Raw genomic sequence first — 72089 nt, 5'->3', positions numbered from 1 at the left:
AATCCAACAAATTTCACATCCACTAAATTCAGTTAGTAATAACTGAAAAATTAGGTATTACCAATTTCTGGCAGGAAATTCAAACAACAGCAACTTCCTGTGCAGGTTCAAGTGTATATAGATAAAACATTTGAGAAATAATTTTGGCAATTCATAACAAAGCTGAGTATGTGTGTGTTCTGTAGGCCAGCAATTCTGCTACTAGACATACACATTAAAGAAAATCTTGCACTGGGCATCATCATGTGACATATCAGAATGTTTGTAAGCAACATTTTTTTTGTTTATTTTTGAGAGAGAGAGACAGAGTGTGAAACAGGAGAGGAGCAGAGAGATAGGGAGACAAAAGCAGAAGCACACTGCACGCACTGAGCTGTCAGCATAGAGTCCGACATGGGGCTCAAACTCACAAACCACGAGATCAGAACCTGAGCCAAAGTCGGACGCTTAACTGACTGAGCCAACCAAGTGCCCCAACAACATCATTCATTTAATAGCAGAACAAACAAAGAAATGGGGGATGACTCAAATATCCATTATGAATATAAGTGATAAGTTATTGTGTATTCTTGCCATGGTATATTAAACAACAGTGAAATTGAATTAACCACAGCTATATGTATTTATATGTGTGGGTCTGAGAAATGTAATACAGAGGAGTGCCATGGGTAGTGACTCAGTTGGTTAAGTGTCCAACTCTTGACTTTGGTTCAGGTCAGGATCTCACAGTTTGTGAGTTCGAGCCCTGCTTGAGGCTCTGAGTTACAGCAGGAAGAAGGATGCTTGGGATTCTCTCTCTCTCCTCTCTCTGTCCCTCCCCTGCTCATGTTCTCTCTTGCTCAAAATAAACAAACAAAACATAATATCTAAAGGAAAAATAAAGCCAGTGAAGAGTATATAGTTGTATGACTACATTTCTATACATTAGCATAGACAAAGTGAGTAATTTCCTCTTTGGGAGATGTAGACAGGTGTTGATTACAACCCAAAGCAAAAGAATGATTTACATATTCAGTAGAATGGTTACCTCTGGGTAAGCTTCTGAATAAGGTTAATATTCTATACCTCTGCATGGGTTATAAATATACAGATGGTCATTTCATTATTATGTTTATATTCCCTGTGTGTTTATCCTTTCTTTGCATGTGTTTTTTCTTTCATTTTTTTTTCTCTGTCTCTCTCTTCTTCTCTCCATTCTCCCTCTGCTCTTTTTTAAAGATAAGTGATGTATCCTGTCCTTCAGGTTTCTGGCTAGAGAGACTTGATGGATGTGAGTCTTCATTTCCTAAAGAGTTAGAGAACACCTGAAAAAGAGCAGATTGGTGGGGAGTATAACTATCTCAGATAAAGCCAAATGAATTTGAGCAGCTTGTGTAACATCTAGGTAGAAATGATATCCAGGAAAGTTGTATGGAATATCTGAAAATAAAGACAAGACTAGGCACTATTAGCAAAATGTGGTATTTAAAATTCAGGCCAGTATTTTTCAGGAAAAGCAGAATAGTCATTATGGAGAATGAAGCTCTGTGGAATACTAACATTTGGAGGGTAGATATAAGAAAAGAAACTGATAAAATAGACTGGGTATATATTTGTCATCAAAGAAATAGTGTCAATAGAAATCAACCAAGGAAATAAGTTTTTAACCATGAAGGGACTATCAAAAATGCCAAGTGATACCAGGACTTGTAAACTAAGAACAGATATAGGATTATGGAGTTGTGTAATCGGCAACTCAAACAAGCTACATTTTCTCAGCTTCGTTTTTCCAGTCTCAGTCCGGAAGATGAGGGTGTGGAGAAGGGAATGGAATATTGTTAGACTCATTCAACAAATATTTATTAAACAGTAATTATTAAAATAGATACTAAGATCCAGGTAATTAAAAACTCTCTTCATCATTTATTTCTTTTCTAATAAAGTGACAAAAATAGGTGAAGGGTAAGAAGGCAGAAAATTATGGAGTAATATTTACCCAGGGTGCTCAGACAAAGCCTCCCAGAGAAGGTGCCATCTACAGAGACCTCAACAACATGAGTCCTAAGAATATCTAGGGAAAGAACATTCCAGGAAATTAAATAGCAAGTTCAAAGTTCCTGGGATGGGAGTTCATTAGATTGGCTTGGCACATTAAAGGTATCAAGAGAAGGTCAGCATTGCTGACCTGCAGTGAGCCTCAGGGAGAGGTAGGAGATCATGTCAGCGAAGAAGCAGAGTGGGAAGCCAGAGAAGGTAGTGTGGCATCTGGATTTGAACCGAGCCAGTTAGGCTCTAAAGAACCCATACTTACGGTCTACTTGGTACTCTCTCTCTGCTTAGAAAAGGGTGTCTACATTCTGCAAAACTGATAGAAATTGGGACCCTCTGTACTCTCAGCAGAGTCTATATTTATAGGTCAAAAGAGCCCCCAGTCTGGCCCTGAAAGATATGTCAGTTCATGACAGAATTTAACTTCTGGGCATAGATTCCTGTAGACCATCAGCCTGGTCTTCCTTAGAAGCCAGTTAAGAATTTCTGACTCTTAAATACAGAGAACAAACTGAGGGTTGGTGGAGGGGTGTTGGATGCAGGGGGGCTAAATGGATGATGGCCATTAAGGAGGGTACTTGTTGGGATGACTACTGGGTATTATATGTAAGTGATGATTCTACTCTTGAAATCATTATTACACTCTATGTTAACTAACTTGGATTTAAATAAAATTTAAAAATTTTTTAAAAAGTATTTTTGAATAAGCAAAACAGCATATTCTTTAGATAAGATTATAGAAATATATAATTTGCTATTTCTACTAATATTGCTGTTACTACTATTACAAATAAGAGAAATAATAACAATCTCATTGGTTTCTTATGAAAGAAACAGCTATTAATTCTCTACAACAAAGGCACATATACCTTCATAAATTTGCCCACGTTATGAGGTAATATGCTAGGAAATATGGACTAATTGGTGTTGCATATTCATTAGGTATAAGAATTCAGCCCCCCAGGGCTAGGCCTCACCAAGACCTGACCCCAATATCCCTTAGGCAAGTTTACAATGTAATATTAATCTAATACTAAGTTCAAAAGACTCTAAGGCTTAAAAAAAAAAAAAAAAAAAAAAAAGACTCTAAGGCTAAGATTAACAAAAGGTTTTATTTCAATTTTGTAAGGTAGACACACACACACAAATTAAATCTTTATTAAAAACAAGCAAAAAACTTGGAAAGGCTCTCAAAAATGTTTTATTATCAACTAAAACCTACTATTTGTGTCCACTATTTTCAGTTGTCAGTCAGTTGTGCTCTTTTCTCCTGATTTCCAGTGGACATCAAATGAAAATGACTAAATCTAGATAACCAAGCCCCATCTGTGAAAATAAAGCCCACCACCAGCTATTCTGGTTTTATTAGCACTTGCATTATCTGCCAAATAAAGAACAAAGGGTTTACTTTCACTCATTATGCATATAGCTACAGGTACTTCCCATATTTCTTTCTTTCCTCTCCTTAAATTTTAATGATTCAAATTTATACCAAACTTCCAGTTTCTCTCTCACTACAATATTTTATCAAAAAGTTAGTGCCAAAGAGGTCAAATGCATTTTCCCCACACACTTTTATCCTTCCTTTAGGATTTCTATGTCATTTTCATTATATATTCATGGCAAACTGAGGCACAGAGATTTAAGCTTTATTTCTCAAGGACAAATCAGAGGTATAATTCTGTCCTTGCAGCTTTTAAAAAGCATGAGAAAAATGCCCCCCATTTCCTCCAAATCAGTTTCTCTTGCCTGCATACACTGTAACGAACGGAAATGAAAAACTCTGATGTTTTCGGTCTCATGTTATTGATAGCACAGAGTCATTGTGTTAACTAGGAAACAAAGGGTCAGCTGGATGTCTGAGACCTACCATAAGGGCTAACAGCTTAGACCATCACACTTTCTTTAAAAGTACCAGATTGGCAATTATTTTGTTCAAGTATTTGCCATATTTTTTTTTATTTTATTTTTAACGTTTATTTTTGAGAGAGAGAGAGAGAGAGAGAGAGCGCGCGCGCGCATGAATGGCGGAGGGGCAGAGAGAGAGGGAGACACAGAATCAGAAGCAGGCTCCAGGCTCCAAGCCATCAGCCCAGAGCCCGACACGGGGCTCGAACTCACAGACCACAACATTGTGACCTGAGTCAAAGTCGGATGCTTAACCAACTGAGCCACCTAGGTGCCCAGTATTTGCCATATTAATGACAGAATTTAAATAAACAGGTAGGCAGACAGGTAGCAGATAATCTACTTCACAACTGTCTTCCAACGAATTTATTACATTAGAGAACTATCTCATAAAAAAGGAGACTTATGGGAGGAGCCAAGATGGTGGAACAGCATGGAAGTTTTTTGTGTGGCTCACGTCCATGAAATACAGCCAGACCACACTAAACCATCCTACACACCTAGAAAACTGATTGGAGGATTCACACAATAATCTGCACAACCTGAACCACAGAATTCAGCAGGTACACGGCACAGAGAGGTGAATATGGGGAGCGAGAAGCCACGAAAGGTAGGGAACCACTTTTGCGGGCAAAAAGAAGACAGAGACTGGGGCTGGGGGGAGAATATGAAAAAAGCACCCTTTCCCAAAAGCAGCTGGAGAGAAAGTGGACAATTGGAAACAGCCACAGGGACTAAACTAAAAAGGGAGAAAGGAGAAAGGAGAGGGTTTAAATTCCATTAAGACTATAAACAAGGGGAGCACAAAGGCTGCAACTCTGTAGCTCGATAGCTGGTGGTACTCTGGTGGGAAAGGTGAATCCCCAGGAACAGAGTGGGGTCTGGGAGGTTCTCGGGCCACATGAGGAAAAGTGGTTCCACTGCTGGAAGGACATTTGGTAGAGACTATTGAAGCCACCTGGTCCCAGCAGACCCCAGAAAACGGCCACATTTGCTGGTGCTGAACAAGGTCGTTAAGGGTGAAGCCTGGTGCCAGATGTGGGTTGTGATTTTCCATAATCCCTGAAATGCTGCTGCTACACTGTCTCGCAAACTTTTTCTGGGGCGGCTGGCACCTGGCTGCAGTCTCAGGGCACTGGCAGCAGCAGGTCCCAGCAAGCGTTCCCGGGTGCAGACGACAATCGGCCATTGCTCATTCAGCCATTGCTCAGTGAGACCCTCCCACAGAGGGGCGGAAGGGGCGGAAGGGGCAGAACGGGTCAAAGCCGTAGTTGTTCAGAAGAAAGGGGCCAGGGAAGGCAGCCGCATCTGAGACAAAACTCAGGAGAGAGGTACTGCATGGGGCCTGGTCACGCAAAGTGAAAAAGCAGGGAATGGATGAGAGTTGAAGACAGAGGACAGGTGCACAATTGCTGATCCGGGAGAACAGACTGGGTAGCTGGGTGGTGCAGTTTTCATTACTCCCTCACATGCACATAGGCACCTACGAGCCCCCCAACAATCCACCCCAGTAGGCTAGCAGCACCATCTAGTGGAGAGTGGAGCTGTTACACTGAGCCCCGCCCAACTGGGCCAAGTTGGCTCTTCAAGAACATAAGTCTCACCGCTGGCGTAGTTTATGGACTATAAAGAGCTACAAAGACAGACTTCTAGGGGAAAATGAAGCAATTTCAGTCCTACTTCAATCTGTTAGCAGGTTCATCTATTCAATTTTCTTGTTTTCTTTTTCTCTTTTACAATTCTTTTTCTTGACTACAGAAAGAGAAAAAATTCATTTTTATTTTCAATTTTTATTAAAAATATTAATTTTTATTACTATAATTTTGCTTTTATGTAAATTTTTTCAATTTCTATTTTACTTCCATCATTTTATTTTAGTCTATTACAGTGTATTCACTTTTTCAAATTTTCAAACAATTTTTTCATCTTTATTTTTCGTTTCTTTTCTCTTAGAGAAAAAATTCATATTTATTTTTAATTTTTATTAAAATATTTTTAATTTTTTTCTACTATATTCTTTACTTTTCTGTATAATTTTTCAAATTCTATTTTACCCCATCTCATTTTAGTCTACTTCAGTGTATTCATTTTTCAAATTCTCAAAAGATTTCTTTTTTCTTCTTTTTTTCTTTTTCTCCCCCCCCCCTTTTTTCCTCTGTCAAACCATTTTCAACACCCAGACAAAAACACACCTAGGATCTAGCATCATCTATTCAATTTTTGTGTATGTGTTTTTAATTTTTATTTTTTGAATTCAGTTTTTGTTAATTTCAATTTTTCTACCTCATTAATTCCTTTTCTCCCTTCAAAATGACAAAATGAAGGAATTCACCCCAAAAGAAAGAGCATGAAGAAACAACAGCCAGGCATTTAACCAACACAGATACAAGCAAGAAGTCTGAAACATAATGTAGAATCACAATAATAAGAATACTAGCTGGAGTTGAACACAGATTAGAATGCCTTTCTGCAGAGATAAAAGAAGTAAAAAATAGCCAGAATGAAATTAAAAATGCTATAATTGAGCTGCAATCACGGATGGATGCAGCAGTGGCAAGGATAGATGAGGCAGAACAGAGAATCAGTGATATAGAGGACAAATTTATAGAGAATAATGAAGCAGAAAAAAAAGAGGGAGATTAAGGCAAAAGAGCATGATTTAAGAATTAGAGAAATCAGTGACTCATTAAAAAGGAACAACATCAGAATCATAGGGGTCCCAGAAGAGGAACAGAGAGAAATAGGGGTAGAAGGGTTATGTGAGCAAATCATAGCAGAAAACTTTCCTAACCTGGGGAAAGACACAGACATCAAAATCCAGGAAGCAAAAAGGACCCCCATTAGATTAAAAAAAACTTACCATCAACAAGGCATATCATAGTCAAATTCACAAAATACTCAGGCAAGGAGAGAATCATGAAAGCAGCAAGGGGAAAAAAAGTCCCTAACCTACAAGGGAAAACAGATCAGGTTTGCATCAGACCTATCCACAGAAACTTGGCAGGCCAGAAAGGAGTGGCAGGCTATATTCAGTGTGCTTAATCAGAAAAATATGCAGCCAAGAATTCTTTATCCAGCAAGACTGTCATTCAAAATAGAAGAAGAGATCAAAAGTTTCCCAGAAAAAAATTAAAGGAGTTTTTGACCACTAAACCAGCCCTGCAAGAAATTTTAAGGGGGACTTTCTGAGGGGAGAAAAGATGAAAAAAAAAATATATATATACATATATGTGTGTGTGTGTGTGTACATGTGTATATATATGTGTATATATATGTGTATATACACATATATATACACATATATATATATATATAAATACCAAAATAAACAAAGATTAGAAAGGACCAGAGAACACCACCAGAAACTCCAACTCTACAAGCATCATAATGGCAATAAATTCATATCTTTCAGTACATACTCTAAACATCAATGGACTCCATGCTCCGATCAAAAGACATAGGGTAACAGAAAGGATAAGAAAACAAGATCCATCTATATGCTGTCTACAAGAGACCCACTTTAGACCTAAAGACACCTTCAGATTAAAAATAAGGGGATGGAGGGCGCCTGGGTGGCGCAGTCGGTTAAGCGTCCGACTTCAGCCAGGTCACGATCTCGCGGTCCGTGAGTTCAAGCCCCGCGTCGGGCTCTGGGCTGATGGCTCAGAACCTGGAGCCTGTTTCCGATTCTGTGTCTCCCTCTCTCTCTCTGCCCCTCCCCCGTTCATGCTCTGTCTCTCTCTGTCCCAAAAATAAATAAAAAACGTTGGAAAAAAAAAATTTAAAAATAAGGGGATGGAGAACCATCTATCATGCTAATGGTCAACAAAAGAAAGCCAGAGTAGCCATACTTGTATCAGACAATCTAGACTTTAAAATAAAGACTGTATCAAGAGATGCAGAAGGGCATTATATCATAATCAAGGAGTCTATCCACCAAGAAGACCTAACAATTGTAAACATTTATGCGCCAAATGTGGAAACACCCAAATATATAAATCAATTAATCACAAACATAAACTAACTCATCAATAGTAATACCATAATGGTAGGAGACTTCAACACTTCCACTCATAGTAATGGACAGATCATCTAATCAAAAAATCAACAAGGAAACAATGGCTTTGAATGACACACTGGACCAAATGAACTTAACAGATATATTCAGAACATTTCATCCTAAAGCAGAATATACATTCTTCTCCAGTGCACATGGAACATTCTTCAGAATAGACCATATACTGGGACACAAATCAGCCCTAAGTAAGTACAAAAAGATCGAGATCATACCGTGCATATTTTCAGACCACAACTCTATGAAACTCGAAATCAACCACAAGAAAAAATTCGAAAAGGTAACAAATACTTGGAAACTGAAGAACATCCTACTAAAGAATGAATGGGCTAACCAAGCAAAGAGGAAATTAAAAAGTATATGGAAGTCAATGAAAATGATAACACCACAACCCAAAACCTCTGGGATGCAGCAAAGGCAGTCATAAGAGGAAAGTATACAGCAATCCAGGCCTTCCTAAAGAATGAAGAAAGATCTCAGATACACAACCTAACCTTACGCCTTGAGTTGGAAAAAGAATGGCAAATAAAACCCAAAACCACCAGAAGACAGGAAATAATAAAGATCAGAGCAGAAATAAATGCTATCAAAACCAAAAAAACAGTAGAACAATGAAACCAGAAGCTGGTTCTGTGAAAGAATTAACAAAATTGGTAAACCCCTACGCAGTTTGATCAAAAAGAAAAAGGAAAGGACCCAAATAAATAAAATCAAGAATGAAAGAAGAGAGATCACAACCAACACAGCAAAAATAAACACTATACACTATAATAAGAGAATATTATGAGCAATTATATGCCAATAAAATGGGTAATCTGGAAGAAAGGGACAAATTCCTAGAAACATATACACTACCAAAACTGAAACAGGAAGAAATAGAAAATTTGAACTATAACCAGTAAGGAAACAGAATTAGTCATCAAAAATATGCCAAAAAACAAGAGTCCAGGGCCAGATGGCTTTCCAGGTGAATTCTACCAAACATTTAAGAAGAGTTAACACCTATTCTCTTGAAGCTGTTCCAAAAAATAGAAATGGAAGGAAAACTTCCAAACTCTTTCTATGAACCCAGCATTACCTTGATTCCAAAACCAGAGACACCACTAAAAAGGAGAAATATAGACTAATTTCCCTGATGAACACAGATGCAAAAATCCTCAACAAGATATTAGCCAACCGGATCCAACAATACATTAAAAAAATTATTCACCACGACCAAGTGGGATTTATACCTGGGATGCAGGGCTGGTTCAATATATGCAAAACAATTAATGTGATTCATCACATCAATAAAAGAAAGGACAAGAACCATATGATCCTCTCAATAGATGCAGAGACAGCATTTGACAAAATACAGCATCCTTTCTTGATAAAAACCCTCAAGAAAGTAGGGATAGAAGGAGCATACCTCAAGATCATAAAATCCATATATGAAGGACCCAATGCTAACATCATCCTCAATGGGAAAAATTGAGAGTTTTCCCCTAAGGTCAGGAACAAGACAGGGATGTCCAATCTCGCCACTGTTATTCAACATAGTATTACAAGTCCTAGCCTCTGCAATCAGACAACAGAAAGAAATAAAAGGCATCCAAATCGGCCAGGAGGAGGTCAAACTTTCACTCTTCGCAGATGACATGATACTCTATGTGGAAAACTCAAAAGATTCCACCAAAAAATGGCTAGAATTGATTCATGAATTCAGCAAAGTTGCAGGACATAAAATCAACACACAGAAATCGGTTGCATTCCTATACACCAACAATGAAGCGGCAGTAAGAGAAATCAAGGAATCGATCCCATTTACCATTGCACAAAAAAACATAAAATACCTAGGAATAAATCTAACCAAAGAGGTGAAAAATCTATACACTGGAAATTATAGAAAGCTTATGAAAGAAATTGAAGAAGATACAAAGAAATGGAAAAAGATTCTATGCTCCTGGATAGGAAGAACAAATATTGTTAAAATGTCGATACTACCCAAAGCAATCTACATATTCAATTCAATCCCTATCAAAGGGGATCAAACAGCAGCATTCTTCACAGAGCTAGAACAAATAACCCTAAAATTTTCATGGAACCAGAAAAGGCCCTGAATAGCCAAAGCAATCTTGAAAAAGAAAACCAAAGCAGGAGGCATCACAATTCCAGACTTCAAGCTACTATACTACAAAGCTGTAATCATGAAGACAGTATGGTAGTGGCACAAGAACAGACACTCAGATCAGTGGAACAGAATAGAGAACCCAGAAATGGACCCACAAACATATGCCCAACTCATCTTTCACAAAGCAGGGAAGAATATCCATTGAATAAAGACAGTCTCTTCAGCAAGTGGTGCTGGGAAAACTGGACAGTGACATGCAGAAGAATGAACCTGGACCACTTTCTTACACCATGCACAAAAATAAACTCAAAATGGATGAAAGACCTAAGTGTAAAATGGGAAGCCATCAAAATCCTCGAGGAGAAAGCAAGCAAAAATCTCTTTGATCTTGGCCGCAGCAACTTCTTACTCAACACATCTCCAGAAGCAAGGGAAACAAAAGCAAAAATGAACTACTGGGACCTCATCAAAATAAAAAGCTTCTGCGCAGCCAAGGAAACAATCAGCAAAACTGCCTTTTAAGGCAACGAACAGAATGGGAGAAGATATTTGCAAACGACATATCAGATAAAGGGTTAGTATCCAAAATCTACAAAGAACTTATCAAACTCAACACCCAAAACACAAATAATCCAGTGAAGAAATGGGCAAAAGCCATGAATAGACACTTCTCCAAGGAAGACATTGAGATGGCCAACCAACACATGAAAAAATGCTCAACATCACTCATCATCAGGGAAATACAAATCAAAACCACAATGAGATACCACCTCACACCTGTCAGAATGAGTAACATTAAGTCAGGCAACAAGAGATGTTGGTAAGGATGCAGACAAAGAGGATCTCTTTTGCATTGTTGGTGGCAATGCAAGCTGGTGCAGCCACTCTGGAAAGCAGTATGGAGGTTCCTCAAAAAACTAAAAATAGAACTACCTTACGACCCAGCTGTTGTACTACTAGGCATTTATCTACAGGATACAGATGTGCTGTTTCAAAGGGACACATGCACCCCCATGTTTACAGCAGCACTAACAACAATAACCAAAGTATCGAAAGAGCCCAAATGTCCACTGATGGATGAATGGACAAAGAAGATGTGGTATACATATACAATGGAGTATTACTCAGCAATCAAAAAGAATGAAATCTTGCCATGTGCAACAACGTGGATGGAACTGGAGGGTATTATGCTAAGTGAAATTAGTTAGAGAAAGACAAAAATCATATGACTTCACTCACATGAGGACTTTAAGAGACAAAACAGATGAACATAAGGGAAGGGAAACAAAAATAATATAAAAACAGGGAGTGGGACAAAACAGAGACTCATAAATATGGAGAACAAACTGAGGGTTGCTGGAGGTGTTGTGGGAGGGGGGATGGACTAAATGGGTAAAGGGCATTAAGGAATCTACTCCTGGAATCATTATTGCACTATATGCTAACTAATTTGGATGTAAATTAAAAAAAAATAAAATTTAAAAAAAGGGAGACTTATTTCCTCAAGGCTTTCACCCATTTTGCGCTTTCAAAATAGGAATGGACTCTTTTCTGTTTCACAATTTAAAGCATTTAACAAAATAGACCTATTACAGTGAGCCTAAAGATATAAAAAATGTTTCTTTAAAATGCCAATACCCTAAATAAAGAGAAAAAAAAATCTGAGCAAAAGAATTTAATAAAATGAAAAGATCTATTATTACCAAATGAATATATTGATTTAACACACTTTTGATCACAATAATAATTTTCTTCTTTTGGACAATTTGAGAGTGACAACATGTCAAAATTATTTTCAAATACATTGTAAATATTTGAGAAAAATGACAGCAGATATTTACAAAAGAAGAAAAGAATCTTATCATACCAGATTCTGAGAAAATGTACTGTAAATAAAAAGTATATTATTTGTATATCATTATGCAAACTGAATAAATGAATCAAAGTATTGAGTCTGAATGAATGAATGAAAATATTGAGATGGGTCAAAGGATATCAGTGAAAAGAATACAAGAATACTCCTATCATGGTCAATTTTAAGGTACCAATGTCATGATAATCAACATGTAAAACCTCTGAAAATTAAATAACTGGTGTCTGCAGCACACCACTGACAAGGTGTTATTTTAAGTCAGAAAATGATAATTTGCTTAATAAATGGAGATAGAATAATTAGCTATGCAATTTAAAGAAAATACAGTTAAATACTTAACACATTTTACATAAAAATAAAATCTCTATTGTTTAAGGATCCACATGAAAAATATCCCTATTTTACTGCATGAAAAATGTTGGCAGATAAAAATGAAAATATACACTGAGAAAAGCTAAAAGACAATAGGCTAGGAAATAATTGCAAGCATTTACTGCAAACAAAAGTTAATATTCCTCAGACATACATACTTATAAAAAGCTCTATAAATTAAAAACCAGGATAAAACTTCACAAGAGAACTGAAATTTATTAAAAAAAAAAAAAAAAAGGTAGCAGGTGCTTGGGTGGTTCCACTGGGTAAACATCCGACTCTTGGTTTCAGCTCAAGTCATGATCTCATGGTTTCTGAGTTCCAGCCCCACATCACGCTCTGCACTGACAGTGTGGAACCTGCTTGGGATTCTCTCTCTCTCAAAATAAATAAACTTAAAAAAAAAAAAAAAGTTAGTGGGGCATCTGTGTGCTCAGTAGGTTGCACATCTGACTTCAGCTCAGGTCATGACCTCACAGTTTGTGAGTTCAAGCTCCACATTGGGCTTGCTGCTGTCAGCACAGAGCCTGCTTCAGATTGCCTCCCTCTCTCTCTGACTCTCTCTCTCTCCTTCACTCACATTCACTCTCTCTTAAAACAAATAAATAAAACTTTTTAAAGTAGTATTCTCAATCTCATGGTAGATAAATCACAGCAAAATGCCATTTTTAACATACCAGATTAGCAAAATGTTAAGAGATTAATGAAATCCAGTATTAAATGGGGAAATGTGTATACTGGAACATTTTGTGGGGAAATGTGATCTCACATATTCTATCACAACTGTTGAGTTAAAAAATATACACAACCTAACTTAATAATCCTATTTTGGTAGCTGTATATGGTGTGGGGGTGGTTTCTATAGTAGAGAAAAAAACAACCAAACACAAGTAGAAAAGTGTATGTCTACTGGAACTTAAAAAACAAACAAACAAAAACACATTGGTTTAAAAAAAAAAAAAAAAACATAGCCTAGGTGTCTCATTTGGTTAAGCATCTGACTTCAGCTCAGGTCATGAGCTCATCTTTTTTGAGTATGAGTCCCTCATTGGGTGAGCAAGAGCCCCACTTTGTGTTAGTTCTACTTCTCTCTCTCCCGCTCTCTCTCTCTCTCTCTCTGCCCCTTGCTCTGTGCCCTCTCTCAAAAAAAAAAAAAAAAAAAAATTGTAGTAAAAGATTTTGAAACAAGATGCATGTATGGCAACAGGGTAATGTTTGAATTAACTATAAAATATTAACATAGTGAAATATTGCCCAGCTATTAAAAATGAGTTATATAGGTTACTATTGACATGAAAGGATATAAATGATACACGACACAAAAAAAATTACACTGTGCATTTGTAAAACCTATTTTTTCTAAGAGAGTAGTAATGAAAGTCTCTACATATACATACCTTTATGCTGGCACCCTTGTGTTTAAACATGGAGAAAATTATGGAATACTTAAACTAATAATGATAAATGCAAGCAAGCTATATTTGGAGAGGGGTGGTGACATTATCACCATTTTATTTCTATATCTCAGTAGTATTTGATTTGTTAGAAAGTGCACATATGATTTTTATAATTTAAAACAGACTGAAAATTTTGAAATTATTGGCTAGATCAATTATATTAAATTGGAAGACTGTTAAGACGTATTATATGAATAAAACAAAATGAACAGTATTATGAATAGGGAGTATTAAAAAAAACAAACCTAAATAAGTATGTGTGTAGGTGTGTTTAAGGTGTATGTTTATTGGAATTATATTATTATTATTATTATTATTATTATATCTCTGTTTTTTGAGTGGTACAAAAAGCATGATAGATTGAATAAAACATTCCACTCTTCTATGGTATTTGTGAGAATATAATTGGTACAAGCATTCTGGGGATAATTAGGCAAAAAGGATATGAAAATCTTAAAAATATTTGTTTATTTCCCCAAAATTTAACTTATCCTTTTTCCTGAGGAAACAATTCAAACATTTATTTGTCAAATAAATTTAGCAAAGATTTAGGCAGGTCACAACTTAAATATTTACTAAGAGGTTAACTGATTATATGCACTGTTGATGCCTTTGAGACTGATAGGCAGCTGGTACTCCAACCGCCCCAGTTGTTAACGTTGGCATCTATTTCTGTTACTTGCTTTATGGCCATTTGATGGTTGATGGTTGGTGGTTGGTATCCACAACATACCAGGAGTTAAATGCTCTAAATATTACCCCTGAATATAACAATTTAGAGTATGATACACAACCATTAAAAGTGATATAGTAGAACATAGTGTTCCAATTTTAATCATGTGCTAGTCCACATTTAAGATTTTTGCCATATGTATATGCCACCTGAATTAATAATTTTCTTAATATATTTCCCTAAGTCCACTAAATATCTTATGAAAAGTAGAAACCAATATTGCTTAATATAATTAAGAGTGATGTTAAAAAATAAATATATTGAAAATAGTATTAGTTTTGAGCTGGATAAACCTGTTAATGCATTTTATAAAAAAGGTAATTTGTAAAATTAGTTAAATTTAAGTCATATTATGACCCTCTTTTTATATTGTAAGAATGATCAGAGTGATCAAAATAAAACAGAAAGTAGGATAAAGTTTTCCCTATAAGATTTAATATTTAATGCCTTGTTCCAAACAACATAAACTGTATTTTATAATCATAGCATCAGCAGTATATACCCTATGTTTAATGAAATCTTTGACGCATATTAGAAAGAGATATTTAGCATACAGAAAACTCAATCACGGCAGCTTTAATAATTTATGTTTATCTTTCTATTAATAAATAAAATACAGGAATTTAGAGGAATTCTAAATTCCTCTAGCAGTGTTCGTCTAGATTCAGGGATACTATCACCATGATCCTCTTTGCCTTTCTCTCACGCTTCCAAGGAAGCCACTACAGTATCAGCCCTCATGTCTAGGGGCAAGTCAAAAGATAGGGGAAGAGGAAGAGAAAGAACCAAGATAATCGCATCTATCTTATTTAATCAGAAAATCCAAAGTTTCCTGGAATCCCCCCAACTCTCTTCTCTTAAACCTTATTGGTCTGAACTGACCATGGGTTCAACCTACATGTTAAAGAAGCAGAAAGTTAGGGAATAGGATCATTGTAAACAGCTTGAACCAATTGCCATCCAGCCTCTTAAATTTTGCAAATACATTGCTGCTTCAAACTAAATCCTGTTTAGCAAAAAATAAGGAGTGAATGTTAGGTAACTAGACTGTAGGTAACTAACAATTTCTACCATAATCTGAAATGTATTCATGACATATTTTCAAGTTTAAGCAGTTTACAAACAGTATGTACGGTCTGATTTTGGTTTTCCAAAGGATTTAATGTATACATATATGTATGTGTATATACCCAAGTATTTATAAGTGAAAATGTATTTCTTTGTGTTGAAATGATGGGTGATAATTTCTTTTTAAGCTTAACTTTATTTTAAATGCCGGATTTATACTATTTTTTAAAAAGAGATCAAAATATTTTGTTGCATCAGATTTTGTTAAATTTTAGAAAATAATCCTGGTCTTTGAAAGGCTTTGGTCAGCTCACCTAATATCTTAGTGTCCCAACTACCAAAATCTCTGTCTCTGCCCATAGTCCTGAGAGTTTCTTAACAGGGTTAAGAGGAGTTACATGTTTCTTGCTCAGCAAACACATCATTTCATTTTAGAAAGTTTAAACTGTAGATAGAGATCTGACTTTCACCATCTATTTATCCCTTCATAGTAGCATAAAGGGCTGTGAAGCCAGTGTAGGGTTTACAGTTTTGACACAAGAGCTTTCTCTCTTATCTAATTCTTACAGAATCCAGATTTGGTGGCCTTTAGACACAATGTAAGCTACATCTGTTTGATTTAACAATTGTATAAATTTTATTGCTGTTGAGACAGAAAGCATCCCACAAGAAAAATAATGGGTTTCCAGCATCACATCTGTGTGTATTTATATGAATTGCATAGCTCCGTCGTTTTGTTCAGCTGAGTGGCTGTCTGGCTGATGGTGCCCTGGGATTTTAGAGCTTTTTAAACATTCTGGCACAAAGCAAGCCTTTTCCTTAGCTATTAGGGTTTTTAAATAAACACACACAAACATACACACACACACACACACACAAACATACACACACACACACACATATTTTAATAATGATTAAATATAATGATGATTCATCTTAAAATCAATTATGCATTGAATAAAAATTTCTGGAAACCAAAGAGATAACCTTCATGCAAACATGATATTAAAACAAGGTCATAGGCCCCTGTCAGTAGTTACAGCTCACTCCAGAGTTTGCAAGCATAAAAAATCTACTCGATCCGGCACAGGATCACTACTTTTTATTTAATGCCAGTTGGTTTTCTTACTAACTAATAGAGGCGGGGACTTCTCAATCTTTTTTGAAATTTTACACAGTGTAAGGCCAACCAACTTCAAGATAATGGCTGTCTTGGCAGCTCTGCTGACCAGAACTTATTACCTATATAATGCAGTGATATAAATGCATCTCTCTATCTATCTATCTATGCACATATTCATGCAGGTGGAGAGAAAAGGGGTTGTCTGTGCTACTGCATTAAAGGCTTTAGCACAGTATGACTATAAGCCATAACCACAATTATTTGAAATTAAAAAATCAAAACAAACTTTGTCTTTTCACATACCTGTATTCCTCTGCCTTGCTTATCCCAAGGGAACATCTGGACTCAGTATTTAGGAAATCATTATATTAGCAAATTGAGAGCCAAGGCAGCCAGCATGAGGGAGATAAGATCCAATGAATCATTCATATCCGGGAGTTGAGCTGATTCATTTTGGAGCCACTGAAGTGGACACACGGCCTTTCATAGAAGACCAGCATAAAATACCTTCCAGTTGTCAAGCCAGATTGAGCAAAGGAGCAAATTATCTAAGCATCATTTCAGAAAGTGTCAAAAGAAATGCCAACCGAGTGCAAGCAGAGATTTTTGAGTTTCTAACCTGCGTGATTTGTCATGACAGAATTTTAACCATTTTTTTTTTTTGAGGTATTCCAAGGATGAAACCATTGTATTTCTCCCTTATGCTGACATTTGAAGGATATTTATGTGTAAATACGTGCTTCTTCTTTATATAAAATAACTCCATAGAATTTAGATGTGAATATGATCACTGAGGTATAAAGTTTTAATGAGAGGAAACTGAAGTGACAAGCAAGAATCTGCAAAGATGACCCCAGATAGCTTTGTCAGATTGCCTAGAAGGATGCAGCTACAGGTGACTCCTACTTCCTATAAGCATGCCCTTGTGCAGTCTCCTTCCTCTAAGTGTGGGCTACACACAGGGACTTGCTTCTAACCAAGAGAGTGACAGAACTAATGAAATATCACTTCCATGATTAGGTTACAAAAGACTGTGACTCCACCCTTTCTAGTGTGCTCTCTCTCCCTTGCTCAAAGTCTCTCTTATTCTCCCTTGCCTTCTGTTTTGTTTTGTTTTCTTTTCCACTTTGCTGAAGCAAGCTGCCATGATGAAGAGGCTCTTGTGGCAAGGAGCTGAGGGCTCAAGAACAGCTAGCAAGAAAATAAATCCATCAACCCGCAATGGACTAAATCCTGTCAACAACCACAGAGTGAACTTGGAAGTGGATCCACCCTAGTTAAATCCTGAGATAATTACAACCCGGCAAATACCTTAATTACAGATGAGAGATACTGAAGAAGCCCCAGCTTAGTTGTGTCAGAATTCCTGGCACAAAGAAACTGTGAGATCATAAATGTGTATTATGTAAACTATCAAACTTTGGAGTAATTTGTTCCAGTAACATAATTAATGCATCTACCTAACCTCTCATGCATTCCCCAAGTCTCCAACAGCTCCTATCTCACAACTGAAAATGACTAACACCAAATCCAGATAGACTACTGATCAAACAAATGTGTTAAGTGTAATAAGGCAGCTTTCATATGTGACCCAGATTTTTGGTCAAGTTGTCTAGAATCAGATCCTGACGTGCATTAAGGATTTACTAAAGAAGTCCTCCTGGAGAAGCACATAAAGGAGGGAAACTAGGTGTGGAAGATGAAGATGAGCCAGGATGTGATTCCAGACAAAGACTGGAGAATAGTAGGTTCATCGGGGTCCCACAAGGGAACAGGGAGTCTACGAGACTCCTCACATGTGCCCTGCACAAAGACAAAAGACGTGGGTGTGAACACTTTCATAGTTGTTCATTAGCTAAGGGTGGCCTGGTTGAGCAGTGGGAAATTACAACCTGACAGTTGTGCTTTGTTTGCTCCTTGTGCTTCTGGCAAAACCACTCTGGTAGCCAGAGGGCTGTGATAAAAACAGGCCTCAGGTTTGGGCCATCAGAAGCAAAAGCACTTTGAAGCTGGAGATGGGGAGCACTAACTTGGAAGGCATGTATGAGGAGACCTGGACAGAGTAACAGGTGGATTCACTACCACATCCTGTGAAAACTATACTGAAGCACAGTATGTCCAGCTAGCTCTTCTGCAGGGCAAGCATGCTTTCCTGCAGGACACTGAGAGACAGAGGACCCTGTGCTCCTGCTGTGCTTCTCCTTGCAACTTCCAGCCCGTGTAGGTGAGGCTGTGTTCTCTTCAGATCTCAAAACACGACAGAAATTTACACAATGCCTGAATTTATAATGAAGTTCTTTCTGGGAAGCGACTGGTGAGCAGAGGGGACAGGCACAGATGTGGGAGCAGAGCCTATCTGCATTGTGCCTAACTCCAAACATCCAGATTCCTTTACCCAGCATGAGAACCAACAGATTACATCTAGTCCTTTCTTAAAATTATTTTATTTATGATAATCTTAAAAATAAATGTTATACTTATTACAAGCATGGTATGTTTGGTTAGCAGTCAGTGGCTGTTTTAAGTTTCATAAGGTAATTTAAGTAAGTAAAAAACTCTCTGATGGACCCAAACACTGTGTAAACTGATTTACACATATCTCCTGAATGCCTATGTGGCTGGCTTCCCACCGTCCCACAGAGTTCAGTTCCTTTAAGATTTTAGGACCCCAAAGACAGAGCTCCTCTCTGCACTCCAGTCACAGAAGGTCAAAATTAGAAACAACCAAAGCCAGCGAAATGAAACAACAAATGAACCAAAGCAGAGTGATATCAGGACACTCTAGCGGTTGAGTTGTTGCCCACATTTGCCTTCACCTGGTGCCAATCTGCAGGCTGATTCTGACACACAATAGAATCACAGGTGCTGTCAGGCTACCTTCAGCCTCTGCCTGTCCATCTGTCAAAAAAAGTCACTTCTGAGTGCATAGAATGGCTGCACAATCTTAGGCAGACAACTGACGGGAGGACAATCAAAATGTTTAATAGATCAAAACTGGCAATCATCCACCACTCACTTGCTGGCTATGAAGGAAGAACATTCAGTACAACTCTGGCCAATTAAAGGGGGTTGGCTGTGTTCTCTGACAGAGGATTAACCCCAGGGAACAAAATTTTCCAGCACTTTGCCAGAAAAAAAATAATGAAGTAAAACTTTAGAATTGCTAACCTCTCAATTTGACCTTTGAAGTCTAAAGAATGGTCTGACAGATCATTTTAGCCCATAACCTTTCAATACATTGGCAAAATTTGAGTAATTTTATTTTCTCTTTTTTCTATATATCATACTCAGAGGAGAAAAACTGGGAGCATCCCCAGAAGCCCCATGTACTAGGTGTAAGTTCAGGACTATTGAGGGTGAGCAAAGGAAAAAATAAAGAAGAGTATATCAGCACTTCTGAGGGTAAAGTTTATATTCTGAAATGCAAACATTTCTGGGATGGCCCAAAGCAGTCCTAAATTTTCACATAAAGGCACCTATGAGAACTTTCTTTAACTCAAAAAAAAAAAAAAATTCCTTTCTTTTCCTTTTCTTTTTATAATGTCAAGTTGAAAAGCCTTCAGATGTTTTTCAGGAGGAAGATTTTTGAGTAAAAGGCCAATATGCATTGATTTTTTAATGGTACTTTTCATAGTGATTTTCGAACCTGGATAATGAGTCAGGTGAAGATTACCTTACTGCCATCACCAGCATTTCACTTCCTCATTGTCAGCCTCTTGGGCAGGCCTATTTTCTCTGGGAAAGCGCTGTTTTCTCTAGGCTTTCTGGAAAAGGCTTGGCTCATTATTTTGAAGCACATGGTCAATTGTTAGCTTACTGCAATCATGTGCCTGCCATCAGATTGTCATAAATCTTTAGAACATGCAACTAGTATTGTGAATGTTAATATTCAGTAAATGTATTCCTTATTATTTATGGCCATGTATGAAATTTTCACTCTTTAATGGGCATTATAGATTATATGGTTTCTCACTGAAGATTATTATTTTTGGATTATCTGGTCCTTGAACTAATGCACCAAATTGGAAGAGTAGTTTAGTAAATATATAATGAAAAGGATTACTTCATTATCACTGCAATGGTATACTCTGTATTAGGGAAACAACTATTGATTCTACCTACAGCTAATTACCTGAGAGACCAAGAGGGAAAATATGTTAAAGCAGTTCTGGTTTGTTTGCGGAATTAGTGTGCATCATCTATGGGAGACTCTGTGGGCTCCAGGATTGGACTGTTTTTTAAAGAAAACAGCCATCGATGAGATCAACTATATAGTTTTCCAAGGAAAACTGTACTCCGTAATTACTCTTCCTAATTTCCTGCTTAGGAAGGGTCCCAAAATGTTATCTCAAAAACAAATTCCATCAGTATTATATAATTGAAAAACTTTCACACAAAAAAAAACCCATAAATTTAGCATTTGTTTTGAAATTGTACCCTATACACTACAAGATACCTGTATTAATATCTTATCTTCAGATTATTTTTCAACAATTATCCTTATTTTATTTGAAAACTAAAATTCTATATGAAATGCCAAAGGGAAAAATTAAACATATCTTTATATTCTTATTTTCTACCTATTAAAAGAACTTATCACTGCAAAAGAATTCTGAAAAAAATACATTTTTTCTTACATAGACTTTTGTTATATCATCTTTTCTGTATCACTACAGATTTTTCTGTTTTATTCACAAAATTCAAGTTCTAGTATTTTTCAACCTGAGAAGATTTACGTAATTTTTAATCTTTAACCCTTTGGGTGGACAAAATTATCACGCCTGCTTGGTTAACTTACTGTTTTAAGATTTCTTAAAATTCCACTTCAAATGAATTTTAAAGAACCTATTTTTATATATTAGGTATAAGGCACTGTCTTAGGCAAAAATTTAAAGCTAATTAGAACAGTTTTTATCCTCAAGGAGTTGAGGGCAGCCTTGGCAACAAAATTTGCAATATAGGTATGTACAAGGGCAAAGCTTTGTCCGGTGATGATACAACAGGAGGAAACATCAGCTCTGCCTTGCTAAAGTCATCCATGGATGGCTTCACAGAGGAGGCACTTGGACTGGATATAAATCATGGGCAAATATATGCAGAGAGTGAGGGCTAAAATATATTCCAAAGAGAGGAACCATCCAGTAGGTTCAAAGACATGGCACAGGCTAGGTGACTTAGTAGCATATTGCATGAAAAATCTGAAGATTAAATGGGGGCTGACTACTTTCATCTATAAAGTACCCACCAATCCCAGAATCTGTGGCTCACTAATCTCTAAGAAAACCATGCTGTTTGGGGTATGCAATACACCAGTGAAATCTAAATATATGTTCTCATTAACACAATTTAGACATGATGATAATAAACAATGTGATTATAAAGATGACAGTAATCTTGATGAAAGAGAAAATAATTTTCACTAGATTCTGTGGCAAAATTTATTGTGCTAAAAAATCACCTGAAGAGTTTAAAAGTGTACAATTTTCATATAATACCATAACTTGAATAAAAGTTTGGAAGCATAAGAAATTACATTGTTAACAAACATTCTGGTTAATTTTGGTCATTTAAACCTTGGAACACACTCTGAGAAACACTGGTGTAAGGAAAATTAACCAAAAAATCAAATTTAAACACAAATCGGGGTGCCTGAATGGCTCAGTTGGTTAGGTGTCCTACTCTTGATTTTGGCTCAGGTCATGATCTCACAGTCATGAGATCAAGCCCAAGTCAGGCTCTACAGTGATCGCAGAGCCTACTTGGGATTCTCTCTCCCTCTCTCACTGCCCACTGCCCCACTCACTCTCTTGCACTCTCTCTCAGAATAAATAAACATTAAAAAAAAACACACACAAATTAAAACTACAATGAGATATTGCCTCATACCCATTAGGATGGGTAGTATTAAAAACCCCAGAAAATTACAAGTGTTGGCAAGGATATGGAGATATTGGAACGCTTTTGCATTGTTGGTGGATGGTACAGATGCTGTGGAATACATCATGGTGTTCCTCAAAAAATTAAACAGAATTACCATATGATCCAGCAATTCCACTTTTGGATATATATCCAAAAGATTTGAAAACAAGGTCTCAAAAAGAGATATTTGTATACTCATGTTCATAGCAGCATTATTCACAATAGCTAAAATGTGGCAGCAATACAATTGTGCATGGACAGATAAACGGATAAGCAAAATGTGATATGTATACACACACACATACATACACACACAATGGAATATTTTTCAGCCCTAAAAAGGAAGAAAATTCTGACATATGCTATAACAGGGATGAATTCTGAGCACATTATGCTAAGTGAAATACGCCAGTCACAAAAAGTAAATATATGATTCCACTTATGTGAGGTACTTAGGGTAGTCAGGTAGTCAAAAATCAGAGACAGACAGCAGAATGGTGGTTACCAAGATATGGTAGGTGGCGAAGCAGAATGACAGGTTATTGTTTAATGGGAATAGAGTTTGCAAAGAATTATGAAGACAGATGATGGTGATGGTTGCACAATGTTAGGATGTATTTAATACCATTTCAGAGTATACTTAAAAATGGTTAAAATTTTTGTTACAATGGTAAAGTTTTGTTATGTTCATTTTACCACAATGAAAAACCTAAAGAAAAAATGAATAAAAAGCAAGAACAACAATAAGTTGTTTATATGCAAAAAACTAATTCAACATCATCTTTTCCACACTGAAACAACTCGAGCCAGAGTAATTACTCAATCCCTCTTTTGTCTCCCATATCATTCCACTCATACTGTAATTATTGCTTTTATCACACTGTATTATAATTACCTTTTACTGGCATATGTGCCAACTATGTAATTCCTTAAATCCAGGCATATCATTGTAAATCCAGTCCCCAGATTAATGCATAATGCATAGCTGGAACACAAAAAACATCTATTAAATTGATGACTGATAACTATAAATTACAACATAAAGAGTGACAAGAAAGAAAAAAAAGTAGCTGAATGAAGAGAATGGTACCATAAATGAGCCTCAGAGAGATACAAATTACTTTCTTCTCATTGTTTCAACTGCAAAAAATGCCAAAAGTAATTTTTAAGACACCATTGATGTGCTCTTTTATGATACAACACTCAATTTTAGTGTGGTCAAAAAGAGTTAAGAATCAAATTTTAGCGGTCTGTGGCAAATTAAATGTAATTACCAGGGCACCCATCAAGTTTGCAAAATTATACCCTTGGAGTTTAATCAATACACTTATGTGTGAATGAATGAATGAAAATCTACTTTTAGATAAACCACTTGTTGGATTTATAGTGGATAATTTCCTGAGAAAGTATGAAAAAAACTGGTTTGCAATAGAATAATACCTTAAATGCAATAGTGTGGCAGGATACACAAAGAAATTGTACAAATTAATTTCCAAAGTGCAAATAATTCTGCAAAAAGAATAAATAACCTTTTGATTACATGAAAATTTTCATGTATTGATTTTGCTTACTGGTAGATACAACTCTCTAAAAAGGTGTGGACTGGGTCACCTATGTGGCTCAGTCAGTTACGCATCTTCAGGTCATGATCTCCCTGTTCATGGGTCTGAACCCGTATCAGGCTCTGTGCTGACAGCTCAGAGCCTGTAGCAAGTTTTGGATTCTGTCTCCCTCTCTCTCTCTCTCTGCCCCTCCCTGCTCTCTCTTGCGTGCATGCTCTCTTTCAAAATTAAATAAATATTAAAAAAATAAATAAAAAGGTGTGGACTGATCCCAGCACTAAATTGACAAAACTGCCTTCATGTGGTTTCTTTCATCTGAGATCAGGGATAGTTCAGAGCTAAAGATGGTTCAGAGGCTAAAATATAAAACAAAACCAAAGATAATCTCTTAATATGAAGCAGTAAACTCTTTTCTAAATGTTGGCAATAAATAAACAATAATGGGAAACTCAAAAAAATCAATTTTAATGTATAATACTGCTAAAATGATCTGAACTTTTCCTTGAATATAAACAATCATTTCAACAAACTACATTAACACATAACTTGAAATCTTCTAAAATCAACTTCCTTAAGAATTAGGGATGACCCTTTTTTTCCTAGATACCTTTATTATCTCTATGCAGCTGTGGAGTCAATTATTTTGCCATGTAGAAAAAAGAAATGCATGTCTAGAACAGACTGAACATATAAGGAAAGAGGATATAAATGTGATTATCCTCTCTATCAGTGGAGAGATAATAGTATTGAAAAATTATCATTGTAGTTGTTTCAGCCCCAAGCATATAAAAATTCAGTGTCCCCACAATGTAGTACTAATATGGTGTATAAGGCAAGACACCGAGGATTAGGAACCTGCTAAGGACGTCTATCAGCAGTACATAAAGACAATGTACAATGAAATAAAGAAACAAAGGTTTGAACTTGAGACATGAAGCACTTTTCTCCCTTTCTTTTTGCTATGGTGAAATGTGGGAAGTTTAAGAATTTCATCTTAATAGGAAAGATTAAAAAACTGAATTTAAACAAATTCCACAATAAGTTTTATCACCTTCCAGATTCTTACTGTCTTTCAACTGTATTAATGTGCTTATCTATGTTTTCTTTAATTATAATAATTAATTTGGATATTAAATCAACTTCAAGGGATCTTTGTTCAGATTCATCAAATGAGAATTATTTAGTTGAATTATTAACATAAATGCTTGTGTGGGGAATTCTTATAAGCCACCAATAAACAACGATATATATGTGTGCACGTACACAGGAGCCTATACAAAAATCTTGAAAGCATAAGTAAAAGGAGGCACAGTTATTCATATCATAAAATGTTTTCTACTGACAGCCTTAAAAAGCCTAGATTTTTTTATACATTTCAAATATACTATTAGCATAAACTGTAATCGTCATTGGGTCATTATGCATCTCTTTGTAAACTGGTGTCAAGGAGATTCAGACCTCTGACTACCTTATCTTGGACCATCTGGATGCTGGTGGATTTAAATGCCACTTGTACTTATCCAGAACCTGCCTGCTGGTTCAGAACAGCTCATGGAGCCACACAGAAGTACCTTGCACTCTGCTGCTGTCATGTTGGGGGAAGGAAGAACCCTGAAGAAGTTTATATGTTTTTTTTTCATCTTTTGTTTTTGGTTTTTTTTATTAAACACTATATCATGGTTTTAGGAAATGTGGACAGCTAATTTTGCTCAATTTTTCATTTTGAACTAGAACTTGCAGTTGCAGTTGTTTTCAAAAGACTGTAGGTGTGCTGAATAAAGTATGTCCTGTAATCTAATACATTTCATGAATCTCCCTCTTTCCATTCTTATTTTGTATATACTCTTCCTTTTTCACTTTAAATTCTTTTATAAACATGTTCCACATTTCAAAAGAAACTAGTTTTCATAAAAACCTATGGTTCCAAACACAAAAAAGAGTAAATAAGGTATCTGTATCAGGTATTCTACAACCAAGTATTTGTGAAGTCTTCATGAAAAGGAAAAAAAAAAATACACACACACACACACACACACACACACACACACACTACTATATGACTTTAAAAGATGTACTAATCCAATGCAACCAAACTGGTAGTATACTTTGGGTGTAATTTTGATAAGTATGAAAGAATTAAGAAAAGACAAGCTAGAATAACTATATTCATTGCTAAGGAGTTTGGACTTGGTTCTGAGATGATGAGTGACATGATGGTATTTGGTGTTTGGACAGGTAATTTGTAGTTAGTGTGATTAATGATGGCTGGTGGTCTGAGTGTCTACAAGCAGGAAGTCAACAGGGAGAACAAAGGTGAAAGATGATAAAAGACAAGGACAGAGAAGAGAGGTGAAAATGGAATAGAAGAGGGAATGGTTAGGAAGGGCGGGAATCTATTTGGATATATTAATTTGGAGATTCTATAGCCATAAGAGTATGCAGCCCAAGAGAAGATGAGATACTGATATGAAGATCATCACATCATCCTACAGATTCTAGAGTTGTGGCATTTAGAGTGAGAAATAAGGAAAACGATCTTTAAGAGATATAGAAAGTGAGAACAGGTAACAGAAATATACATAATCCTTAATTCAGTAATTTTTCCCTTTCATCTTGCATATGCATATCTATTTCACTTTTACAAATAACTTAATGAGTAGCATAAACTGATGTTTCAAATCTGAGTATTTTTATTTGTTATTAAATATCTGAAGTAAGAAACATTCTTTTCTGTTAATATATTGGTAAATCAAGGGACTGGGGAAGAGAAAGAGATAAATTTTGTATGTTTCCAGGATAAAAGTGAAACAAGCAGTTGCCATCATAATAGGATATTTTCTCAAAGGTTCCATGTACACTATACATTTTTTTCAAGTACCACCTGAATTATTTCCATTAGAGTCATTCATTTAAGGTAAGTGTTTTTAAGAGGCTCCTGCGTAGGCAAATGTGAACAATGATTCCTCTTAGCTTGTGAACAATAATGAACAATTTTGTGTTAGTTAGCTATGCAATCTTGAACAAGTAACTTAACCTCTCTGTACCTACTCCATGAAACAAAGCCAATAATGATATCTACCTCCCAAGACTGCGAAAAGAATGAAGAGAAGTTGGGGGTATAGAGCATTTTGAAGTGTCTCAGTAAATGATAACTATCTCAATTAGAGACGTTTAATAAAAGGGACAAAGTTAAAAACAAAATGGAAACACTGAAGAACAATTCACAGTATATGTTAAATTAAAATACTGAGCAATTATAAAATGAGTGACTGAGTTCAGTGTAAGTCAGAGAGATTAACAAATAGTACATCTCAAAGGACAGAACTTCATAAAGCTTCCTTATACACACTGATTATTAGTAATAAATGAATGACTAAAACGGTAACATTTTTATGCTTGACCATTTATTTATTTGAAAGTAAGGAAGTAAAATAAATAAGAAATGAAAAAAACATATAATTACTAAAACAGAAAAAAAGGCAAATATATGTAATTAAATTTACTGTTTAATGAACCATTAATGAAGAAACCTAGATGCATCCACTCCTAAACTAAGAAGTGGGTAAGACAGAATTATCATTGACAACTTTAAAGGGTATAGTCAGCCTCTAGTAGTGTGATACAATAACTTTTTAATTCTCTTCTCATATACTTTTGTCACCTCCTATGAGGTTTTTGGGGCTTCTCATAGGGCATTATCATTGATGGTTGTCTGTGTTTAAAGGGTGAATTTAGACACACCATTTCCATAATGGTCTATTCAACAAAAGACCTAGGAAATTTTTTAAAAAGAGTGACGAGCTCTTCATATTAACATCCAAAATACACAAGTATTTATCTAATGTCAGCAAACCAAATACCAGATACAATTTCCATACTTGACTTTAAATAAGTGGCATTCTGTCTAAACCAATTTTAGTTAAGTAGGGCTGTTAAGGGCGGCCTGAGTTTTATTTGTCTGCATATGTAAATTTATTACTATTCTGTAGTATGAAATTAAAAAAAAAAATCTGGCATTATAATACATTTAAAATCTTCTTTGAGACCAATCACTTCCACAGTCCTTGAGGCGGTTATTCATTAATTGCAGTAAACTGATGATTTTGCCCTATTGTCACAAATATGACACAAACCAGATTATGCTTGTTTTGATTTTGGAGTGTTCATATAGCAGTTCTAATTAACAATCAAATAGAGATTCAACTCTCCTCAGGCAAACCTAGAAAATCTTTGAGGGAAGAGAAAGTTGTTAGTTGTCACTGAATTGTGCTTTTTATTTTTTTCCTTTGCTCTCTCAAATGTCAAAGTGATAAATCAGGAATTTGAAAACCATATCCAAGAGAGGCAAGCACATGTTGTGGCAGGCTTATGCCAACACTGCATCAAGATTCACACCAGCACAAAGACTCCTCATTTGAGGTGCTGTTCAGCCTACCATTGAGATGCAAGGCACTGACTTGCTCTTACTGTCACTTTCAGTCACTCATTCAGGTTCAGCAGGGACCCATCAGATATAAAGATCAAATGACAAACTAAGCCTCTATCATGAGTTGCTACAGCATAGGCGCATCACTATGTCCACTTTATGTCATTTTGACAGGGCTTGTCACACAAAGCTACAGACTGGTATTAACAGACATCAATAAATTATTTTTTAAAAAGGTTATTCACTATGTACTTTCATAGGGGAGTATCAAGGACAATCAAAGGAAAATCACTTAAACAAATACTAGCAAAAAAAAATTCAGTTGAAAACAAAAGATTTTTTTAAAAAAAATCTTCCCACCTGTCCCCTTAAAAACTCCTCATTGGTGAAAGCAAATGCAACACCACAGATATATTCTGATGTCAGGGCCCCTCCTGAAGTCACACAAGCTTGTCTGCATGTATGACCTGTGGATCATCTATTACTGAGTCTTGTGTTCCATTTTGTTTCCTTTCCCCTTTCTAGGTATCCAATGAGCTTCAAAGGGATACAGGAAAACAAAGCTGAATATCAATTTTGGTGTTACCTCTTCCTGAAGTAATTCTAAGAGGCATAAAAATGTTAATTCATGTGAGAAAATGGCTGAAATATTTACATGGAATTTGAATCTCCTGAGAACCAGTCTTCTTGAAAATTCCTTGAAAAGTGGCAAATTGTATTTGTATGTCTGTCTCATCACTGTCTCACCTCACATTTACTACCATTTACATATGCAGGAATAATATGGGGCTTCAGTGGGTTCTAGTCAGTTGGAACATTTTTGTAACATGCTGTAACTCTTGTACTGTGTGTGAGATAAGCAAAAAAAAAAAAAAAAAAAAACCCACAAAAAACAGTCATCAGAGCCAAGAACATAAAAACTTCAGTCATTAAAAAGGATTTAAGTTTCAATAATGTGTGTGTGTGTGGGGGGGGGGGTGGGGGGGTTCAAAACAAATTCCCCCAAGATGTACCACTTTGGCATGTGAATATTTTGAGCTGAAAACAATCAAGGCCCAAAAGACTCAGGAAGAAACTTTGACCTTCTCTCTAACTGCCTAAAACAATTTAGATAAAGGACCTGCTCCAGGAATGGAACTGTCACCAAAGATAACCACATTATAAAATGAAATAGGGGTGGTAGACAGGGAGGAATTTAGCAGTCTGTTTGTTAAAATTCCTCTCAATGTCATATTGTTTCTGTGTGGGCCAGCAAATATTTGTGTATCAGATATTTACTCTTTCTCATCCTCCTATGAACTGCCTTTCTTCCCTTTGAAGTCCTGGGCCCTCACCTCCTTCTCTTTAGTTCAGGATGACACATATACCTCATCTTGCCTGACTTATCTTTGAAATTTCTCACGTTTATGTGAATTCCCTGTATATACATAATTAAATTTTATTTTCTCCTATTAATCTGTATCAAGTTAAATTAATTCTTAGAACAGCCAGAAGCACTTTCAAGGATAAAGGAAATTTTTTTCTTCCCCAACAATAACATGTTTCCCTAAAACAACAAATATAATAATTTTAATACCTATTGTTACAGAAAAAATATTTATTTAAATAAAAAACAGTATCAATAAACTTAAAACAGTGTGGCTATACAATGATAAACAGATACAACTATAAAATGTTTAAGTTATATGTGAAATTGCTGATGACTCGTTTTTACCTTAAAAATGCTAGTTTCATTTGGTTTTATATAATTTTAAAATATGCTCCATATGAGTAATGTCTTCAAAGATTTTGTGTGCATTAATTATGTTGTAAAAAGGATCATTCCTTTGCATGACTAAACATTTAGGTAAATGATTATTTTTCAAAATCCTTTCAAAGTAGGAAACTTTATCAAATTGTCTACAAAACTGCTTTGCTGTATTTATCTACTCTCCCTTCACATTTGTGTATCTATAGAAAAGCTTGATGCCATTTAGAAAGTGCATCTAATTAATACAGTATATCACTTGTAGAAAATAAAAATCTATTTTGTACAACTTGAGAAATAAACTTCAGCTTGGCTGGGAATTCAAACATTGTTAGTGAAGCTTTATTTGCCAGAAAACAGGTAAACTTTCCTCAGAAGTCAAAGCTTGAGCCAATTATGCTGGAAGACACAATTCTCTAACCAGAGCAGTTACAACTGAGAAATCATTAAGGACTCTGGTCTATGAAATCCAGCTCAGTGGTTAGAAGTAGGGCTTGCAAAGATGTCTTTCTGATAACCAAATCCTTTATTACTTTATGAATAAATGTTAACCCCTTGACAAGAGTGACAGTGTAGGATATCTTCTGGATGGGAGTATGAAGTAGTTACAGTTCACAAACAGTGGGATTCTCTGGTCTCATGGCACAGGTAGTGTTAACAGTAAGTTACAAGTACACATATCTTTATTCTTAAATGCCAAATTATCAGAAGTGCATAGGTATTTGCAAGGGTGGAAATGCATTAAAGATTACCCTCCCCTCTGCCTTACTTTTGGCATATTTTCAAAGTCTTATGAAAGTGGACCAACCTTGGTAACTTTTTACAATAATACTTGTTAATTACCCATCTAGATCTTTATTAGGAAAAATTGTATCCTAAAGTTTTTAATTTTTACATTTATTCTCTGGAAATAATAACATGGAGTTCTAGTAATCAAGGTCCACTTATCTATGGCCAACACCGAATGCCCCATCTACCAGCAGAAGAGACCAAAACCAAGTCCTTTAAATGGCACCATTATCCAAGATAATCAACCAGCTAGCTGGTATCAGGTTGATTACACTGAACCACTTCCAACATAGAAAGGGCAGTGTTTTGTTCTTGGAAAAAAACACTTACTCTGGAAAGGGATCTTCCATCCTTGCATGCAATGCTTCTGCTAAAACTATAATCCATGGACTTTAGAATGCTTTATCCACCATCATAGCATTCAACACATTATTTCTGAACAAAGAAGTTACTTCACAGCAAATGAAGTGTAGCAATGGGCCCATGTTCATGAAATGCACTGGTTTCACCATGGTCTCCATTATCCAGAAGCAGCTGTCTTGCTAAAATGGTAAAATGGCCTTTGAAGATCAGTTATAGCACCAGCAAACCAGTAAGATCAGTCTAGCTTCCAATAATTTGCAAGGTTGGGGCAATGTCCTCCAGGACACTGTGTATGTTTTAAATCAGCATAACAGTGTTTTTTTCTCTCATACCTATGATCTATGAGTGCAGGAATCAAGTGGTGGAAATGGGAGTGGCTCCATAGATTTTTTTAGCCGAAGTGATCTACTACCAAAATTTTCATTTCCTTTCCTACCAATTTAGGACCTGATGGTCTAGAGGTCTTAGTTCCAAAGCAAGTATTGCTATCATCAGGAAACACAACCATGACCACTAAATTGGAAGTTGAGACTGTCATTCAGCCACTTTGGGCTTCCGCATGCCTCTGAATCAACAGGCAAAGAAGAGTGTTAAATTACTAAATTGGCTGGGACAATTGATACTACCAAGGGGAAAATGCGTTGCTCTCATACAGTGGAAGTAAGGAAGAGTATGTCAGGAATACAAGATATCCCATAAGGTGACTTAAAGTGGTACCATGTCCTATGATTAAAATCAATGAAAAACTACAACAACACAATTCAGGCCAGACTTCTAATGGTCCAGAACCTTCAACACCATTAGATGTGAGTCACCTACTAGGCAAAGAACCACAACCAGCTGAGGTCGTTGCTCAGGGTAAAGGGGATATGGAGTCAGGGGTAGAAGAAGGTGGCTATAAAATACCAGCTATATCAAATGACCAGTTGCAAAACTGAGAAGAGCTATGTGAAATGGTAAATTTCATATGTCAACTTGGCTGGGCCAGTTGAGGCCCAGATATTTCATCAGGCATTATTTTAGATATTTTTGTGCAGATGATTTTTGGATGAGATTAATATTTAAATTGGTGGATTCTGAATAAAGCAGATAAACTCTGTAACATGGATCAGCCTCATCCAATCAGTTGAAGGCCTTAACAGAACAAAGAATGACCTTCCCCAAGCAAGTAATGCAGCCAGCAGACTACTTTTGAAGTAGAACTTCAACTCTTTCCTGAATCTCATCTGCCAGCCCACTGCATCAGATTTGGGACTCACCAAGCCACCACAATCATGTGAGCCAATTCCTAAAATAAATCCCAATCTCTCTTTCCCTCTCCCAGTCTTTCCCTCTCTGCTCCACCAACCCTCCCCCTCTCTTGTCTGGAGAACCCTAATACATTTTGAATATTTATTCCTTCTTTTGTTATGAATACATCTAGTTATATATATTAACACAGTATTTTATTTTCTTCCCTCTCTTTTTCCCTTATTATTTAACACAAGATACATGAATAGCAGCTAATTTTATACCATAGAACTGAAGTTCCTGAATACCAAAGAAGAAGACTGAACATTATCCTCCTATGGAGAAAGGATTAGCATGTCTTTAGTTGTATGCGAGACAGCCATATCATCTAAGGCAGAAGTATGGTATCATTATCTTTATTTAGAGATTAATATATTTTAAGGAGATTTTTGTACGGGTGCCAAATTGACCAGGGTTAGATCATGAATGTCAATATTGTGTTTCCACTTGGTTAGGCCACAGTATCCAGTCATTTAATCAAACATCAACCTCATCATTTCTGTGAAGGTATTACATAGATGTGGTTAAACTCCAGCTTGAAGTAAGGGAGATTATCCTAGATATCTGAATGGGCTCGATTAAATTAGTGGAATGTTCTTAAGAACTGAGGTTTCCCTAGAAAGGAGAAATTCTTCCTGGACTGGATGCTTCATTTTGTGCCAGAGTTCCAGTCTGATCTTTCTCATGGCCTGTTACTTGGATTTAATATTTGCCTAGCCAGTCCCTACAACAACATGAAGCTATGCTTTAAAATATATCTCTTAATACATATTTCCTAGTGGTTCTATTTCTCTGGTTGAAGAGAACCAGCAGGAAATATGTATTATTTCCAATGGATCCAACAATAAACACTGAAACAAATGGAAGGTAAGGTGCCAGTCTTTAAAATGTTCAACTGAAGTATTATGTAAATCTCACATCACCATACTGTTTGAAATTCACTTTCATTCCTTAAGGTATGTGTTTAAGTGGCTGTTCATATTTTTTGACAGTGTTTATCAAGGTCAATTAATCAGATGCTCCATTACCAAAAGTTAAATACCCATAATTTATAATACATAGTACTTATCTAGCCTTATTGAACTACCTAGGACATCTAATACAAGGTTGAATAGTATGATGTGAGCAGGTATCTTTGCCTTTGGGGGAAAATCATCTCTACTTCTTAAGGTGATTATGTACTATTTTCTCCCTATCCTGTTAATGTGATAAATTATATTGAGTTTCAGATATTAAATCAACCTTGAATTCCTGGTATAAAATCTACTTGGTCATGAATCTTTTCATATGATCCCACATTCCATTTCCTACTATTCTGATTAGAAGTTTGTGTCTACATTCATGTTCCTTAGACACTGTATCATCCAAATCCCAAGCCACTGGATGCTCCCTCCACTTCATGACATCTCTTCTCTTCTAAATATTACTCCTATCTTAAATGTTATGGTAATTTCCTTGCTTTCTATAGATTTGTTACATAAATATGTAGAAATAATATATTATTTAATGCTGCCTATACCTAATTTCTATGAATGGAATAATGTGTTTTTCCAAGGCTTTCCTTTTTGCTTAACATGTTTTTGAAATTCATTCTTTTTATCTTATTTAGCTATAGTCATTCATTTCCAATATTACATAATATTTTATTACTTGAACATATCATTTATTATTTATAATACTGATGAAGATTTGGGTTGTTTTTGCTATTGCTTTTGTAATGAATATGTTTCTGTAGGCCCCCTAATGCATGTGAAATGATTCCTGGAGGTTATATACCTAAGAGTTGGATTGCTGGAAACCAATGATACTCATGTTTAAATTTATAATGAATGACAAATTGTTTCCAATATGGTTATCAATTTTCAGATTCACCAACAATATATGAAATTCAATATAAAAATCAAATCTTTCTGAAACTCCAATCATATCTATGTTGAAACTTAACCTTCTATGTAAATTAATGATTCCTTGTGTGCATAACTGCCTGCATGCTGATCAAATATTTGTATTTGTCTTTGAATGAATTTATACTTTCTTCACTTGAGTTTAATATACTGAGTAAAACTATTCACTGAATTTCTATTACCAATTATACACATACATAAATTTATTTCACTCTTCACGTTCTATTTGATTTATTTGATTCTATTTGAAATCCGTCTTCCCTTTCACTTTCTACCATCAATATACTTCAATTTTATATCAAAGGCCTCTACTGACTCTTCTATTTACCTTAGCTGTTTTCACTCAAAATTGACTGATTCCAAAAAAAAAAAAAAATTGCCTCCTTGTCTTTCCTCTTTTGTTTTTAATATGATGTCAAGAAAGTAATTTGGTACTGCTTTCCCTATGTTAATAGGCTTCCTTAACTGCCTCTAGTATTTTGTCAAATCTCTCTATTCTCACATTTTCTCTTTCAGATTTCCTACCATTATTATTTGTAGTTCATTTATAAAATATTGTTCATTAAATTTGCTCTGAAATCTTAAAGCTTTGAAAAAAGTCTTCATCTCTTTTAAGCTATTTCAATTTAGTTAATATGAGAATCATTGGGCACCTGTTATTTTTTTTAATATTAGAATATTTTAACCATTTTCCTCATTCCTGATGTGAAACTAAAGAGTTTATAGGCATGACCTCGTTTAAAAAAATTCTAAAGTGTGTCATTTCCTTTCACATGGTTTATCTACAAACAATGCTACACTTTCCTTACAGTACCCAGAACTGGTAAAGCTTTGAAAGATTTGTCATATCACACTTAAAAAATCTGACATATTGCTAGGCAGGCAAATGCTCTGCATGTAACACTAGTCTGAGTAACCAAATACAACATAATGTGATATAGGATTACATATGCTCTTTTTGAGAAAAAAAAATTTTCCATTGAAGGTGACAATAATGGGTATGTTGTGTCTGTGCTAGATATTTAATAGGAGGCTAAAAAGCAATGGAAGGGAGAAGAGAAATTAGAAATTCAAAACAACAGATTTCTAGGATTAATAATAGTCATTTGTTATTGTTCCTAGGAAACAGTAAAACCTAATACATTACTTCACCTTTCATTGTTTTTTAGTCAATATAGTTTATAATTCTGATATGTAAATAAAACGGTATATTGTGATAGGTTAGTCAATAAAAGTTGCATTAAAAATGTACCTTAAATGCACAACTCAGCAGTTAATATGCCAGAATGTTATTAATTCAAAAGTTCATTTATTTGAAGCAAACTTTCATATGAAATTAGATTATAGGTGTTAGCTATGTGGAATGACGCTATTTTTGATGTGGATATTAGGAATCTATGCAGGGAATCACTAAGTGTCTAAGGGAAAAGAAGACATGGAAGCTATAATAGAAGTTCAAAATGCTGTAGCTTAATCAAGTTGTAAGCTTATCTGCTAGTTTATTTTTATTCCATTCAATTTATTCATTTATTCATCCATTCATTATCCCTTCTATAAAAGTAGCATAACTCATTTAAGCAGAATAATGGACAATATCCTGGAATATATGTTTTCATAGGATCCTATGACATTATTTGTTAAAGACTCATGGGGTACTCTTCTACATATTTACTACGTTTTCTTTGATTAATGGGGTCACTAGTACAACAAATAATTTATAGTATCAATTATGATCAAATGAGTGACTTTATATCTTCATGTTCATATTACATTGTAATACAGTGGGGTAGAACTGACATACTCTAAACCAAAAACTTTATTAAAATCACAAATAATTACATTCATTTCTCTAAGCAAAGACAATAAGAAACAAGTCAATCTGCTCTGTTTAATATGTCTGATTACTACTAAAGCTGTTTTACTCTACAATTAAGCAAACAAATTACTTATTAAAATACTTAAAATTATTCTTCATGATTCTCAAATGTGTGTTCATTGCAAACATTAATATCTCTGTCTGGAAACTTAACCATGTTTTGCCCTTTGACAAAATTACTTCTAACAAGAGAGGTGAGTTACTCTTAAAGCTCAAAGTTTTCCTGTAAGATGATCAAATTTAGATAACAAATTCTAAAATGATTTTAAATAACATTCAAATAAATATTTTACACATGGTACCTAGCTGGTTTAAAAAAAGTCTGAAAATTAAAATCATTTTGAGAATAAACTTTATTTATATATTTAAACTTAAAATATTAGATAATTTCTATGGGGGAAAAGTCATAAATTACTAAACATATTTAGAGTTTTTACTTGCACACAGAGATTCATATTTTAGAATTCTGCCGCATGTTTGGACAAGTTAGCACAAGATTGAGCTGCCAATCTCCATTGAGATGTCAGGGGCTGAAATAGGAGACATTTTGTATGTCAGTGCTGGACTGCTGTATCATGACCATGGACATGTTTGTATATTGCCAGTCCATGCTATCTATTCTTGGCACCACTGAATATAATAAATCTTCACCTCGGAGACTGTAAAATGCATTATATAGCTTCTCTTTAAAAAATACTACTACTGCTTCCTATAAAACACAACTGCTTGTAAAACCTAAATGTTGCAGCAACAATAGACTTCCTGCCAAATAAAGTGTGACCGAGAAAAAAGTAATTGACTTTACTAGCAATGCTATGAGCTTTAGATGAAGTGTATTTGTATAAAACATAATAACCTGTCTTATAAAAACATTTTACCAAGTAAAGTTTGATTAAGAAATGCTTTTATTCTAATAACTTAGAAAAGACTATTTCGATATTCAAATAGGGTTATCCAATATTTAGAAAGTGGATTTTATTCCATTATGAACTTTTAAAAAATGCCTTCATTTTGGCACCCTCTGACTTCATAATTATGTAAAACTGTGACTGGATCTATTATGAATTCCTACTCTTCCAAGGCTTAGAAATGTCATGAACATTACTCTGATTAATAAGTAGAGAATAATTCCCTATACACATTCTGGAGAAAGTTTTCCCTTCACTCATTCTTGTAATCCATGTCTGTCATCAGGTTCACTCAGAAACGACAAGCGTTAACCTAAGCTTTCACATAAGTTAAACCTTTCTTCAATTTTTATCATTTCTTTTTTATGAACATGTGCTATCATTACCACTATCCCAACCTTTTAGAAGTAACATGTAACTGGCTTAAAACAGCTAAGTAACTTTAAAAATAGATATTCTTCAGTTTCTACAACTAATACACTGTTCTGTATTTAAAAGAGGACCCAAATAAAAATGTATCTTTCAAAAATGCAAGCTTCCATCACTAATCAGTTGTACATGACATAGTTAAACTTAAGCCTCATTATAATGCTGTACTTCAGTTTGAGTCAAGGTTGCTCACCACAGATTAGATAGCATGGGGAAATTAATAATGATGTTTTGAAAATTCTGTTCCCTCACCAGTAGATACATAGCAAATTTTAAACATGTGTTTTTGGTGAGATAGAGGAAGGCTTCTTGAGACATTTTCCAATTATAAGAGAACTTCACATTGTGTGCCACATATATGGGAACTAAAGAACTGTTTTCCCCCTTAAGGACTTAACTCTAACCACCTTGGGACCCAAATACATTTTTAGGTACTCAGAAGGGGTATATATTTGAAGTACTGAAACTAATGAGTTAGATTACATTAAACCAGTGAGTGAATTCGTATAATGAAACTCAGGGTAGGTTATATTCCTTTCTCCAACAAATATTAGATTAACAGTTGATAATATACTATAATAAATATTTGAGGGCAAAACGTAGGATGGTAGTTAGCGCTTGGAATGCTCAATATTTTATTTTCAAGTCGAAATGACTGGCAAAGTTTTTGGTTGCCAAAGTTGATCTTAGACTTGAAAATATATGATTATCAAAATAAAGGCTGAGTCTAACACCTTTTAACAGAAAGAAATGAAATGTTCATGTAAGATAGGTACAAAATAATATTCTTGGCAGTTCAGGCACTCATTTTCTTAATTACAGCCATTAGCAACATTTTTGTCAAATAAAAAATATTTTATCAAGTTTCTTGGTTGAATTAATTTAGACTCCTTTTTTTTTAAATAAAGGTAATTACAAATGTTAATCTCCCTAATGAATTCAGAGATAATTTGCTCTTGACAATTATCACTCAGAAGTGGTAATTTAACTCCACTGGATTTGATGACATTGAATCCACTGGTGCTTTACTAATATTTTAACTAAAGCTGGGAGAGTGACCTACACTAATTACAAAAGAAGAACAGTTCAGAATAGAAAGATATTAAGGTTCTAGAAGAAAACACATGATATTACAATTGATATATTGTTAAAGAATTATAAATTGGGACTATTTTGGTGAGAACTGAACAAATTCTTCTACAAAGTTTTTCAGACCCAACGATAATGTACAAACAAAATGAACTTGGTATGTTATTGTCTACATTCACTTTTTACATGCAGGTAGAAATTAGGTAGAAAGAGCAGATATTGAAATCACTGGATCAAATCCTTTCCTGGCTGCACCTTTCACACTATTTTCACTTTGACCAAGTCACTTTTGCCTATGTTACCCCAAAGGTCAGTTTCTTCATCTCCAAAGAGGAGATTAAAAAAAAAAAAAACCTACTTCATTATATGACAATTTCAGTTCAATTTATTTAAGAAATTCTTTCTAGACTAGGTTATCAGTATCTGAATTATTACTATTATTATTAGAGTTGTCAATTTTATACTTTATTCAATAATAAAACACAGGTGTGCAGACATTATTGTTAAAAAGAATTGTTAAAAATATTCTAGTCACAAATTTTAAAGTGGTGTCTAAAATTTAAATTTTAAGTACAGATAGGTGAAACTACAGCATTATTTAAGCACTGATACCTATGAAACATAAATACCATAATAAACTGGTATCAATGCCATTCCTTCAGAAACATGCAAGCTATATTTTTTTAATAGTAGGAAATTTTATACCATTAATTTTGTCTCTGAACTTTCATTCGCATTCCAGTTCTGCAATACTGATTTATCCTAATGTAATAATTATTTATACTTTAAGGTTTATATTACCCATCCTATCATTCTCCTCCTCAGATATTTATTTTTAAAATTTGAGTTCCTATAACCACAAGGTTCTATGTATCTTTTAGATTAACTCTTCATCACAAGTATTATTAGCACTTTATGTAAAATAGCAAAATATATGATTGTGGATGACGTGCTTGAAGCAATTGTGGAAACATTCCTTTATTTGCCATTCTGGACATATTTACACATCAGGCTAGGCACTGATGTGAGTTTTGAGCCTTTTTTGATGATCCTTTTTTTAAGGATCACTATTAAAGGGGGAGATGGGAAAGGAGAACCTGTAGGCTAGACAAGTTTTCAGGCAGACCAATTTTATAAAAGAACAGACTACAAATAAATTTTAAGAATATGATATCTGATTTCTTTAAACCTATTAATACTTTAATAGCCCTTTTGGTAAAATTTTGGAGACTGCCAATGGTACAAATTTGAAAACCATTTTCCTAACACTCAGTTGCTCTGTCAAAACAAGAAAGCCCTCATGCCCTACACAGATTCTGAATAGTCAATAATCTTTCCAGTCTGTTTTCATCAATGGTCTCAGCAGTAACTGAAATACAGTAATGTAATTCAAGAAAGGTTAAGTAGACCTAGGTAAGTTCACCCTAAGTAGAACCCAGTCACATTAATCATGGAGAGAACACTGGTATATTTCCAAGCCCCAGCCATTCTAATTCAGAGGTTTATAAGTCTCTGAAACAGAGGGATGGGAAAAGCCACCATTACAATTAACAGAAAATAGTAATTATTGAAAAATTTACCACATGGGGGCTTCGGAAGATGTTCTAGAAGCCTCTGAGTTTTAAATCAATATACAGTACTAAGGAACTGACTTCTCTATGACATTGAGCCCAAAAAGCACACTGAGACCAAGAAATCTCTGACAACATTGTTGTGGAGACCTCCACAATAATTCTGTAATACGATAAAGACAAGATTAAACTTAGAAACACACACACATTAGAAAACATTTTTAGTTCTCTTTGTTGTGTGTATATTTCAAGTGCAGAGTGTAATTGACATACAATATCCTATCAGGTTCAGGTGAATATCACAGTGATATGATATTTTTATACATAACAAAATGATACCCACGATAAGTTCAGTTATCCTTAATTGTAGTCACCTTTTCAGAGGAAGCAGGATGAAGCGCAGATTCCAGTGTAACTTAAAACGTATTTTCTCTCAGAGCTCTGTCTTTTGTAAGACCTTTGAACCACCCTAACTATAAAGGCACTAAATGCTCTTTTGTGGCTCTTGATTTGTATTCACAGATTTTGGGGTGAAAGGCAAGAAAATGAGTGTTCACCTAAATGAAAGCTCTCATTTGAAGAACAATAAACCAGTAAACCTGCAACAGTAAATGCCATTTCCAAGACTACACAGGTAATGGCAAAACAGAATTTAGAATGTTAGAACTTTTTCCCTTTGTCTTAATGCTAAAGTAGTATTTCTCAAAGTACGGTCTCCAGACCAGCAATATCAAAATCAACTAGGAATTTGTTAGAAATGCAAATTGTATGGCCCCACCCCAGACTTGTTGGCTCTGAAACTCTGGGTCTGGGACTTGGTAATCTGTTTTACCCACCCTTCCAAGTGATTATGATATAATGTTTGAGAACCACTGTTTAAAAAATAGAAATCAAAACTACAAAAGAATTTTTAACAGTTATGTCTTAAATGGCCTTGGCTTTGATACACTGAGGCAATGTCTATATCCTGCCTTTTTGGAAGGCCACTGGACACTATCTTGTCACAAAACACATGTGCCATGAAATGTTAAATGGTGACCTTATAAACATTAGTTTTTGAGTCCATCTCTCATTCATTTCAATATTATTTGGATTTTTAAAAAAATTACAGAATTTGATTTTAACAACGCCTTTTATGTTTATTAAAGGTCTATATAAAAAAGAAATGATGGGAACAAACAACAACCAGAAGGCAAGGAGGATGGTACCTCAACTCTTAACACATAAATATAACAAGATATCTTTTATATGTGACACAACCAGAGACTACCTCTACTATCAGCCCTTCAGGGACAAACCTTATACTCACAAGTGGGAAATATTTCAAGAGGCTGTCTGAAGGAGAAAATCTGATCATGTATGTTTTCAAACCAAAAAAAATTTTTTTAAGTTAAATGTACATTTGAAAAATAAAATGGGGCGCCTGGTAGCTCAGTAGGTTAAGCCTCCAACTTCAGCTCAGGTCATGATCTCACGGTTCATGAGTTATAGCCCCGCATTGGGCTCTATGCTGACAGCTCAGAGCCTGGAGCCTGCTTCAGATTCTGTGTCTCCCTCTCTCTCTCTGCCCCTCCCCTACTCGTGCTCGGTCTCTCACTCCTTCAAAAATAAATAAACATTAAAAAAAAAAAAGCAAAACAAGACAGTCATAATAACTGTTCAAAAGAAAAAAGGTGAGAATGATACTAACATTCTACAAAGGGATTCTGATGTCAGAATTAAATTTTTGTTTTTTAAAATATGTGGCATAAAATAGTTTAATTATGAAGGGGCTGATTTCCTCATCAGTACTACAGATTATGTATACACTACTAAGAGAAAAGAACAAAATACTTTAAGGTGTGAACAACTGTTTAATGTGTAGTAATCTCTACTACTCTGCTACTAAAACTATAATCATATTTATAATCAAATAGAAAACTTAAATTCTTATTGTCTAACGCTTATTAAATTATTCCTGTCACTCAAAACATTGTTGTATCATTTCACAATATAAGCAGAAAATTAGTATACAATATAGACTATCAGTACGTTAAAAAATGATATTCTTTAAAATTGTTAAAATGTGACATTTAGAAGTCTCCTTTATAGCCAAGACATTTTAATCATGAAACATGTCGTAATTGAATGAGTAAATTACCTAAAAATGCATTTAGGAATTATGATTCTTTTCCCTAAAAATGAACACATCCACACACCTTTCTCATTCCCATTTATTTTTACAACTCAATAAATTTAAAGACACATAAAGAAAAATGAATACTGGCTCTTTAGACATCTTTTCCATATGCTTCCAATATACAATTTGGAAGTCAAAAGAGTGGTTGGTAGCTAAATTACTGAATATATTTCCTTGCAGTAAAAAGAAAAGTGCCTTTGTAGAAATGCTGCGGAATTTTCCTATTAAACATGGAGGAATAATTTCTTACCATCTGTAGCATTCATTTAAAAAATGTAAACAGTGGTATATTTGCCATCTGTTGGAGAGACTTTTTATGATACTTTTGAATCTGTCATTCAATGGTATCACCAATTTTATCATCTAAGGATGATGCTTAAAACAATGATCAATGACATTTTTGGTAGCCAGACATGCATGCTGTGGAAGTGAAGCAGCAAAGGGCTATAAAGATGGCCAGTAACAGCCATAACAGTTCTGTTAACACCAATAAAACAGTACAGAATAGCTATTTAAAAGCATTTAACATCTTGCTGAAGGTGAATAGAAGAATATCTGGGGAATGAGTACTGCATATCAGCTTACTCCAGGTAGCTATTAAACAGGTAAATTACAATCCCAGCCCTTCCCACATCCTTGGAAACATTCTGAAAAATGATACTTCCCACAGAAATTTTCACCAGGTTTTCTACCCAGCCTAATGTTCCAAGATAATTAGTGACCTTCTTTACACATCTAAGGAAGCAAAATATGGACTAATGAAAAGTTTACTGAACAGATATAATCAAAGTATATAGATACAGACGTTTCTCTTGATGAAAATGTCAGTGGAACCATTAGGATTTCCTATCCTGGGGCGCCTGGGTGGCGCAGTCGGTTAAGCGTCCGACTTCAGCCAGGTCACCATCTCGCGGTCCGTGAGTTCGAGCCCCGCGTCAGGCTCTGGGCTGATGGCTCGGAGCCTGGAGCCTGTTTCCGATTCTGTGTCTCCCTCTCTCTCTGCCCCTCCCCCGTTCATGCTCTGTCTCTCTCTGTCCCAAAAATAAATAAAAAACGTTGGAAAAAAAAAAAAAAAAAGGATTTCCTATCCTGAGGTGGCATAAATACTCAAGAAATGGTTAGTACCCATGGAATTAATAGACCTACCAGGTTATGAGACTTGGAATATTTAGACAAGGGCCAAACAAAATCACTCTCTATGACAGCAATTATTTTAAAAGAAAAAAAAAAAAACATGACTTATTTTCCCTTGAAATCACAAAAAAAACTAAATAATTCTTGGTAATGCTTCACCGCTTGCTATTTTTGGACTGGGAAAGAGTGGTGAAGCAAACAAGAAAGTCAGTAGAAATGAGAACACAACAGGATGGATTCATCTTTAGTGAATCTCGCTGAATGGCAAACAGAGCTTCCAACTATATTGACTGATTTTCAAATTAATGTCTACAAAAATATTTTTTTTCATTCTAGGTTCAGACATTAAACATCTTTATAAAATTCCTTGTTAAAGATGTACTATAGGGATTCCTGTTACATCTGTATGAACTTTTCCTGGAGTTAAGGACTGGGGTTTCCTAAAGCACTTAATAATTCATAATGGTTGTGTATCAGTATAATACAGAATGACTTTGAAATACCATTCATTACTATTAGAAACAGGACTCAGAAATGATCTGCATACAAACCAAAAGTAAGAAAAAATATAGTTAGAAAACATATTAAAACTATACATATAATTAAAATAAATTATGTCATATTCTGGCTATATATTAGTAAAAATATATATATTTAAATAGCCACTTATATCTCCTCTTGTGCACATGGGTTTTTGGAGTAAGTCTAATTTCCCAAAACCCAGATAGAGGTTATGTTTTCTAACAAAATATTGCTAAGTAAATCTGTCACCCCAGAGGACAGTGTGTTATGAAAGTTTAGCTTTCATAATTTACTGATAAATTTATTTGAATACAGTTTATCTGAGTGAAGATACATAGGAGGTTTTTTTTATGCCAAGAAAAATATGACATAATATTTACAGTGTAAACAACTGCAGTAAAATAGCTTGACATAAGATAAATGCATAAAAATCAGTAATTTCCCTAAATAATACAAAGACAGTAGAAATTATAAGAAAAAAAAGGGAACCCATAAATAATGACAACAAAATATGTACAACATCTAGGAACAAGTATAAAAAGGAAAGATGAAAAGTTTGTCAAGAGACAGGACTTAATAAAAGGAGAGATACATCATAGATTTGGATGAGTGATAAATTATAATAGGTTAAGCACACTTTAAAGTCTCAGGGAAAAACGAGAAAGATGATTCTAAGACCATCTGCAAAAACACTCAAAAATAACTTGGACAGTGTTGAATAGGATAAGGCATAAAAGGAATTTTTTTGGTCTACTGACTATTTAAACATACAAACAGTTTAACACTGTGGTACTGGTCTAAGATCTGAGAAGCAGACAGAATGAAATAAAATGTCCTGAAATGGATATTAATATATGTTAATACTTACATAAAAGGAAATTATTCAACTTATATGTTAGAAAAATTATGCTACATTTAGAAGAGAAATAATTAAAATCTTCACCATAAACCACACAAAATAAATCTTTGATGAATATATTAAAGAGTTAAATATGAAGGGTGAAACAATAATAGTCATAGAAGAAAACTATAAACAATTAAATTATCACTGAGATATAATTTTCTAAGTATACCACAGCAACTATTCAATAATATTAAAAGTTTTTTAAATTATGGTACATTAAGAATATACCATAAAACCTAAATGAAAAACTACTAACCATATTTGCAATAAGAATGACAAAGTATTACACTGCTTAATATAAACAACTTTTTAAAAATAATCAGGAAAGCACTATAAAAAAACGGTGTCAGTTAACATGAAAAAACAATTCACAGGGAAAAATGGGAAATAATAAAACATGCAAAATTGTTGGTAATTAAGGAAATGGGGATTAGAACAATGAAAGAGCTTTTTTTCTTGTCACATTATAAAGGTTCAAGAATTTTACATGCTGCAATCTAGTAATTTTACTTGTAGCGATTTTCTTTAAGAAAATAAGCTGAGGTCACAAAAATTATTATAGTATCAAGTAAAAAAAAAATTAAGAATGTTAAGACATCCAAGACTAAAAATTTCTATTTAAAATTCATGACACAAGCACAGAATTGAATGCAGACTCCAAAAATTGTAATTTGGGGACTTCCAGAGAAGATGGAGAAGTAGAAGGATCCTAAGCTCATCCTGCTCCATGGATACAAGTAGAAAACACTCACATCAGTGTAAATAGTCCAGAAAATGACCTGAAGACTGGCAGAACAGATTCTCTACAGGTACATGTAGAGAATACCTCACACTGAAGAGGGTAGCAAGGGCAGAGACACAGGAGCTAAAGAGACCCACAAAAATGTCCACAACAAGGAGGGACACTAGGGCCATAGAGAGGGGAGAGGACCAGACTCTCACACCAAGAACCCAGGCATAGGGAACTCATGGGGAAAAGGAATCCCCATAATATCTGTCTTTGAAAACCAGAGGGATATAATTTCATGAGTTCTTACAATTAGCGGGGCTTAATACCTGGAACTTTAAAAATCAGTAGTAGGCTCAGCTCTGGGAGAGCCAGAAGAGTGACAGGAAAATGTGTCCACATCCTTCAAGAGACAACACAAAAAACAGCCCCAATGAGATACAGCAGCAGTTTGAAAACTGACTGGAGTATATATAGATTTGTTTACTAATCTGAGAATGTGTGTTAGAGGGGCTGAGAACCTTGGGAGACTTCCCCAAACAAAAGAGCTGGTGGGCACCATTGCCCTCCTCTGCCTCCCAGCCTAGACTCAGACACGTTCAGGAACCAGTGCAGTGCAACACTCTCTATCTAGCATGCTAAGACCACATCTGGACCCTTTACACTTCTGCAGATCTGCCCCCTCCAGTCTTAGCTCCAGGTCCCCTCTCCCAGTAGATGTACATAACCTTGCAAACACCATGTGCCATACCCCTACATTCTCCTGTAAGCCTGTTCCTTCCAATACACCCTTGTACAGAACCCATCCAAAGTGGTGGCTCCAGCCTGACACCAATACAAAGTGACTCCTGTCCTGGGGCGAGGGGAAGATAACCATACACATCTGTCTGACTCTGGCCCTAGCAGTGGGCTGGGGACAGACATCTGTTCTGATTCTAGGCTGTCCACCAAGAAAAGCTTCTCAGTGAACAACACAAGGAGTGGGCCCTGTTGTTTTGTACTACAACATCTCTTGCAAATACCTGGTCTAACTAAACTCAAGCCAAAGGTGGCCCCAGACTGGCCCACTAACAACAGAGGGACAAAATCCTGCCTATAATACACAGGGAGCCTCTACAGATGACTGAAATGAAGGAAAATATGGTTTATCCACAACAGTATGGAGCATGCAACACACTAGGAGACACCCCTGAAGCACCAAGTTCTGGCAAACAGGGGACACTGCAGTGCAAGACATTATGGGACCTCTTCTTCATAAGGCTACTACTTGCAAGAACAGAAGGTGTAGCTGACATTCCTTACACACAGAAACATAAACAGAGAGTTAGACAAAACGATGAGAGAGAGAAATATGCCCCAAATGAAAGAAAAGAACAAAATCACAGCAAGAGAACTAAATAAAAAGGAGATAATATGCCTAATAGTGAATTTAAAGTAATGGTCATAAAAATAGTCATCAGACTTGAGAAAAGAGTGGAGAATTTCAGTGAGATCTATGTCTTAAAAAAGACATAGAAAACATCAAAAAGAACCAGTCAGAGATTAAGAACTCAGTAACTGAAACTTAAAACATACTAGATGAAATAAATAGTAGTCTAGAGCAAGCAGAGAACAACCTAGAGAACAGAGTGATGGAAAACAATCAAGCTGAACAGTGAAAGGAAAAAAAAAAATACATAAAATGAAAATAGACAGGGAAATCAGTAACACCATTAAGAGCAAGTTATCCATACTATAGGGATCCCAGAAGAAGAGAGAGAAAAGGGAGTAGAAAACTTACTTTAAAAATAATAGCTGAAAACTTCCCAAATTTGGAGAAGGAAACAGAAATACATATCCAGAAGGCACAGAGAGCCCTCAACAAAATCAACCCAAGCAGGTCCACATTGAGACACATAGTAATTAAATGGAAAAAAGTAGTGAAAAAGAGAATTTTACAAGCAGCAAGTGAAAAGAAAACAGTTACATACACAAGAAACCCCATAAAACCATCAGTTGATTTTTCAGCTGAAACTATGAAGGCTGGAAGGGAGCGGCATAATATATTCAGAGTGATTCAAAGACAGAAAAAACCTGCAACTAAGCCTCCTGGGTGGCTGAGTTAAGCTTCTGATTCTTGATTTCAGCTCAAGCCATGGCCTCACAGTCATGAGACTGAGCTCTGGATTAGGCTCCATGCTGAGCCTAATTCTCTTGGGATTCTCTCTCTCTCTCTCTCTCTCTCTCTCTCTCTGCTCCTCCCCTACAGTCGTGCACACACACACTCTCTCTCTCTCTCTCTCTCAAAATAAACAAACGTTAAAAAAAAAGAAAGAAAAAAGAAAAATACCTGCAGCCAAGACTACTCTATCCAGCAAGGCTATCACTCAGAATAGAAGGAGAAATACCGTTTCCCAGCCAAAAATGTCAAAGGAACTCATGTCCACTAAACCAGCCCTACAAGAAATGCTAAAGGGGACTCTTGGAGTAGAAAGGAAGACCATAAGTAGAAGAAAAGGAGGCAGCACAAATCAATTAAATTAAGAATATCTATAAAAATTGGTCAAGGGATTCACAAAATAAAAGGATGTAAAGTATGACAACATATACCTAAAATATAGACTAGGAAGAGGAGTAAAGAATGGGTTCAAACTTAAGTTACCATCTATTTATATAGACTGCTCTATGCAGAAAATGTTATATACAACCTAATGGTAATCACAAACTAAAAACTGGTAATAGATATGCAAAAAATCAAGAGAAAGGAAACTAAGTATATCATTAAATCCAGCAAACCATGAGAGAAGAGAGCAAGAGAAAAAAGGAATAGAGAAGAACTACAAAAACAAACATAATACAAATTACAAAATGGCAATAAATACACACCCATCAATAACTACTTTGAATATAAATGCTCTACACGCTCCAATTAAAAGAGATAGGGTGACAGAATGGGTACAAAAAGCAACACTCATCTATATCCTGACTATACACAATTCATTTCAGACCTAAAGACACATGCAGACTAAAAGTGAAGGGATAGAAAAGCATGTATCATGTAAATGGAAGTGAAAAGAAAGCCAGGGTAGCAATATTTACATCACACAAAAAAGACTTTAAAACAAAGACTGGAACAAGAGACAAAGAAGGACACTACATAATCAAAAAGGGAACAATCCAAGAAGATATGACAATTCTAAATATTTATGCACCCAACGTGGAAACATCCAAATACGTAAAGCAGCTAATAACAAACATAAAGGAAGTAATTGATAGTAATACAATAATAGTGGGAGACTTTAGCACCCAACTTACATCAAGAGACTGACCATCCAAACAGAATTTCAATAAGGAAACAGTGGTTTTGAACAACACAACTGATCAAAAGGATCTAACAGATATATTCAGTACATCTCATCCTAAAACAGCAGTATATACATTCTTTTTGAGTGTACATGGAACATTTTCCAGAATATATCACGAGACCACAAAACAAGTCTCAACAAATTCACACTGACTGAAGTCATACCATGTATCTTTTCCAACCACAATGCTATGAAACTAGAAAGCAACCCCAAGAAAATATCTGAAGGAAACACAAATGCATGGCATTTAAGTAACATATTACTAAACAATGAATGGCTCAACCAAGAAATTGAAGAAGAAATTTAAAAAAAATGAGATAAATGAAAATGAAAACGCAAAAGTCCAAAATCATTTGGGTGCAACAAAAGCTGTTCTAAGAGGGAAGTTCACAGCAATACAAGCCTACTCAAGAAGCAAGAACAACCTCAAATAAACAATCTAGCCTTATACCTAAAGGAACTGGAAAAAGAAGAACAAACAAAACCCTAAGCCAGTAAAAGGAAAGAAATAATAAAGATTAGAGCAGAAATAAACAAAACAGTACCTAAAAAATCAATAGAAAAGATAACAAAACTAGGAGCTCTTCCTTTGAAAAGTGAATGAAAGTGATAATCCTTTAGACAGACTCATAAAAGAGAGAGAGAGAGAGAGAGAGGGAGGGAGAGAGAGGGGAGAAAGGACTCAAACAAAACAAAAAGTGAAAGAGGACAAATAATAATCAATACCACAGAAATACAAGAATTATAAGAGAATATTATGAAAAATAAGATGCCAAAAAAATTGGACAACTTAGAATGAATGGATAAATTCCTAGAAATATATAACCTCCAAAAACTGAATCAGGAAGAAAGAGAAAATTTGAACAGACTGATTACCAGCAATGACACTAAATCATTAACCAAAAGTCTCTCAACAAACAAAAGCAGGACCAGATAGTTTCACAGCTGAATTCTAAAAACATTTTAAAAAGAGTTAATACCTATTGTTCTTAAACTATTCCAAAACATAGAAGAGGAAATAAAACTTCCAAATTCATTCTGTGAGGCCAGATTTACCCTGATACCAAAACCAAATAAAGACCTCAAAAAACAAACAAACAAAAACTACAGGCCAATATCTCTGATGAATATGGATGTAAAAATCCTCAAGAAATGTTAGCAAACTGAATCTTATAATACATTAAAAAAAACTATTTGCCATGATCAAGTGGGATTTATTCCTGGATGCAAGGGTGGTTCAATATTCACAAATACATCAACATGATTTATCACATCAACAAGAGAAAGGATAAAAATCATATGATCATTTCAATAGATGTAGAGGGGTGCCTAGGTGGCTCAGTCAGTTGAGCGTCCAACTCTTGATTTCAGCTCAGATGATCATCTCAAGGTTCGTGAGACTGGGCCCCACATTTTCTGGGGATTCCCTCTCCCTTTCTCTCTCTGGCCCTCACACACACACGTACATGTGCTCTCTCTCAAAAAAATAAACATTAAAAAAACAGATGTAGAAAAAGCATTTGATAATGTACAACATCCACTCATGATAAAACCCTCAACAAAGTAGGTTTAGAGGGTACCTCAACATGACGAAGACCATCTATGAAAAACCCAGAGCTAACATCATCCTCAATGGGGAAAAACTGAGAGCTTTTCCCCTAAGATAAGGAACGAGACAAGGACATCCACTCTTACTCCTTTTACCCAATACTGTACTGAAGTGCTATCCACAGCGATCAGACAAGAAAAAGGAATAAAAGCTATCCAAGGTGATAAGGAAGAAGTAAAACTTTCACTATTTGCAGATGCATGATGCTATACATAGAAAACCCTAAAGACTCCACCAAAAAACTATTATAACTGATAAATGAATTCAGTGCAGGATACAAAAATCAATACAGACAAAACCATTGTATTTCTAGACACTAATAATGAAGTAGCAGAAAGAGAAATTAAGAATACAATTCCACTTACAATTGTACCAAAAATAATAAAATACCTAGGAAAAAACTTAACCAAGGAGGTGAAACACCTTTACTCTTAAAACAATAAAACACTGATGAAAGAAATTGAAGATGACACAAATGGTAAGATATTCCATGCTCACAGACTGGAAGAACAAATACTGTTAAATGTCCATACTACCCAAAGCAATCTACAGTTTTAATGCAACCTCTATCTAAATACTAATAGCATTTTTCACAAAACTAGAATAATCCTAAAATTTCTGTGGAACCACAAAAGATCCTGAGTAGCCAAATCAATCTTAAAAAAGAACATAACTAAAGTTATCACAATCCCTGATTTCAGGATATATTACAAAGTTGTAGTAATCAGAATAGTATGCAACTGGCACACACACACACACACAACCACCACACATAGATCAATGGAATACACTGGAGAGCTCAGAAATAAACCCACAGTTACCTGGTCAATTAATCTTTGACAAAGGAGGATGAATATGCAATGGAAAAAAGACAATCACTTCAGTGAAAGGTGTTGGGAAAACTGGACAGCTATATATGAAGAAATGAAACTGGACCACAAACCCCCCAAAACTCAAAATGGATTAAGAACCTAAATGTGAGACCTGAATCCATAAAATCCTAGAAGAGAGCATAGGCAATAATTTCTCTGATTTCAGCCATAGCAACATTTTTCTAGATTTATCTCCTGAGTCAAGGGGAACAAAAGCAAAATTAAACTATTGGGACTACATCAAAATAAAAGCCTTCTGCATGGCCAACAATCCACAAAACTAAAAGACAACCTACTGAACAGGAGAAGATATTTGCAAATGATATATCCAATTAGGGGTTAATATCCAAAAATATATGGAGAATTTACAGAATTCAACACCCAAAAAACAAATAATCCAATTAAAAAACGGGTGAAAGACATGAACAGACATTTGTTCAAAGACATACAGATGGCCAACAGACACATGAAAAGATGCTCAACATCATTCATCATCAGGGAAATGCAAATCAAACCATAATGAGATTATCACCTCACAACTGTCAGAACAGGTAAGATCAAAAACACAAAAAACAACAAGCATTGGTGAGACTGCAGAAAAAAAAGAGCCCTAGTACACTGTTAGTGGGAATGCAAGTTGGTACACCACTGTGGAAAACAGTATGGAGGTTCCTTAATAAATTAAAAATAGAACTACCATAGGATCCAGTAATTGCACTCCTAGGTATGTACTCAAAGAATATGAAAACACAATTTGGAAAAGATACATGTACCCCTATGTTTACTGCAGCAATATTTATAGTAGCCAAAATATGGAAGCAATACAAGTTTCCATTGATAGATGAATGTTTAAAAAAGAGGTGATATTTATATAACCAACCTCCAATATCTTTCACAGGTATACTTTGTATGCTTTAAAACGTGTCTCATAGGGAGAACTGCATATGCCCTAGTGGGCAAAGAGGATGTCCCCAATAAGGGACAGCCTGGGGTAGGATGTTACAACTAGAACAGGGTAAGGAAAACATCTATGCATTGAGTAGGGGTGGTCATGTGTGAGGTATCAGAGCTGAAGTGGAATGAGAAGAGAACTCACACAAAGGGATGTCCTAGTACAGGTTGTCAGAACACCAGGCGCTCGAGCCTGAGCAGGGTGAGCAAAGCATCCATGCAGAAGAAGCAGAAGAAGAAGATGGGACACAACAATAAGTGTATCTGAGAAGGACATGAAAGCTTTGTTTTTCACTAAAAAAAAAAAAAAAAAAAAGTAACTAGCAAATTTGGAAAGGGAGAAAAGCAGAATAAACTATGTGGTGTTAAGATTCGAACTGAAGATACTGATAGGACTTGAGGTTTTCAATATATAGATATACACAGCCAAAGAAATAATTGTGTGTGTGTATGTGCGGTATGTGCATGTAAGTGTGCTTAGAAGAGAAAAAGAAAAAGGGATGGTCACAATGCATTTATGGTTAGTAGGAAGTACATAAGAAATTAGGACTTGATAGGGTCTCAGATCAACAAAGCACTTTTTAAAAATACATTTAAAATATTTAAAAATACTAATTTGTATAACATTGAAATTGTTTCAAAAACTGAAAAATGTAATTTCAAATAATTGTTAACAGCACAGGTAAAATATACACATATAAGCACATTCATATATTATGTATAGAAACATTAAAAGTTAAAATGTTGGAAGCGGTTTTCCATGCAAATGGTTAGGGCTTCATATCTCTATAAACTTAGAACAATATTGAGTTAGCCACAATGTCACATGCATCATTCATAAAACTGTTAGTTTATGCAGATGTTTCATATTTCCTTTCAGCTGTGTTGTAATTATGAACTATTACTCTACTAACCAAAAATGAGAGGTACAATTTGAGATATTCATAGTTTGGGTTGATGGATTTATCCAAGACTACAGATAGCTGCCTTTCTTTTTTTTTTTTTTTTTTTTTTTTTTCACCAAGGAATTAACTGCAGGCATAATAGAGAACAGGTTAAGAACAGAATTGTGGGTCCAGTACTAACTAGCGTGAAACCCTAACTCCCCAACTTAGTTTCTATGTGACAACTTTGAAGAAGGAAATTAATCTCTCAGAGGGGATTAATAAATCTGTATCACGAGCTTGTGAAAGAGTTAAATCCAGTAATATATGGTATCTATCACATGATAAGTACCCAATAAAATGTAGCTATAAATTATTATGATGTTTGTATCAGTCAGGAAGGCCAACTGCTGTAACAAACAACTTCAACATTTCAGAGGTTTCACAAGAAAAAAAATTATGATTTATGGACAGCCTAATGAAAGTCAGAAGGGAGACTCTGCTCTGTTCAGTCACTCAGGAACATAGACTCTATTCATTGTACAACTCTGTCATTTTCTAAGGTACTGGATTCTTTGCATCTAGCTGTCACACAAAAGAAAAAAAAATGTGAAAGGTATATATCCCTTCTTAAAAACATTAGCGAGTTTCGACACACATTATTTCAGCCCACAGTCCATTGATGAGAATTAATCACACAGCTCCACAAAGTTGCCAGGCGTCTCCAAAATGTGGTTCAGTGGTAAAGAAAGGATGAAGAGAAAGAACGGGTATCACTGAGCATCTATGGTCTCTGTTACACTCTGCCTCTCTGGTCTCCAAATATCAGTTAACTCCCTTCTTTTGCAGAGAAGGCACATCAGCTCTCCCTAACATAGCCAACTCCAAATCCCACAAAGTCACCACACCAGTTTCAAGTCCAGGGTTACAGAGAGACAATTCTCTATGAGTCTTTATGCTGCTGCACATCTTGCTTGAGCTTTTGTTCCAAATCATCCACGATGTTAGTTCAGCAAACGAGTTGGGAATACAGAGATAGTGCCTCTCTCCAGAGTAGATGGCACAATGGCACAACTGCTTGCCAGAAGAATGATACAAGTAAATTTTTTTTTAACACAAAATCTTGGGTAGTATTCATTTTTGGTTAGCCTTTGAGCTATTAATAGTTTTCTACTGCTTGATCTGGATAAAGCAAATAGGTGTTAGTTTTATAGCTATTATTGTGTACCATACTTACATATTTATTCTCTTTTATTTGGCATGTATATAATTTTTTTAAATATAAAAAATAAAAAATACTAGAAAAATATATACATATATTTCTCCACAAAAGCCTATAAATATATTGTACTATAACCCGTTAGTTAAATGGAGAAAATCCACAAGTTCCTATCAATAAATGCAGAAAAATATGTTGACAATATTCAACCTTCATTCGTGATAAATTAAATTGTATTTGTGAATCAGAATTTAAAAAGATCATTCGTAAACCTTTTAAATTTATTGACCAAAGGCCTCAAGCAAACATACTTTAATAGTGAAATGTTCAAAACCTTTAAAATCAAGAACTGAAAGAGACAAAGATATTGCCAATCACTGCTCATACAAATATCATATTGAAGGATCTAGTTAAGGAAATTAAAGTTAATAGATAAAAAAATGAATTTAAGTAAATTATCTGCACTTCTTTATAATAGGAAAACAAATGTAATATTAAAAAGGGATGTATTTCACAATAGATTAAAATAAAAATATGTACCTAGGGTTAAATTTAATAATGTATGTGAATTCATAAAGAAAATAAAATTTTAATGAATGAAATTAAAGAAGCACAAATAAACTGAGAGATGAACTATTAGATCAACTAGATGAAACTACTATTTTGGTCAATCAAAAATGGTCAAATACAAGCAATTTCACATGGTTCAACTAAATATACCCATGAAGAACAAATAATGTTATGAATTTGACCCTTCTCTCAATATTAATTTATATACTCCTTTCTGTTCCAATCAAAATCCAACACAAGGTAATTCTAAAGTCTCAAAAAGAGAGTATTTTTCATAACAAGAATGTAAAAGGATATTACCTTTACCCTACCAAAAATTATAAAATCAAATAATAACTAAAGAGTAGCATTGTGCATGGATAGGAAAATAGCTACTGGAACAATATTAAGAGTCCAGAAACAGACTCCCCAGTTTTGTTCTGTTTGTTTGTTTTTGCTATCTTAGTATAAATCCAAATTGCCTCTGAAGATCAACTGGGGAAAGAATGGACTGTTCAACAATGAAGAATGGTTGGACAACAGGGTATCTATTTGACAAAAGGTAATTTTGGATACTACTGCACACTATGCAAAAATCAAGTCCAGATGACAAAAATCTGAAAATGTGAAAACAAAACTTAAAAGCTTCAGGAAGTAAATAGGGAGAAGATGTCATGACATTAAGGTAGAAAAGAACTTACTAAATAAGATACAAAAAAGTATAGCTTATAAAGAAAAAATGTATACATGTAAAGCCTTGTATTCATTAAAGGCACCAATTTAAAATATAATTAAAAGCCACAAATTGTTAACATATAAGACTGGCAAGGGGGTTATATACAGATTAAATTAATCATTCTTACAAATGAGTGGGAAAATTCAATCAAATTAAAAATTAGGCAAAAAACAAGACCATGCATTTCAGATGAGAGAGGCACACATGACATATAAAAATATGAACAAATGCTCAAACTTATTTGGCTATGGGTAATGCAAATCAAAACAATATCAAATTCCCATTTCAGATTAATCAGAATGACAAACCTTTAAACGTTTTGTATATTTCATGGGTTGCTTTTGGATGTGGTGCACTGGCAACTATTACACAGAGCTAGCAAGAATGTAAATTGGGAAACCACTTTATAGATACATTTAAATTCACCCAGTGAAGTTGATGATATGAGCCTAATGGCCCAGCAAGTTCATTCCTACGTATATACCCTAGAGAAATTCTTGCCCAGATGCCCAAGGAGTCATATAAAAGAATGCTCATACCATCATTGTTTATAATGTCTGGAAAACTAGGAATATTCCAAATGTCCATCATCAACAATACTTTTCATACAAAAGTTAAAAATCAGGCAAAACTAAGTAATGCATATTTTAAGGATCCACACAGACACACAAGAACCAATTCTTTAAAAGAACAATTGCATGATAAATACAAAAGTGGGGATTATGATTACCACAGAGGAGAAGCAAAGGACCAGAGTCAGGGAGGAGTATACAGAGAGTTTCCCTAGTATTGATAATTCAATTACTTAGACTGTATTATTATCTATACCTCATAAAGATATTAAAACATTCCCATTTATGAATAAAATATTTCACAATAAATTCTAAGAGAAAGAATGAATTACTGCCCAGAAGCCCAAAATGGGTTAGGAGACAAAAGTCTCAAATCACTTTAAATTAATTCAACATTCTTGGGTCTGATAAATCTAGCCTTCTCTGGGCATGATTTAAAACCCAGGCCAGCCCTGTCCCTGACATGGCACACAGAAACACTCATATATCTTTTGTTTCACAAAAGACTCTTGAAGTGTAATCTTTTTTTTTAATTTTTTTTAATGTTTTTATTTATTTTTGAGACAGAGAGAGACAGAGCATGAGCGGGGAAGGGGCAGAGAGAGAGGGAGACACAGAATCCGAAGCAGGCTCCAGGCTCTGAGCTGTCAGCACAGAGCCCGATGCGGGGCTATAACTCATGAACCGTGAGATCATGACCTGAGCTGAAGTCGGATGCTTAACCAACTGAGCCACCCAGGCGCCCCACTTGAAGTGTAATCTTAAAGTAACTTTGTCTCCCCTTTTTCTCTTTAAAATGAACTAGTGAGTAACAGGATATCTGAGATGTGCTTCAATAAATTGAAAGGTGGCAGCATAAATGCAACAAGCTGGTCATGAGTTGATAACTATTTTAATTGATGACAGGTGTATGATAGTTCATTGCACTATTATATATTTGAAATTTTCCATAATAAAAAGTTTAAAAATCAATTCAGTGGCCTAAATATTTCCTTGCATATACACAAAAACTCAGTTCACTGACTTTTCTGACTACTTATAGGTAATGAAAACTAAATGGTCACTTTAAGTCAATAAATATACTAACTCAATTCAGAAATTATAATTCTAAGACCCATATAATGAAAAAACGCTTATATTATAAAATTAAATCTCCTTAGCTATGACATCCTGCAAGCAAGAGGCCAGCAAAGGTAGGGTAGGCACGGTGGTATTACGGTTTTTTTCCTTTTTTATTCATGTGTCCACTTGCAAAAGAGGATTCTGATCTCCCTCAGGTTTGAGTTTAGAGACGAAAGACAGTAAGAGGGAACAGGAAAATTCTTATTAGACTGGTGCTGTATTTAGATAGCTTTGCAGTCCCTAGGCATTGCTGGTGTTTAAAACTTGCTCTTATAAGGCATTTTTTATGGGCTTTTTGGAGGTCTCACTGAGAATGTCTACTGCACTACCCATGAAATACTCAGATGCATTTCCTCTCACTTCCATTCCTCACTTCATCTTGTTTTTTGCTAGTCCACTCTTTCCTCTACAGACCCCTTCAGATTAAAATGCTACCAGGCCAACCCTCACCTCCTTGTAGCCCACCACTCATTCTGGTACTCATATATCTTTTGTTCCAATGAACTCTAGAAGTACATACACCTTTTGTTCAACTCATCTACCAGCCACTGCCTAAATCATGTATAATCCTTCTACTTTTCAGGAGGAAGCCAGACAGATACCCACTATTCAATACTGTAGATTACATTAATAAACTTTCTCAATAGTTTTGTTAAAGGTCTATTCACCAGGCTTGATTATTCCTACCTTTACCCTATAGGTCTCAGAGTATAGTTGTCTCCAAAGTAATAATCTTCTTTCTAACCCCACCCTTCTTCATTTCAGTAACATAAAAATAATTTCAGGGTTGCATAATACAGTTCAATTATTTATTTTGAAAACTTCCATGTTGGAAGTACTCTAAACTGATACCTGGTCTCTTTCAACTTACTGTTCTGTTAAAAATTATCCCAGAGGGCTGAAGAGAGACATGTTGAGGCAATCTCACAGTGCTGGGCTGGATGGTCATTGAAACATGATGGTGAATGGAAAGTGGCCAAAAGAATTAAGATTAGTAAATATCATGATTAAAAAAAAATGAACCTCTGGGCAAATATTTTGATTAATATTTAGGCAATAAAATAATGAGAATAAAGGACCAAAGTGGTTTACTCTCACAAAAACAAATGTGTTCATACATACTGATCTAAACACAAATATTTGCAAATAAAAACAGTTATAGTTATATCATAAGATTAGTAGGCATTTGGTAATTTCATTGGTATCATAAATTTTCAGATTAGGCTTGATTTATGAGCTGAAAAACAGTGGTAGGAGATATTTAATTGAATAGTATTAATAAAAAACGTTAGTTATTAATTATGTGAGTATAGAAGAAAGTCATCCATGGAATACTTTAATACTCTTTCCTAGTCAACATTTTAATTGATGACTTACATAAAAAACGAAATGTGCAAACACCACATTAATATGTTAATATATTTTCTTTCATATAAAATGTAACTTGCTTCACAACTAAAGTACCAATTAAAATCAATTTTTCATTATTTGTTGTTTTGTCCTTGATCTTCGACTTACAATTTAAGACAGCAAATTACCTTAAACAGCAATTGTATACTGATTAGTTTCACACACATTATTTGATTAGTCCATATTAATAGTCTGTATTTCTCAAACATTTTGGAAATCAAAGGTTTAGCTCAATTATGCAGCAACAAGTCTAAATGTCTGGTGTGTGGTAATCAAGATTAATAAAAATGAAACCTTGAAAATGAACCATGTATTTTAATGAAACATGTTCCTTCTGGAATTTAAGGCACATGGTACACTGGAATGCCATGTGACAGAAATTGTGAAGGATAAACCAATAGTAATAGACGAAACTTTTCCCTTTTGTCAGTAAGGTGTTTTTTCAAAGGTGATCTTATTCTAGTAAACTGAAGACTATATGGCATACAGACCACCAAAGCTAGTTAATTTATTTTTATTGCTCTGCTATGAGCAAAACTAAGAACTTTCTTTAACTCCATTTATAAGTTCAGACAAATCTTAGACATTTTTGAAAATTGAGAAAATACTGCTTTACATTGAGATTTTCAGGTGAAAAAAAAAGGGCCACCCTTATTTTCCCTATCTAATTAACATCATTGCACAAGACCATGCATTATCTTTTGATTTTATAGCAATTAAAGAATGATAGGGAAAAGAAGCAAGAGAAAGAGAAAATATAAAAATAAATTTAACAGGCAAAAGTGACAATAAGAGAAAAAGCATAGAAAAGAGAGCATGAAAAGGAAAATGCTCCATTTATTAATAAAAAACTTTAGAAGAACCAAGGGTGGGGGAACAAAACAGAAATGTGTCTTTGCTCTCCCTATCTCTTAATATCACACTCAAATCATGCACCTGAGACACTGTTTCTTCACAAGACACTCATGTGTTAGATTATGCAGCAACTTATGTTGTTCTTTTAAAGGGTGGTAATTGTGCTTTTTAAGGCAACAGACTATATATTCAGTCACATTCTAATCTAAAATGCAGTGTCCAAAACCACCTCACACTGCATACTTTTTGAAAATGGAAGCTTATTATAGAGTGAGATCACAGTTCAATTAACAGTGAAAAGTGATATCATTTTAGTCAACATTTTCCATCTATCTATCAAAAGGATATGGCTGTGTGTGTGTCTATATAAATACATATATATATATATATATATATATATATATATACACACATATATATGTTTGTATGGTTGGCATAATCTCATTGCATTACTTAAATGGCAAAAAAAAAAAAGAAAAAGCGAAAATTGTACACATTTCAAAAGTATACTTAGCTCAAGAATAGACATTAATTAATTTAAATAATTCTTATGTCAGAATATTAGAATATCTCTGGAAATCGTAGCCATGTGACCATAACTCATAGCTGTTACTCTGGGTTAAAGGAGATAATCAGGTAAAAGCCAGTGCACCCTAATGCATAGAACATCATGTAATGCTATAATCTGAGTAAGAGGTGGGAAGAGGGGTCAGCAGGAGGAGTCATGGGGTAAAACAAATTCTAAATACATTTGTAGGCTAACCAAAATAAAATATTTTTTTATTAAACTCTGTTTGACAATAAAGTATTTTATGGAAATTTTACCACTACCAGGGTAAACTAAATAGGAGTACTTCAGCTGGTTAAACAAATAAAGTTATTTTGAATTCCCATTTTTGTGGATTTTGAAAGTTCAAAAAATCTACCCCCAAAATATGCAGAACAATAGAAAAGAATAAAGTATCCAAGTAAGATGCTATGCAAAAGATTAACAGAACGACTGAGAGATTCAAGTTTTTACACCATAAGATAGTTTGGAAAGCCAAACCTACGATGGGATTAGAGCACAAGGTCTAAATGTCAAAGTTAAATTAAAAGAAATAACTTCAGTAATGTAGTCCAGGTGAAGCAAATGGCTTAGCAGGCAGTAAGAGTGTTTAAAAAATGGGCTTTAAATATCCCAGTTCTTAAATTCCCTGAAATAAAAGAATATGGAAACAGTAAGAGCCTGGGTAAGACAGTTAAAATTCATTTCTGCACTTAACTTGGTGATGAGCTTGGGGGTGGGAGAGAATCTATGAACGTACATTCTTTAGTTGATCTACAATTTAATGTAACCTGTTCAGTAACTTTTAGGTTTCTGGCTTTCCAACTTTCAAACTTTTTTGACCAGAAAATAATATTTTTTGCAGAATATAGTCCATGCATTCTTGCACACCTAACACTGAAAAAAAGGTTTCATTAAGTACTGCTTACTGTAATAAGAGAGTGATTCTAGTTTTGATGCTTGACAGCTGGCAGCTTTCATATCTCATCATTCCCCCTTTATCTCTTACCTCAAACCTGGGCAAACAAGAAAGCTCCCTCCTTTAGAGCCAAGAGAGGTAGAGAGAGGTATGGAATTTCCAAACCACTCAAGGCTCTGGCTACTTGTGGGAATCTTTTCCACATCTCCACACCCTAACCACCATAAAACCTCAAACATGGGGCGAGAGCCTGGGCAGCTCAGTTGGTTGAGCATCCAACTTTTGATTTTGGCTCAGGTCATCATCCCAGGGTAGTGGGATCAAGCCCCATGTGGGGATCTGCACTGGGCATGGAGCCTGCTTGAGATTCTCCCTCTCTCTCTCCCCCACCCCCTCCACCCCTCTCTCCTGCTCACATGCTCTCTCTCTAAAATAAAAAATTAAATAAAAAATTAAAAAACATTCTCCTTTTGTGAGCTTCTCAAGTCATTTTTTACCTGCATGGGAGCTGCTCTGCTCTCCACAGAAAGCCTGTCACATAATAAGTTTTTCACTTTCTTGGTGCATGTGTGGCATCGTGTCTCCACATCTGAACGAAATTTGAGAGCCATTCTACCTCTTCAGCGTAACCACAACATTTATCTAACTTGTGTGATGAACTTTCCTATTTTCTATTCCATTTCATATTTCACTTAAAATAATACTGATCATAACTTTCTACACTGATTATACAACCGACTTACAGATTTCAGTAGAGAATTCTAGTTTGAGATAAGGAAAGGATAAAAATACTGATTCTAAAGGGTTTTTTGGTCCTTCGATTTTTAACATATTGTATGAGTGGATAATAATAACAGTAAAACCTCTCATTTAAACATATTCCAAGGATGGTATATCCAAGCATATTAAGACTCCTGTTCTACCTCACTTCTGTGACTCAAGCTTTATTATACATATAACGAAGATGATATAGAGTAGTGCTTCTCAAAAGTTCGTGATATACCAATCACCTGATGATCTTATTAAAATGCAGATTTTCAAACAGTAGGACTTGAGTAGGGGCAAAACTTCTGCATGTCTGACTACTGCCCAGATAGTATCAATATTGCTGGTCCACGGCGCACACTTTGAGTTGCAAGGACAAAGATAACAGCTATGAAAATGTCGACATTTGTATCATCATGCCCCCTATTTCTTTGTGCATACATACACACATATCATCTGAATCACTGGAAAAATAAGTTGTAGACATGATACTCTTTTACCCCTTAAATACTTCAGTGTATTCAGTATTCCCAGAAGTCACAAAATTCTCATACATAACCACAATACAATGATTCAATTCAGAAAACTGACATTAAAACAGCACTACTATCTAATTTACATTCCTTATTCAGATTTCAATGGTCCTACTAATGTTCCTTACAGCAAAAGAAACAAATTTCTGATCCAGGATCCGAGACAGGGTCACATGCTGCATTTAGTCGTCATTCCTCATTGGGTCTTTAAAACAGTTCATTGGTCTTTTTTTTTTTTTTTTTTTATCATGTCTTTTGACATTTTTGAAGAGTGCAGGTACTTTATTTACAGAATAAATTAAAGTTTCTCTGATGTCATCGCATAATTCAAGTTATACATTTTTGGCCAGGACACCAGAGTAGACGTGCTTTTGGTTCAGGAGGCACATGATACCTATTTATCCTATTATTGGTATAGGTAATTTTGATCACCTGGTTACATTGGTAGCTGGTCGGTTTCCCCATGAGACAGTTTTTGTGTTTGCAATTAAGGTGTATCGTGTGGGAAAGTATTGAAGATACTCTGTTTCTTATAAACCTTCCATCCTGTCAATTGAGTAGCTATTGATAACTCTTGTCTAAACAATTATTATTGTGGTGCCAAATGGTAATTTTTTAATTTCATGTTTCCTCCTGCCTAAATTGATATTTTACCATATGCAGCATTTCAAGATGACAATGCAAGAAATTTGAAAATTGTCTTTAATTTCTCACTCTCTCATCAATTATCATACTATCTAGTCACACAGTAACTGCTTGAGAAATGTATAGCACATAAAGACAGCTAAGTCACTACCATTACTATGAAATCAATGTCACATGGAAAAATTTAAATGTCTTTTGTGAAATCACAGGGCAAATAACTACAACAATAAGAAACAAACAAACCAAAAAAACCCATGAAATGTATGGAGTGATTTTACACTATCAGTCACCTGAGAAAACCTGACACTTTGTTGAAGCGGCTAGAGTCTTAGGATCTATAAAACAAGGTTATAATGAGGGGGTTCAAGAGTCTGAATCCTTTTATCCAATTATATCCTGTGCACAGAGTAGCCAGCCTTGTCTACAGTGGGAAGGTCATTAGATGTGCCCAGAGCAATACTTTCCTTCTTAACACTAAACTAAGTGAGAATTGGTTTTACCAAACGTGTGTAATAATTTGTGAAATGCTCAAACCTCCATATCAGTGCCCCTGGAGTTTTTCAAAGAATAAAATATCATACCCAGCTCCTTGTTGGATCAGAAAGAATCTTTGTTGGTTAACTTAAAAGTAAAAATACCTTCCTAACAGATACCCCCAGCCATTGCCAGTGGGAATATCATTTAAAAGTTACCAGAATGGAATGGATATTCTCTCCTCATCATTACTATCATATGCTTTATTGATTTAAAAACCATCCTCAGTGTTTCCTCCAGCAGCTCATATAAAACGGCCACAAAGCTGTAACATCTGCTTGGCAGTATTAGCATAATACATTCAAAAATTGAGTTATCAGAGGCATTCCAGTCTACAGCTGCATTGTTTTTCTTGTTAACGTCCTATAGCTAATGTAATATTTTATCTCTAAAAAACAAAGCTCAGGTTATCTGATTAAGTTTGGCACCAAGAAGAATAATGACCTGCATTATCTGAAGACATGAGTGATACATTTGTGCACAGACAGAAAACACTACCAATTATGTACTTATTAGGCAAAACAGTTCTAGATAAAAAACTATTTTTTCATGTATAAAAAGATTTTAGAGATTGAAAATATCAATTTATGGATAATAACCCTATATCCCTACTAGCTGAAGGACCAGAAATTAATATTTTGATGTATGTTGGAGGGACCAAATGGTATATTTCAGGAGAAATCTATGGAATACACATACAATATTTCTACGTTAAAACTCAAACACATCCACGTAAACATACTCAGAAAAAGGATTGCCCCTTTGTGCAAAAGTTAAGCAAGTCTACATATCTCAATGACTACTGAGGGCATTGCTGCAGATAGTAATTCATTTTAGGTGATGATACAGACTTAGCAACAAAAGGTAAAACAGTGCTTTCTATTTTCTGTACAAGAGGGCAAAGGGGGTTATGATAGATTTAGAAGATATTCCTTCAAAATACTTTTAATTTTTAAATATTATACTCCAACATCTGAAAACTATAAACAACCATTTTGTCCAAAAAGAGAATGATTAGGTACACCATTTTTAAAAAAAGAATAAAAAGAATTAAAGTAAGATATCAAAAGAGGTTGCTAATAGATCTTTCTTGTTTCTTTTATTCCTGACTTTCTTGTATTTTCTTAATTTCTGTAATCACCTGACTAAAAGTAGCATCCATAACTCTTACCTCTGATAATTTGGATATTTTATTAGCAATGGGATATAACACAGTAGACAAAACAAAGTCAGTCTACCTTAATTTCCAGAAAACCCCTTCAGTGAAGGAAACTGGCGTAGTGTTCTGTAGAATAGCAGCATATTGCTCTGCTGAAATGATAAAAATATTATAAAATATCTATGAGTAGGTACATTTAAAACCCCACATAGCATTCATAAAAATATACCTGATCATATGCCATGAACTATGAAAACTATGTTTAAAATATACATGATTATATTCCCTTTACTATAAAAACTACATTAGGAATTGAGGCAAAACTGAGGCTTATGTAATTTTGATTTTTTACATTCTTTACTTCCAACAACAACATAAAAAATGAAACAAATTGTCCCAAAAGCCTTTATTATTTAATCATTAATAATAAATAAGAAAGAAACAGATAATAAAAACAGAGATAGAAAAAGCCCTGGCCAACCAGAGTTCAGGAGGGAGAAAAAGATGGGTAACTACTTTGTTCTGCTTTCAAAATAGTTATTTTAAATTAATGATTCAGTGCCTGACACTTATGAGACAGGGTAAGCCTCTGCTATAACTGGAATTTTTTTTTTTTTCAAATAAGCAATAGGCAAAGAGAAAATGTATAAACATTTTATTTGTAGTAAATATAAAGGACAAGATATGTGCAAATAATTCCTAAAATTTGGTAATAAGAAAGTAAGGTCTCTGAATGTTTGTCAAGACACCAAATGTCCTGTTTCTCAAGGCAAAGCAGAAACTGCATTTCAAAACGGAGGAGACTACAACTGATTTGTAACCTAACCAAAATTACCTAGGAACTAGTTGCTTGTATGTATCTAAGAATTAGAGTCTTACAAACCTACAAAGCTTCTGCTCAGGTCCGAGCCAAAAGGCCTCCTCCAGCCCACGACCTTGAATAACTTTGCTCTAGAGTCTGTATTTCACGACATTCTCTACCACCCTGGCTCCCTCACCCTTCCTTCTGCACGGGAAGTGGGCGGACCCGCCGGAAGTGCGGCGCGCGCTGCAGGCAGGCGGGGCCCATCGGCTCAGCGCAGTCGCAGAAGGCGGTGGGCGGGGCTATGGGAGGACCCAGGTTGCCAGAATGCCCCAGCCATGTGGGGAGAGAAATGAGCCCCTACGGGACAGATCCAGGCAGCACTGAACTGTTCGGAGCCACGGTAGCATAAAGACAGCGCCTCTGAGGGGCACCTGGGTGGCTCAGTCGGTTAAAGGACAGACTTCGGCTCAGGTCATGATCTCACAGTTCCTGAGTTTAAGCCCCACATTGGGCTCTGTGCTGACAGCTTAGAGCCTGGAGCCTGCTCCGGATTGTGTGTCTCCTCTCTCTGTCCCTTCTCCACTCAGGCTTAGTCTCTCTCAAAAATAAATAAACATAAGAAAATAAATATAAAAAAGACAGTGCCTCTGAGCTCAAGTACCAGGTGTCTTGGCTGAAGGGCAAAGATCCTGAGTTCTACAAGTTCCTGCAGGAGAATGACCACAGCCGGTTTCACCTCAGCCACCTGGGCAGCTCTGAGGATGATGAGGAGTAGTTTCATTCCCTGCCAAACAGGCTGGGAGAAATCACTGAGGAGAAGGATGAGGAGGACAAGGACAGAGTCCCCAGAGGACAGAAGGGGAAGATGACTGGTTCTGCCCTCGGTGACCCACGCCATGGTCGAGAGATGGCAGCAGTTGGCAAAGCTACACCTTACTCCAAAGCTGTTCCACGAAGTTATGCAGACGTTCTGAGCACCCAAAGAGACCAGTAAGGTGCTCAAGCCAGGAAATTCCTGGTCCCCGACAGTGCCGTGTTCAATGCTCTGATCACCTCCTACATCAGAGAATTTGGGTGCCCCCAGAAGCTACTGTTTTGAAGGGCTCCAAAGGACAGTGGCAGGGTGCCGCAGCTGTCCCGCCTCCCTGGGGGAAAGCTTCAACTGGACAGCAAGGGCTTACCAGCGCTCAGTCATACAGCTGGTGGCCTGTGTGGCAAAGGCGACAGTAGCAGCGGTTGTCTTCCAGCATGTCAGCAGCTCAATGCTCTACTATCTGACCTTCCCCCCACCCCCGCCCAACCCCCTGCAAGCAGTGCCACATGCTGCTCAAGAGGATGACAAATAGCGGCTGGAAGACTTGAACTTCCCAGAAATAAACAGAAGAAGGTGGAGGACAGGGGGGAATTCGAGGAACTCTTTGACCTGGAAAGTGGCAAAGAGGACAATACCAGGGACTTTCCAGAGAGGGAGGGACAGCTGGGTTTCTGAGAGCTCAGCAGGAGTGGTGGAGGAGGTAGCAGGAGGATGGCAGCAGTAGCTGCTGAGAAGTCAGCTTCTCAGAGGATGGAAGCCCAGATACAGAGGTGTGACTGGACCCCAGAGAGCTATGGTACCTGGCCCAGGGGCCCAAAGAAAAGTTGGCAGATCTACATCTCTCAGAGGACTGAAAGCTTCCTGCCTGGGGCCAGCAGGGGCTGCTCTGCACTGTTTCCACCCCACAGGCAGCCAGGCATGCAGCTTCCTGGCTTGCCCTGAGCCCAGAGACCCTGAAGTCAACACCGATGAAGTAGGGAAAGGGCAGTAGATGGTGGGCAGGGCTTTATTTTTATAGCATAAAAGACCAGAAAGTACTAAGAGCTTTGCCAATCCCTGGAGCAGCTGCCTTGGGGATGGAAACCATAATCATGAAGCCTGCCTACCACTGCATCCCATAGTGTTGGATTAAATACATCAGCCTTGTGGGGGGAATCTGACCCAGAGTGGGGCTCTACCCTGACTCCTTGCCTGGTATCAGGATGCTGAAAACCTCACAAAGAGCAGCCCCCTTTTCAGAAGGAGACACTGGTCACGGCCAAAGACAGCTTGGTTCTTCCTCCCATCTCTTTGCCTACAGTGACCCCCAGAAAATCTTTGGAAACTTGTCCCTTTCCTCTTAAATTACGTGTGTTTTTTTTTTTTTTCTTTTCAAAATATCCTTTTTGCATCCAAAACCAAAAGGAAAGGAGGGGCCTTTGCATCTGAGTGGCTAGCACTGAAGAGGTTTGGGATCTGAGCCTCCCACCCACCAGCTCAGCAGAGGCTGGGAGGGGTCTACTGTACCTGGAAGCACAGATATGGACCCATTCTCTTTCTTGGGGGAGGCTCAGCCAGTAGGGAGTGCCCCCCACCATAAATGGAAGTGGCTGTTGCTGGAGACAGGGGTTGTTTCCCCAAGATAAGCTCCTGCTCTGGGGTCTGTGGCATTGGTGGCTTCAGTGGCAAAGACACTGGGAAGCTGGCTGTGTAGAGACATGACTCAGGTTCTTGGCCACCTGTGGAGAGATGGGCCTGGGTGAGGGTCTGCCCCACTGATGACCTGAGGCCACAAAGAGGTTCAGTGCTGCCCCTTCCATTGTCTGAAAACCACTACATCTAGCTGGCATTCATCTGGGCCCAGATCTTGAGTGCAGGCCCCATAGTGGTCAGTAAGTGTTCCTTCATCACTTTATGGGGGCAAGGTCTCCCTGTGGATCCCCTCTTCTCTGAAGAGGGAAGGGGTTAGATCCTAAGGGAATAGTGCCTGCCCACACTGTTGGATCCTTTCAGCCCCACAAGGACTGAGTGTCCCTGGGTGGCTCAAGGCTTTCCAGAGAGAGCAGAGCCAAGAAGTGCTTTTTGTGAAGCTTGCAGGAAAAATTTTCAAATGAAAGAAAAAAGTCTTTGTGTCAGTAATATGCCAGTGTTGAAGGCAAAAAGGGTGTGTGTGTGGGGTGGGGGGAAGCACACACAACTGTCCCTCTATCTCCCCACATAGTTTTTAAGGAGAGGAAATTTGGGTTGGGGAGAGGCACTGGGGAAGGTGCTGCCCCATCCATCCCCTCCTATCCAGGGAGAGATCAGAACCATCTGGGGCAAGTATCCCAGCTCTGCCCTAGGGACATGTGCCCCCACCCATACCAGTACATATTCTCCACAGGCCAGCAAGCCCCAACAAAGATGCAGACATCATCCATTGTCCTCTGGCTGACATTCTTGGGGGCTGTGGCCTCCTTCCCATCCATGCAGAATCTCTTGCACCTGGGTTGTGGCCCAGGGGTGGGGGTTTGTTTCTAAGACTCTGGCTGGCTCTTTATTTTGTTCCCACCAATCTGCCTACATTTGCTTGCTCTACTTGTTTAGAGATGTTGGATGATAACTAAAAGATTTTTCTCCCCATGGACACCCTCCTTAAGAACTTTGAGTAGGGAGGAGACTAGGTCTCCTTCTACTCCATGGAGGATTCAAAGCATGGATGGGGGGAGTGCCCACCCCAGAATATATATAAACAAGGGATATCTTTGCAAATCTCTGTATTAGTGAATATTTGCTATTAGGCATATTGTGTGGCTAGCGGTTTGTTAGCACTCTTCGTTTTATTTTTACTCCTAACATCAATGTCAGTTGTATTTCTTTTGAGTGTAGTTTTTTAAAAATGAATTTTTAAGTTTGTTTTACAATCACAACATAAGCATGATAGCAATAAAATTATGCATACAGAACCAAAAAGCTATGTGGCATTTCAGTTGCTGGGCAGGTAGTTAGGTTTACTCACTAGCTAAATGTGCTTGTCACAAATAATGGGGGGAAATGTTAAATCTGCAAGTGTGCAAAGGTCAAAAAATTAGTCTAGTAAGACCAGCGAGGTGGTTATTTTTCTATCTTTTTATTGGATAATTAATTGTCTAAAGACTAAATATATTTCTGGTACATTGCCTTCTTTTTGAGTCTTGGCCTGTTTTTGTGACAACATTTGGTCCTCAGGAATCCATAATGTCTCCCAACTTCTCACAACTAGTATTCTGAATCAGACTCAATTTTCTTATCCGATTTATCACAAATGTCCAACTTCTATGAGAAAGCACTTTACTTTTCCTTGACAGGTTTTATTTCAAACAAGGTTTTACTTATATAAATGTAGAATGTCAGGATTAAGTGATTATTGATAAAACTTCATGTAGAATTTAAAACACTGTAATATAATTATTTGCATCAATAATTTTTTAATCCTATTCTACCAGACTAGTCAAGATACTATGTTTCTTTTTCTCCAAAAAACATATCAAAAGCAATTACCTACAAAATTTTCCCTTGATAATTTGAAAGGATCTTTAAAATGTAAATATTGAATCTTTACCCAAATTATCTTTTAAAAAGGGGATGAGAAAGAGGAGAAATCTAATATGTCATAAGAATATAGCCTCTTGTGTACCACATTCTGGGCTTTTAAGAAGTACCTAATAAAATCCGAACAATACACCCAATGAAGTAGTTATTGTAAGTCATATTTTATAAATTAGTATATGAGAAGAGAGCTTAGGTAATTTGCCAAGCCTCTGTTTGTCTTCATCAAACTTACAGTTTCTTTTGACCATAGATTTTCTTTAAAAAAAAAAAAACTTTTTTAATGTGTATTTATTTTTTAGAAAGAGAGAGAGACAGAGACAGAAAGAGAATGAGAGGGGGGCGGGAGGGGCAAAGAGAGAGGGAGATACAGAATCTGAAGCAGGCTCCAGGCTCTGAGCTGTCAGCATAGAGCCCAATGTAGGGCTCGAACTCACAAACTATGAGATCATGACCTGAGTGAAGTCAGCCACTTAACCAACTAAGCCACCCAGCCGCCCCTAGAATTTACTTTTTGAGATGAACTTGGCTTTAAATCCTACTGCTCTGTTTATACACTGCATTATAAAAGCAACATGTGACTAGGACAAATTACCAGATGCAAACCTCTTAGGCAGTTTGAGAATGAAGGGGAAAAGACTGATAATAAGTGCATCCAACATGTACATTATTTAAATGATGGTGCTAAGTATTCATTCTGCATTAATTGGCTTACCTATTAGTAGATATTTGAAAAGTATTAACATTAAAAGCACAGGCCATTTTAAGTCTTCAATGAAAAGTATTATTACATCCAATTTTGATATTTAAATGCTCATGCATTAGTGATCTTTTGCACCTGAAAAATCAATCATACCTTTAAAAAACGTGCTTTCATGGTATGAATCTAAATGTTCAAATTCTTACACTTAAGTCCTTTTATCCTTTCAAAGACTAAGTGGGGTGGAGGAGAGGGAAGAACACTGGCTAGAAGTTAGGACACTTTCAATTCCTATTCTGCACTTGCCTCTAACTACAGTGTGAAAAAGGTAATGGAATCTCTCATGGCATTTGTCTTCTCACATATAAACAAATAAGTGAGTGCTATTGTATTTCTAAGTGCTCTTTTGCTTAACACGTTATGTGAAATTATTGAGGCTAAGTAAACGAATATCTTTCTTTGTAGACCAACAATCTACTAAAATGTATATTTGAAAAAAATAGGAGCCAATTTCCTTTTTTACTTTACAAAAGGATAAACTAGAGTTCCTTTTTATGTCAACCTCCAGTATAGCCCTTACTTTATTTATAACCTTTGTGATTTAAACACTGTGTGTGTGGGTTTTTTTTACTATGATAGCTATCCATCAAAATGCACCTGTTCTAGTTATAATGATAATTCTGCCTGTTTTCTTTTGACAAAGAAGCTACATGATATGATTACTAAAATTACCTAGAGAGAAATAGAATCAGATTCTCACATCTTCCTACTATTATTCATGACCTGCTTCATGAATTAAAAGAAGTCACTTATGACATTTTGCTGAAGACTACACTTATTGCACCATTTCCTCTGCTTGGAATATGCTCCATTTCCCCAAAATGAAATACAGTAACAATCCTGTGAAGACAAG

The sequence above is a fragment of the Panthera uncia genome, chromosome A2 (genome assembly GCF_023721935.1).
Source record: "Panthera uncia isolate 11264 chromosome A2, Puncia_PCG_1.0, whole genome shotgun sequence".
Classification (NCBI taxonomy): Eukaryota; Metazoa; Chordata; class Mammalia; order Carnivora; family Felidae; genus Panthera; species Panthera uncia.
The sequence above is the reverse complement of the archived record's forward strand: the minus strand, read 5'-3'. Positions refer to the sequence as shown.